The 68,803-nt window shown below is 52.9% G+C and overlaps 3 protein-coding genes across 4 annotated transcripts; 1 reads left to right on the top strand and 2 right to left on the bottom strand.

Annotated features, from left to right (window-relative positions):
- Positions 1-7,881: 7,881 nt before the first annotated feature.
- On the bottom strand, positions 7,882-27,077 carry Fgd2 (FYVE, RhoGEF and PH domain containing 2). 2 transcript variants are annotated; one of them, XM_035451694.1, is made up of 17 exons: positions 27,063-27,077; positions 23,772-23,821; positions 20,554-20,785; positions 19,732-19,812; positions 19,101-19,249; positions 17,874-18,030; positions 17,565-17,703; positions 17,027-17,085; positions 16,678-16,824; positions 16,099-16,191; positions 13,915-13,994; positions 13,794-13,824; positions 13,348-13,440; positions 12,514-12,645; positions 10,065-10,211; positions 8,461-8,607; positions 7,882-8,146 (listed from the first exon to the last, which is right to left on the bottom strand). In XM_035451694.1, exons 1-17 carry the CDS (start codon positions 27,075-27,077, stop codon positions 7,931-7,933), a joined length of 1,968 nt encoding a protein of 655 aa, XP_035307585.1. In that variant the 3' UTR covers positions 7,882-7,930. The 2 variants fall into 2 exon arrangements, with proteins under 2 accessions (XP_035307585.1, XP_027250234.1); XM_027394433.2 differs by lacking the exon at positions 27,063-27,077 and having other exon boundaries at positions 23,772-23,962.
- Positions 27,078-34,867: 7,790 nt separating this feature from the next.
- Mtch1 (mitochondrial carrier 1) lies at positions 34,868-50,503 on the top strand. Its single transcript, XM_027394435.1, has 12 exons — positions 34,868-35,134; positions 39,360-39,444; positions 41,612-41,718; positions 42,026-42,103; positions 42,363-42,420; positions 42,676-42,727; positions 43,896-43,955; positions 45,933-46,077; positions 47,763-47,810; positions 47,914-47,981; positions 48,259-48,334; positions 49,800-50,503. The coding sequence occupies exons 1-12, from the start codon at positions 34,868-34,870 to the stop codon at positions 49,869-49,871; spliced, it is 1,116 nt and encodes a 371-aa protein (XP_027250236.1). The 3' UTR covers positions 49,872-50,503.
- A 3,186-nt stretch (positions 50,504-53,689) lies between these two features.
- Pi16 (peptidase inhibitor 16) lies at positions 53,690-65,428 on the bottom strand. The gene is made up of 7 exons (XM_027394436.2): positions 62,235-65,428; positions 59,215-59,436; positions 56,282-56,391; positions 55,939-56,027; positions 54,750-55,460; positions 54,422-54,559; positions 53,690-54,087 (listed from the first exon to the last, which is right to left on the bottom strand). The coding sequence occupies exons 1-6, from the start codon at positions 62,400-62,402 to the stop codon at positions 54,447-54,449; spliced, it is 1,413 nt and encodes a 470-aa protein (XP_027250237.1). The 5' UTR covers positions 62,403-65,428; the 3' UTR covers positions 53,690-54,087; positions 54,422-54,446.
- Between the last annotated feature and the right edge of the window lie 3,375 nt (positions 65,429-68,803).

Genomic DNA, 68,803 nt, shown 5'->3' with positions numbered 1-68,803 from the left:
CACAGCATGCCTTGGCTGCCACCATCGAATGCTGACCTCACACTCAGCAGTCACTCCAGTGCTCTGGTGTCTCCCGGCTGGCTCATCGCCCCACTCCTTGCTCTGCTCGGCCCAGCTTCAGAGCTGGCTGGCAGGCTGTGGCTCTGGCTTTGCTGACGATTGGAGGATGTGCTTTGGACCTTCCAAGCTCCTTCCCGCTAGCTACTCCCAGGCTGCATTCTGATTCCCAGAACTCATAGCCCCCCAGCCCCTGGTTTCCCTTTGGCAAACCTGACCTGCCCTCCCCAAGGAGGAAACCCCAGTGGAACCATAGTGCCAGCACCAATTTCTCAGGAAAACTGCACAATGCCCTTTTTGTATGGTTTGAGTCTTTCTTTTTCTTTCTTTTTTTTTTTTCTCTCTCTCATTTTCTTTTTTTCAATGCTGGGAATCAAGCTTAGTGCCTCACAGATGTGAGGCAAGCTCTCTGTCATTGACCTATGTTCCCGGCCCTTGTTTTCTCTTTTTAAGTTGATTATTTGTTTTGAGATGGGGTCTCATTGTGTAGCTCTGGCCTGAAGCTCAACATGTAGAGCAGGTTGGCCTTGACCTCGTAAACATTCACCTTCTGCCTCCTGGTGGTTGTGCTTAAAAGTGTGTGTGTGTGCACATTGCGCGCGTGCACGCGCGCGCGCGCGCACACACACACACACACACAGTTATGAAAAAAGCGTCTCTGTCCTTAAATAAGCATCACAGATTGGTGCATATTGGTGTGTGTTCATGTGCACGTGTGTGGGTATGTGTGTATATGTGCAACGTGTCTGTGAGAACCACAACCTCAGGTATCATTTCTTAGGTGTCATCCATATTGACTTGGCCTGAAGCTTGCAGATTGGACCAGGATGGCTGACCAGAGAGCCCCAGAAATCTGATATTCTCTGCCTCCCCAGCGCTGGGATTACAAGTGTGCACCTGGCTTTTCACTATCATTCTAGGGTTGAACTTTTGTAACTCAGGTCCTGGTGTTTGCACAGGAAGCACTTTGCCTCTGAGCCCTCTCTCCAGACCCTGCATCCCCCTCCTTTAAAATCTAGTTTTTTTGTTTTTCCAAGACAGGGTTTTTCTGTGGCTTTGGAGGCTGTACTGGAACTACCTCTTGAAGTCCAGGCCGGTGTCGAACTCACAGAGATCTTCCTGCCTCAGCCTCCCCAGTTCTGGGACTAAAGGTGTGAGCCAGCACCACGGGGATAAAATCTAGTTTTAAGTCAGTCAACTGGTGGTGGTGGCTGTGCTAGCCTTTAATCCCAGCTCTTGGGATTGAGAGGCAGGGGTAGGAGAATCTCTGTGAGTTTGAGGCCAGCCTGGACTACAGAGACATTTCCAGGACAACCAGGGAGGTTACACAGAGAAACAAGCCCCGTCCCCTGAAACTTGAAAAAAAAAAAATCAGTCAGTCAATTACTTATTTTGAAACAATGTCTCACTGTGTAGCCCCTGGCTGGACTGGGATTTGCTACATAAATCAGACTAGTCTCCAACTCTCAGAGAGTCACTTGCCTCTTCCTCCTAAATGCTAAGACTAGTGGCCTGTGGTGGCTTGTCCAGCCTCCAGTTTTTGAGTCTGGCTTGCATGTATCCAGGAGGTCAGGAATGGCTTTGAACCTCTATCCTCCTACAACACTACATCCACTTTTTGAAGGGCTGGGGATCAAAGCCAGGGTCAGTGGTGTAGTACGGATCTTTATGTACTTAGAAACCAGGCTCCTCTGGCTGGGCTGGTACATAGAGGGCACGTGAGCAGTGTGCAGCGGGAGGAGCTTCTTGCCTTTGTTGTCAGATAAAAGAAAGCAGCCTGTGCCAGAGGTGAGGAATACAATTTCGAGTCATGGGGGGAAATGGGTAAGGAGAAAGTAATAGACCAAGCCTGGCATGGGGTGGCTGTGTCCCAGCACGTGGGAGGTAGAGATGGGAGGGTTAGTAGTTCAAGGTCATCCTTGGCTACAGCCTGGGCTGCTTGTGACCCTTCAAAACATAAAAACAAACAAACAACAAAAACCTGTGGTGGTATAGCTCAGCTGGGAGCACCCGTGCCTACCATGCTGAAACTTCTACCCCACCCACCCAGCGAGGCATGGACTGAATACAGTGGCCTATAATTCCAACCCTTTAGAAGCTGAGCAGAAGAATAAGATGTTCAAAGTCATCCTCTGCTGCATGAAATTCCAGGCCAGATGGGGCTGCTGAGGACCCTGACCAAAAAAACAAACGTGGTGCTGGAGAGATGGTTCAGCAGTCAAGAGGGCTTGCTACTTTTCTGGCGGACCAGAGTTTGGATTCTAGCACTCACATTGGGCAGCTCGAATTCCTACGGAACAGCACCAGAATATCTGAGGTGCTCTTCTGGCCTCCTCGGGCACTTACAGTTACGTACATGTACACACACACAAAACTGAAGTCTTTTGTTTTGTTTTTTTTGTTTTTGTTTTTTGAGACAGGGTTTCTCTGTGGCTTTGGAGGCTGTCCTGGAACTAGCTCTTGTAGCCCAGGCTGGTCTCGAACTCACAGAGATCCGTCTGCCTCTGCCTCCCAAGTGCTGGGATTAAAGGCATGTGCTATCACTGAAGTCTTTTTTTTTTTTTTAAAGATTTTATTTATTATGTATACAGTCTATACAGTCTTCTGCCTGCCTGCCAGCAGAGGGCACCAGATCTCATTCAAGGTGGTTGTGAGCCACCATGTGGTTGTGGGAATTGAACTCAGGACCTTTGGAAGAACAGTCAGTGCTCTTAACTGCTGAGCCATCTCTCCAACACCAAAACTGAAGTCTTAAAAGCAACAATATACCTGGAGCACTTGGGAGACAGAGACAGGTGGATCTCTGAGTTCCAGACCAGCCTGATCTACAGAGCTTAGTTCCAGGACAGCTACAGCTACACAAAGAAACCCTGTCTCAAAAAACCAAAACAAGGCCGGACATTGGTGGTGCACGCCTTTAATCCCAGCACTGGGGAGGCAGAGGCAGATGGATCTCTGTGAGTTCAAGACCAGCCTGGATTCCAGAGCGAGCGCCAGGATAGGCTCCAAAAAAAAAAAAAAAAACCAAAACAAACAAAACCCCCCAAACCAAACAAAAACTACAGTGATAAACACAGCACACAGAGAGACTGGAAGATGGAAAGGCTCAGCTCCTGGTCAAGCTGTGACAACAGACATGGGGTGACTGGCAGAGGCCAGGGTCAGGTCAGGAGCAGAGGCGGAGTGTGTCCTCATCCCACCTTGGCCTTCAACCTCCAAGAGTGTCACCGTCTGCCAAGGCCCACATCCAGCTGGCAGCTGGCCAGGGCCACATGGAGAGCAGGAAAGGACAGGGGAAGGTGTCTGGGCCACCCAAGGGGTTAGTGGTGTCCAGGTAAGCTCAGGACATGGCTGCTGACTCCCTGGCTCTCCCAAGAGAGCCCCTCCCTTCTTGTCCTGCATCCTGTGTGTGCTGGGGTTGGGGATGGGGGTTGGGGTCAGAGGGACTGATTTGCCAATATTCATGTTTGCTAATTCCCATGGTGTAACTACACCCACGGGCCGGTGTCAAAAGCAGTCTCAGGGGAGGCCAAGCAGGCGAGAGGTGAGGGCAAATGGGTGGGATCGTAGGCAGTTAGGGGGCTTTGTTCTGTTTCCTCAGTCTCTCTGAGACCTCAAACACATATTTCACCTCTGACCTCCAGTCAGCCCAACAGAAGACAGAGAACACCTGCTCCAGGGTGGGCCAGAAGACCCACCCTGAAGCAAGCAAGCAAGCAAGGGTTTCCCTCCCTCCCTCCCTCCCTGGGTTCCAGCACCACACACACACGGGACAGGAGGATCAGAAGTTTTAGATCATCGACTTCAGCCTGGATACAAGAGACCTCTCAAAAAGAGAGGGAGACCGGAGAGGTGATCAGCGGGTATTGCTCTCCCGGAGGACTTGGTTCCCAGCACCCACATCAGACAGCTCACAGCCACCTCTAAGTGGAGTTCGAGGGCATCCGACGCCCTCTTCTGGCCTCCTCCACACGTGCATACACATGGTACGCACTCAGATATACATATAAATAAAAAAATAAAACCTTAATTAAAAATTGAAAAGCTCACGGGAAGCTCACATGCCTACCTGCCAAGGCTGTGGACAGAGTCAATCAATGTGGCCACCCTCCTCCCCAGCCTCAGGGGTGTAGGGACAGTGTGAGGTAACCAGTAGAGCCGCGTCTTGCCCTAGAGGACACAGGCAATCGGTGGCAGGGCTGTGTGGTGGACTGGACACTACCTCCTGGGAGATGCTGTCCCCTAGTGTTACCTGGGTGTGCCTTGGAAACTCGGTCACTGAGAGACCTTAGACAAGTCATTCTACCTTTCTCCCACCTCATCTATCTGTGGGTACTCAGACGGGGGTCAGCGGGTAATTGGCACTGAGGGCGTGGCTCCAGATGGAAACACAGTGCACTCGTATCGTGTTGAGAAGGAAAGAGTGAATGGAGCCAGAAGCCCTGAGTGCCAGTGGCAGGGTCCCTTCCTTGGACTGAAGGATAATGTCCCAGAGGGGGGGTTAGTAGAGGCAAGCTTTCTCCAGGCTCTGGCATATGGCCATGGTCCTTTGCATCAAGTTCCCTTCCCAGGGGACCCTTGCATCAAGATTCCTCCTGAGCATTCACTGTGAGGATGCTGGGAACTGAACCCAGGTCCTCTGCAACAGCAGTAAGTGCTCTCAATTGCTGAGCCATCTCTCCAACTCCAAGATTGGTGTGTGTGTGTGTGTGTGTGTGTGTGTGTGTGTGTGTGAATGCAGGTGCCCTTGGAGGCCAGAAGAAGGTTCTGGATCCCCTAAAGCTGTAGATACAGGCAGCTTGAAGTTGTGAGCTGCTTGCTGTGGGCTCTGGGATCCCAACCCAGGTCTTCGGCAAGATCAGCAAATGCCCTTCGCTGCTGAGCCATCTCTCCAGCCCCTAGATTCATTTTAAAATCAGTATAAGAATGGGTTCTGCTGTAGCATTTTATTTTCCCTTCCGGTGTCCCTCTTCCCCGTCCTGGTTCCCCTCCTACCCTGTCTATTTTCATCTCACATGTGTTCAGTACCCTTTCTTCCCATCTCATGGTGCCCTTTCTAGTTCCCCTACAGGAATACATATTCATAGCATTTAAAGTCTAGGTTCCGTGAATGAGAGGAAACATGCTGTGTTTGTCTTCCTGAGTCTGGCTTGTTTTGCTTAATGCACTGACTCCCACCCACTTTCATGCAAATGTCATGACTCCATTGTTCTTGGTGGCTGCATGAAATTCCCCTGTGCCTGTGCAACACATTTTCTACATCATTCATCTGTGGCTGGACACGGAGGCTGGCTCTGTCCTCTGACGAATGTAGATAGTGCAGCTGCCAACACGGAGGTGCACAGACTTGAGTCCCGGTGTGCGGCCAGGGGTGGCATGTCTGGGCCATATGGCAGTTCTATTTTCATGAGGAACTTCTCTCCTGATTTCCACAGTGCTCGCGCCAGTTCTCCTTTCCTCACATCTTGGATTCGCTTGTTTGCTTTCTTTTTTTCATTTTTGGAGACAGCATCTCACTATGCAGCTCTGGCTGGCCTCGAACTCACAGAGACCCATCTATCTGCCTCTGCCTCTTGAGTGCGGAGATTAAAGGCGTGCGCCGGTGCCACACGCAGCATAGACCAGACCCTCTTCTCAAGATGTATTATTTATTTATTTGTTTGTTTGTTTGTTTTTTCGAGACAGGGTTTCTCTGTGGCTTTGGAGGCTGTCCTGGAACTAGCTCTTGTAGACCAGGCTGGTGTTGAACTCACAGAGATCTGCCTGCCTCTGCCTCCCAAGTGCTGGGATTAAAGGCGTGTGCCACCACCGCCCGGCTCTTTATTTATTTAGACTTTGAGTTTTAACATCGGAGATGTAGAGCTTGGCTAACTACCTTACTCAAGCACTGGTGACACCTGGCGTACTCTATTTTGCACTAATGTGCTCCGCCCCCATGCACACACATTAAAGATGAGCTACTTGGGGGCTCGACTGTTGATATGTCTGTAGCAAATTTGACTCTTGGAAGATGTTCAGCGTTTGTTGAATGAATGACCAAAGGAATGAACTTCTGGCCAGCTTGGTCCTCCCAGGGATGATGATACCAGCAAGGGGTTTGGGGCTTTTAAAAGCTTTCCACTACTGCCCCGCACCAGATGGACTGCTAGGCTAAGACAGTGTAAACATATTTTTCCATTTTATTTATTTGCTGGGGATGGGGGACATACAGGCATGCTTGGCACATGTGTAGAGATCAGAGAGCATCTTGGGTGTTGTAGGGATCAAACCCAGGTGCTCAGGCTTGGTGGCAAGTGACCTATCCTGTGGAGCCATCTTGCTGGCTGTAAGCATCCCCATATTAGAAGGGGTGGGGACAAACAGAGGAGTCTTTTTTATCCCTATGTCTCCCCTGCTGTCCTCCCCCCTCCTCCTTTCTCTGCCTCCATTTCACTGAGCTAATGCCTGGCTCTCATCCCCCCTGGCTGTGTGATCCAGAGACAATCAGTAAACCTCCCTGTGTAGATGCCCTCATCTGGAAAACAGGAGTCTTAGCTCATAGTGATTGAGATAGCCCAGATAAAGTACCCAGATAAACTACCATACGTCAGTGGCGTATGCCTGTAACCCTAAAACTAAGGAGGCAGAGGCAGGGGCTTCTCTGTGTGTGTCCAGAGTGTCTCTGTGTGACTATGATTTACATAGTCAGTTTCAGGCCAGCCAGGGCTATAGAGCTACACAGTAAGACCCTGACTCAACACACACACACACACACACACACACACACACACAAACTCCCACTCATACATGCACACTCACACAGAGGCTCCATGGGAGCTTACTGCTGGTCCCACTGGCTTTGGCAGGTACCCCAGTATCTTTGTTTCCTCCCTAGCCACGCAGCCCAGTGCACACTGCCCTCCAGTGGAGGCACCCCAAGTTCCCATGCTTCCCTCTTCCCAGACTAAGCAAATAAAAAGCCTTGCTAGTAGACATGGTCGATGTTTAATTTTAAAGTTAGTCGGTGTCTATTTTTCACCACAACTTTCCCAAAGCTTCCTAGGTGGTTAATTCACAGTCTGGGCTGAGACCCTCACTAGGGCACCAACAGTCCTGGGTACCTGGGACTTGTCATATTTTATTTTGATTTTTCTGTTGGTTCGTTTTTCTGAGAATGTGCCACCACTGCCCAGTTTACCACCACCCAGCTTATTTTGGTATTGTGTATGTGTGTGCCCGTGTGTGCGCCAGGACTTTCAGGGTCTCATGTAGTTCAGGCTAGACTCTAACTCATTATGTAACCAAGGGTGACCTCGAACTTTTGATACTCCTTCCTCTACCTACCCAATTGCTGGGATCACAGGCATGAGTCGCCATGGCCAGTTTGTGTCATGCTCAGGACTCAACTCAGAGCTTCACATGGCCTACACAGGCACTCTACCCCCTGAGCTACAACACTGGTCACACTGGTCTCTGTTTCAGCAATGAAGACCTCATGGCTCAGCAACCCCTCAGCCCCTAGCCAGCTGGGACACTTAGTTGCAGTTTCCTGAAGGAAAGGACCCCTATCTACTGGATGCAAAGTCAGGATGAACGTCTGGGCATAGATGACAGAGTGGTCAGAGTAACTCAGGTTGGGGTGGAGTGACAGAGCAGCTGCAGGGTCAGCCCGGGAAGGCTGTCAGGGGCAAGTTTTTTTTTTTTTTTTTTTTTTCGAGACAGGGTTTCTCTGTGTAACTTTGGAGCCTATCCTGGCACTCACTCTGTAGACCAGGCTGGCCTCGAACTCACAGAGATCCGCCTGCCTCTGCCTCCCGAGTGCTGGGATTAAAGGCGTGTGCCACCGATGCCTGGCATGGGCAAGGTTCTTGAGGAACAGCCAGCTGTGGTTCAATCAGTCAGACATGTCTTCTTCGTCGGGTTCCTCGGGTGTCCAGCCATTGGCTGCACGCTTGATAGCCCTCACCCAACGGCCCTGCAGCTCCTCAGACTCTGCTTTGAAGGTATACATCTGGCCTGACTGGTGCAGCTGGAAAACCCGGGGGTCCCCCTGGGGTCCTGCAATCACCTGGTAGCCCAGCAGGGGGATGGAGGTGTGAGCCTTTATGTCCTGGTGGAGAAGAAAGCCGTGCACTACTGTGCCCACTTCAGCCCTGCTCCCGGCAGCCACACGCCCCTGCTCACACCAGAACCCCTCCCCCATCGAGGGGGACTGAGGAAGGGGGAGGAAGAAGAGGAGGGAAGCCTGGACCTTCCTGAGGGCAGAATAGCTGAGAACTGCTACTGGGCCCTGCTCTGAAACTTGATAGCCTATAACTTGAGAATATCACGTCCCCAGAGGGCCTCAGCTTCCCCATCTTCCTCAAGCCGCGCTTTCCCCTACCCACTGAGAACGAGGAGGCCTTTCAGGGCGGCATGGCATACCTGGGGGGCTGCATAGACGTACAGCACGAGGGGGTCATCCCGAGGGATCACGCACCAGCCCCGGGGACCGCTTCTGCTCCACTTGTCTCCCAGGAGCTGCAGGAAGCTGCACATCAGACTCTGGTCAGGCCCTGCCAAGGATTCTTTCTGAAAGCAGAGATGTCAGCCAGATGACAGGGTGCCCACAAGGTGCCAGGGGACTCACAATCACTGTCAGTTTTTCTTCTTGAGACAGAAGCCCACATAACCCAGCCTAACCTAAAACTTAGTACGTATCAGGAGATGGCCTTGAACCCCTGGTCCTCTTCTTTGCACCCCCAGATTCTGAGGTAGTAGGCATGCCACCACTCCTGACGGTCATGACCCTTAATTAACCTTTCGTTGTTGTTTCTCAAGACAGTTTCTCTGTGTAGCAGCTCTGGCTGTTCTGGAACTTGCTTTGTACACCAGGCTGGCCATGAACTCACTGAGATTGCCGGCCTCTGCCTCCTGAGTGTTGGGATTAAAGGTGCATGCCACCATGCCCAGCCTCCCTTAATTAATCTTTACAAGGAACGAACGGGTCATTTGACTCTGGAGCTCGGAGACACCCAACTGTGTGGCCCTGTTTCATGCTGGCCAACAGCAGCCAGAACTGCAGGAGTGATGAGGTCTGTGTATTTACAGAGGCAGGTTCAAAGTCAGGCTGACACCCCAAGCTACTCAAGGGCCTGAGTCAGGGCCTGCCAGGTATGAGACTCCAGAAGCAGGCTTTTTGTGCAGTTGGGACTGATCTGAGGGGACACATGGAAAGCAGAAAGGGGATGAAGTCTATGAGAAGGAGCCAACTTGTTTGTGGGAAGGAGTCTTGGTCAGTTTTTCTCTTTCCCAAGGGACTGTGGGATGTCAGTCTGGCCTTGGGGGTGGGGGTGGGGGATAGGGTAGCTAGTGTCTGGGTTTTGTTTTTGTTTTTTGTAGACCAGGCTGGTCTCAAACTCACAGAGATCCGCCTGCTTCTGCCTCCGGAGTGCTGGGATTAAAGGCATGCGCAACCAACGCCCGGCTAGCTAGTGTCTGGGTTTTAACATTGCATTTGAGATTCAAAGATGAACAGGACGGGTACATGGGTACTGAGCAAGTGCTCATGGGATGGGGAGTGGTCCTGGGACGCCTTGAAGGTGGTACACAGATTACAGAGGAGACCAGAAAGAGCTGTATGATGTCAAGCAGGTCACCTCTCTGGATCAGTTTTCCGAGCCCCCTTCCAGTTAGAACAATGCCTGCAGTCTGTCTCACTGGAGCCTGGCATCTCCATCTATTAAGATCTGAGGGACATACTCCTCTCTTTGCTTTGCAGAACCTAGGGTTGGGCCCCAGGAACGTGAACTGGAACAGATGGGCCACACTATCATTGGCTGGAGGAGTGGAAGGGATTGGGCTGGAACCTACAGTCAGTCCAGAGCCACATGTGGCTGTTGTCAGGCCTGGTGTGGCTGGACTGGAGGCGATGGGCTGCCTGTGGGCAGAAAGATGAGGAAGAAGAGACACGGCAGCTGCTTGTTGCTCAGAACCCAGGGCAGAGCCTTCAGGGAAGGGAAAGTGCGATGGATGCCTCCAGCCCTCACCTCCAAGATGCCTTTCCTCTTGTCCTCCTTGCTGTCAGGGAGCACGTTTCCAGTGAGAAACGTGTAGCAGGCCAGGCAGACACGGTTGGGCCTGTTGCTGTCATACTTCAGCTCTGCTCGGTAGTCAGAGCACTTGCCACAGACCACCTAAGGATGGGGCACCAGGGGTAAGAAAACATGGCCACAGGAGTTCAGACAGACGGCCAAGGATTCAAGACCCAGCCCACTGCATTCCCAACCACACTCCCACTATGAGCCTCTTTTGAGGGGCTGGGTCCTGGAGGACGTGGCAAGACAAGAACCTCACTGGTTCTGGCAAGGCCAGGACTCGGTGCACCCCTGACGCAATGACAAGGGCAGGGTGACTCAGAGGAGAAAGTGGCTTGGTCAGGCCACACAGCTAACTGGCAGCCCGGGCACTCTCAGTGTCTTTATGGTCCCACAGTTTAGTGCTAGGGATGTAGCTGAGTCAGTAGAGTGATTGCCTAGCACACACAAAGCCCCGGGTTACCTTCCCGGTACCACATAAAGCAGGTGTCATGGCGCACACCTGCAACACCAGCATTTGTGCGATGGAGGCAGAAGGTTAAGATGTTCAAGGCCACATTACATTTACAAGAAAAGAAAAAGTTTCCTTGCACATTCTGTCTGTTGTACGGTGGCAGCCACAGCTGGGTAGGGGAATACAGAGGGGTTAAAACGTTCAAGGTCAGCTTGGACTCTGTGAGACTGCATCTCAAAACCAAAAATCGAAAAGAAATGAAACAAAACAAAACAAAACATTAAGTCTGTCTCACCTTGCTGGAGTCTGTCCTGTCCTATAGAATGGAGGGCAGGAAGACCTGCCTGGAGAGCTCCAGGGAATCCAGCCACCCCGGCCAACCCGGCCAACCCGGCTAACCGGTAAAGGCACATGAGGGTGTTCAGTGACACTAGGTAAGGACCAGTGGGGAGGGGTGAAGAGAAACTCCCGGTGCAGTGAGTGTGACTCCAAGGAAGACTGGGGTGCCCCGGGCATGTTGGGTGTGGCCACTCTCAGGGAGTCACTGTGTACCCCACCCTCACAGGGTGCCTGAGGCAGAAAGGGGAGACAGAAACTAGCAGTTGAGCATGAAACGAAAGGTGACTCATTGGCTCCCAAAAGAGGACACACGCAGGCCCCAGACACCCTGGAGTCAGGGTGAAGACACCCAGGACGCTTGCCCTGGGAGAATAGTAGGCTTTTATTGGGAAATTTAAACATTTATTTCTATTTGTGTGCACATAGGAGTCTGTGTGAGTGTGTGTCGCGTGCATGTGGGTGCCTGTGGAGGCCAGAAGAGGGTGTCCTCTGCTGCAAGTGCTCTTAAGTCCCCAGACATCGCCCTCCTGCTTTAGTGAGAAATTTGTCTCATATAGCCATTCAACAGTTATCTCTTTCTTCAGCAACCTAATTTGCTTTTCTGAGGCCAGGTCTCAGGTAGCCATGTTCAAGGACGACCTTCCACATGCTGAGATTACACACATGTACCATGACATTTAGTTTTGTGTTAAATTGTTACTGTTATTATTTTTACACTTAACATGGGTGAACATGAATGAGTGTATGTGTGTGGGGTGAGCAAGATGAACATGTGTGTGTGTATGATGAGTGTGTGTGTATGATGAGTGTGTATATGATGAGTGTGTGTGAGTACCATGAGTGTGTGAGTATGATGAGTATGTGTGTGTGTGTGTGTGTGTATGTGCACACGTGCATGTGCACCCTGTATCACAGTCAGGGTATGGAAGCTGGGATGACTTCACACGAATCAGTCCTTTCTGTCTACTCTATAAGTTCCAGGGATCAAAGTCAGGCTTGGCGGCAAATGCCATCACTCTCTGAGACATCTCGATGGCAGATTGTTAGGTTTTTTTAAAGACTTAAGGCTGGGTCTTTCTCTATAGCTGGCTATGAACCCCTGATCCTCCTGTTTCCACCTCACAAATAAGATTATACTTTTTAGGACAAGTAGGGAAACTGAGGCCTGCTCAAGAAGGTGGAGTTGGCAACACATGAGAGGAGGAGAGAGAGAGAATGAGGTTGGGGTGCCGGCCAGATGGTGGGACTGGCAAGGTAGTGGATGGTGGGTGGGTGCCCGCCTGGGGATAGAGACCCTCTCAGCTCTGGGGCTGGAGCCCTGAGAAAAGATGGCTAAAGGGCAGGTGAACATCAGGGCCGCTGAAGGAGGCTTCAGGACTTCAATTCGCCTGTGTGGGTCCACCTCCCATTCCTGAAGCAGGAAAGCGGCACACTGCTTCATCAGAGCTGGGCACTGCAAGGGCGGGGCGGCAGACACACCTAGTGTGTCAGCCGAGGCCGGAGAGCTGGCTAGGCCTGGGACCCAGTTGGAGCCTGACTTTGGAGGCAGGATTGGCATGGTCAAAGGCGGGTCCTGGGTCCTGTCCCAGGCCCTGCAGGGGTACTCACGTAGCCACAAGCTCGGCAGTGGTGGCGCCGACGCGTCAGGGCATTGAAGGGCTCCTGGCAGCGCATGCACATGGTCACCATCTTGTCTCGAACCCACTGAGGGGCTCGGATGCCCAGTTCCTCCGCCTGTGGCTGAGGAAGGAGAGCAGCTGGCTGGGCAGGCGCTTCAAGGTATCTTGTCCCTCTTAGAGGCCCTGCAGCTTCCACCTGAGGTAGTTCACCTACTAATGCTCTTACTGTAGAGGTGAGGGAACAGGCCCAGAGAGGTCAAACAACTCAGGATCCTCACCCAGAGAGCCAGACTTCAGAGCTGAGGAACAAAAGCCTTATTTGCCTCCCACTCTTCCCGCTTCTCTGATAGGCTCAGGTTCAGTGGTTAGGCCTTGGCTATGCAGGGCTCACACAGCTCCACTCAAGGCTCCAACAGCAGAAATTTTTGCTCTGTTTGTTTTTGAAACAGGGTCTCACTATGTAGCTCAGGCTGGCCTGAAACTCACTGTGTAGACCAGCTTTGCCTTAAGCTCACAGAACTAGAATTTAAGACCTGTTTCCATGCCTAGCTAAAGGCAGGGGTTTTTATTTTTATTTCTGAAGGTTCTTTTTGAGTTAGGGTCTCATGTGGCCCAGGTTGGCCTTGAACTCACTAAGTATCAGAGGACAACTTTGAACTTCTGATCCTCCTGGTTCAAAGACAGATTTTGCTAACTAGGAAACTCTGGCCCTGGCTCATCTGAGGGTGATGCCTGGTGGAAGGGTTTCCTTCTCACGTCAGTCCTGGTAGGGGACACCCTTTGTTCCTGAGACCTGGCCATGGGGTACAGAAGGTCCTATTACCTTGGACTCCTGTGCGTCCCCCTGAGGTCCCTGGACAGCAGCCTTGAAGGTTTCACTCCGCTTCTCAACTTGGTCAATAGCTGCCTGGCAAGCCTGAGTGGAGGAGGGGTAGGAGGTGAGAGCCGCCTGAGGCGTCTTACCCATAGCCAACACATTTTGCTAAACGTGGCCTGCAGTAGTAGACTCTAACTACATGAAGGGGAAGCAGTTAGCTCCAGATTATATACGACAAAACCAAGTCTCAAAGAGGCTATAGGAGCTGCTCTAGACTGCCCAGCAAGGCAGTAGGTCACAGCAGGATCTGAACTCGGGGCTGACTTCAAACTCCACAGGAAGAGGGGGCAGGTGGGCACACCCACTCGTGGGAGCACACATGCACCCCCCCCCTTTCCTTCTTCCCAAGTAGACTAGGCTTGGACTGCCCTGGAAGCCTGGAGTGTCCATACCTGCACCCAGGAGATCATTTCCTCTCTGGACCTGCTCCGAAAGAAAGAGAAGGCAATGCAGAGGACAGTACCCACCGGCCCCGTCTACTCGGCTCTGTAACCCCAGCCTGTCAGTGCCTACCGGGCCTGCAGCTCCAGTGTACGCTGTTTTCCAGACACCAGGAAGGAGTGTGGGAATTCAGCGTCAGTCAGCTCCCGGACCTGCCAGTGGAGGAAGGAGCATCACAGCCCTGCATTGCAGGCAGGAGCAGCCCTAACCTGCACCTGGCTCTGGGCAAACATGACTGAAGGCTTCAGAATTCTGTCGGTAGCACCGAAGCTGACCTGGTGTGAAGTAGAGGGAGGGACAGTTCCAAAGAGTCGCCAGAAATAAAAAATGGACCTCATAATGAGTCTATGAGCGCTAACTGGATTGTTTTCATGGCTTAAATATTCCCATAGTAAAAAGCACGGTTGTACTCAGAGGAACCTTGGGAAGTGGATCTCATCCTATTTACATGCACTGGATCTGGAAGCTCAGAAAGGGCGTGAGACCTGCCTGAGGTCACACAGCACTTAAGGGGCAAAATGAGGCACCTAACATTGGGTTTCTGCTGTCGGAGTGAGGTTGGATGATTATCCACATTCACTCTAGCCCCAAAGTCCAGCCAACCCAGATCTGCCCCAGGCCACATGCACAGAGATGGGCCCAAGGAACCTAAGACAGACCTCAAACCCTGGAGCCTTCTCCTGGGGATTCCCTTTCTCAGCCCTGCAGTGGTCATACTTCTCCATACAGTCTCTCCTTTGGGAAGGGCTAGGTGTGGTCTGGACCCTGTCTCCTGCCTGGGGGAAGGCCCGGGAATGGTGGCGGCTGCCCGCAATCACTGTGTATGAGGAATGAGTGGCAGAGCCTGGGTGAAATGTGGCAGAGCCACTGCTCTGCAGCTCAGGCTTTGGGCCTGATGCAAAGGACGGATACACTGGAGAGAGAAGGAGAGCCCCACTGAGGGAGCAGCACAGGGGGCCTGGGCAGTCTTTGTAACCCATCAGAAGAGGGATCAAGAAAAGAAGGTGGAGTCCCAAAGCTTGGGGTTCAGGACAGGAAGGAAGAGAACTTTGAGAAGAAAGGCGAACTCCGGAGAATTCCTGGCCTGAGTCCAGATGCCCTGGGATCTGCTTTAGAGCTGCCGGTTTTGGGGGTCCTGCTGGACCATCCTACCACCCTCTCTAGGTCTGGATCTATTCAGGGCCCTTCCATCCCACACAGTTCTTTGTGCCTGTCACCAAAGTACTCCCTGATTCAGAAGGCTTTCCTGGCATCTGCTGGCCAACTGGCTCATCTCCAGATCTTGTTAGAATGGGACACTTGACTGCCACCTGCCAGTCAGCTCTCACTATAGATATGCAAGCAAGCTATGACATGTCACCCGTTGGCTACAGGTGGCACCTCTGTGATGGCGTGTCCTTGTGCAGTGTACAACCTGCTCGGTTGAATACGAGGTTCCTGAATGCCATGTCTCTGGAACCTCTCTCCCTTTTTGCAGGACCAGCTCAGACCATGGATGCAACCACACTGTGAGAACTGTGTGGTCCTGGCACAAGGTCACAGGCCAGTAGAATGACCAGGGTGGTTCAAGCCAGATTCCTTCAAACCTGACTCGGAAAAGGTTTCCATTTGTAGACTGCTCTTCACTCGCCATGCCCAGCAATGTCCAGCAGAGGGTGCTGTGAGGCCGCTGGCAAGTGAGACAGGCTTGCCAGATGGTGGCAGCAAAGAGCAAGCAGACTGTCGGCCACCTTTTTCTCTATGTAGCCAAGGGTAGGTAGCTTGGAACTCCTGACCCTCCGATCATCACCTGCCAAGTGCTGAGATTACAGGTGTGTGTCAGCACATCTGGGCTACTGGGCGCTGGCGATCCAATCCAGGGTTTTGGGAATGTTATGCAAGCTCCCTACCAACTGAGCTACATTATGAACTCCGTTTGTTTTTTGAGGTGGTCTCTCTGTGTACCCCAGGCTGGCCTGAGACTCACAGTGCCATCCAGCATGTCCTTGAATTTGCAGCAATCCTCCTGTCTCAGCTTCCCACCATGATGGGCTGTGAATCTCCTCTGGTCTGTTTAGCTTTTGTCTCCTTTTCTTCCTCCTCCTCCTCAGCACTCCTTAGCCAGGAAAGCACTGTGACATTGCCAGGACTGTGCACTGCCCCAGAATAAGCCAAGCTGCCCTCACAAGGGCGGGACAGCAGAGCTCCACCCATGCTTCCTATCAAGGACCTGCTCTGCCCACCACTGTCACCCACCCTGGGCCCTCTTCAGCTCACCTTCATGCCAGCCACGTCTATGCGGGTCCGCACCTGGAACTGGGCGCCCACTTGGAGGACTCGGGGCACACAGTACAGCAGCATGTTGTTGAACTGGGAAGACACGGGCAGTATGGGCAGCAGCTCAGGGGCTCTCGAGTGATCTAGCTGTAATTCCTCCCCTTCTGGCCACATTCTAGGCTGGCTCACAGGTCATCACAGGTGATCCGGGAAGGGGTAAGGATGTGACTATCTAGCCCCCAATTGCACCAATAGGCCCCTCTACCCTGAGCACTGGGGAACCAGAGCAGCATGAGGAGCCTGAGAGCTGACAGGTATGTGTGTGTGTGTGTGTGTGTGTGTGTGTGTGTGTGTGTGTGTGTGGTAAATCTCCAGGTAGCAACACTGCAGGCTGTCCAGAGACCCTGGTTTTCCAGGTCAGTCAGCCCAGCAGGTCTTCCCGGTGGCTAACCTAATTCCCTCCTTCTGTACTGTCTTTAGAGCACATAGGAGTGGCACAGGTTTTGAAGCCAGCCAGGGCTCAGACTCTGATTTCCAGTTCCCAGGGCACACCTGACATCTAAGCCCAGCAGCCCCTACCAAAAACAGGTAGCGCTCCATTGGGTCACTGCGGCGGAAAGAGATCTTGAGGACAGGGCCCTCTCGGAGCAGGGTGTTGGAGGGGTCCACAATGTCATCCTCCAGGCCCAGGCGCTGGTATACCTCCCACAGGCCCTGCAGCCGCTCCTGGAGATGGGGCACACCTTCAGCCTACGCTGGGCAGGGTCCCAGCTTCTTGGGAATGTGCCTGGTGGGGATGGGACTAGGGAGCCGGAGGCAAGGAGGCAGCGTGGGACAGGTACCCTGGGCAAGGTCAGTGGATACAAGGACCAGGAGACAGAGTGTGTCTGGGGATGCCCCACGCCCACCCTGAGGACAGGCTGCTCACCATCTCTGCAATGGCTGCATTGGAGTGCTGTGCCGCTGAGAAGATCATGTCTAGAGCTCCTAGCAAGGGACAAAGCCCCAGTTATTTCTAGAGACCTGCAGCTTGGGGCTGGGGCTCCACAATATGGCCCAGGGGAACTGCCACAACCACCATCAGGCACAGCCCTACCCATGCAGCCCAACGTAGTTTGTCTAGAAAGACGGAGCTAACTGGGCTAATGTCACTGAGGCCACTGTGAAGCTGTGTGATTAGGTGTATGGCTTCAGCGATAATCTCTACTCCCAGGGCAGAGCCACACCTTACAGATGCAGATTCAAATTCTAGCTTGGCTTCTTTTGTGGGCTGTGTGTCCCTGGCAAGTCACTTAACCTCTCTGGGCCTTACTCTGTCAACTGTGGCTGTGGTATGGATAACATGCTTGAAGTGCCAGTGATTGATGCAATGATAGAAGGTCGTTAGAAACGTTTTAGTGCGTCCACATGGTAGTGGCCAGCCTCCCCTCCCCACTCCACCTTCCCGGGACCCATGGTGTCCTCACTCTGTGCGTCCGCACGGTCTGGGGCCTGGGCTGGCAGCTTCTGCACGTACTCCTTGAGCAGCAGTTCGTACCGTGGGATTCTTTGCACTGGCTCCAGCATGTGATGTTGCAGAGTCAGGCTGCCCGAGGCCTCGCTGCGCTTGGGGAGCAGAGAACAGGGGCAGGAGGATGAGGGAAGGGAGAGTGGGGCGCCCGGCCTGAGTGGAGAGCTTGACCTGAGGATGTCCAAACCACTTAGGGGAAAGTGAGGCAGGCCCACTCACTAGGTGGCCGTGCAGGCTCCGCCCACCCCTGCACCGCGCCCCACACCTGGATGCGGGTGACGATCTCCTGGAAGGGCTGAGACTTGTCCATCCAGGTGGCCAGCAGCTCTGCTGCCCGTTCAAAGTTCTTCACATACTCACTGTACATCTTCAGGAACGGGGCCAGTTTCTGGATCACATCCCCAATGCGGGGTGTGGCTGTCCTGAGTCGGGGAGGGGATGCTCTCAGCCTAGCCAGGCTCCCCAGGCTCCCCAGCCCCGAACAGCATTTCCAGCACCCTTGGGGCAGGTGCAGGAGACAGTGACACCTCGAGGGTCCGGCCGACTCCTCTTTAGACTCTGAGCGCCTGGACCCCAGCTAGCCTCCCTGTGAGGCCCAACAAGGCCTGGGGGGAACTGTAGAGGGCATTGTGTAGCTGACATTCCAGGCCACAGGAGAGGGCTGCCCCGATGGCTGCCTGTCTTCCCTCTAGATATTCTAGCTGTGGGCCTCGAGCAATCTTCTCTGAACCCTGGTTTTCTACTCTGAAAAGACGGGAGTGATGCTGGCTAACCTTACAGGCTGGGGTCCATGCCCACCCCCCGCTTTTGTTTCTTTTTGTTTGCAATAGGGCCTCATTGTGTGGACCAGGCTGGCCTCCAGGCCACACTCTGTCTTTTTAAAGTTTATTTTACTTAATATCATTATGTGTGGTGTGTAGGGGCACAGCACACTTGTGGGTGCTAGAGGACAACTTTGGGAATCGGCTCTCTTCTTTCCCTGTGAGTCCCAACAATTAAATGCAGGTCTGTGGGCTTGCTCAACACTGAGCAGTCTCACCAGCCCTCCCTCCTTCATCTTCTCTCTTTTGATTTTCCTATTGTGTGTGTACCTGTGTGTTTGCCTGCATGTAGTATGTACGTGCATGTGTGCATGCCTGGTGCCCACAGAGGCCAAAGAGAGGGCTACTGGATTTCTTGTAACTGGAGCTACTCATGGCTGTGAGCCTACGTGTGGGGGCTGGGATCACGGCTTGGGCTTCTTGTATAACAATGATGTGAACATCACATAGCTGGCTGGAAAACCATCCTGTTAAAGATGACAAAATCAAGGCCAGCGACCCAGTCGGTAGCATGACATCCATGGCCTCTTAAGTCACAGGGCCTGGGATTGCCCCTTCTGTAGGACACAGCCATGGCCAGAATTATACTGAAGCACCTGGGCCTCACAGGCTCCTCACCCTGGGCCCGTGATCCCCCCAATCAAGCTGGGTGCTGAGATCTGTGACCTCACCAGTCATCTACACGCCGCTGCAGCTCTGGGAGGAAGAACTGTGCATGGAAGCAATAGATGGAGGAGATGTTGGAGAAGATGAGCCTCACCACCTCCTCAGGGAAGGCCTTGCTGCGCCCTGCCTCCTTCAGCAGCTCCTGGAAGAACACCTGCAAGCGGGGACCAGCGCCGGGTCATACCCTGAACCACCCACCAGTTCCAAAGGCCCAAGGGGACAGCACAGCTCCAGCAGAGTTAGGTCTGCATCCTTGCCACGCCCCTGGGAGAGATGGCCAGGGAAGGATGGATTCCAGCTACTTTACAGAAGGGACGACAAGCCAGGAAGTCCCTAGGACTTGGTCAAGGGAACAAGGGAAACAGCTCCATCTGTGTCATTGGAGGCCTTGGGCTTCCCTTGGCTGAAGCTCCATAAGAAAGTAGGAGTGTCCGGTGAGGGCAACCGATGAGGAAACCGGGCAGGGCTGCCCTATATGAGGCTGGCAGGGACAAAGGCAATGCCTGTGGTGCTAAGGGGCTCCGTTCTGATGCTGCCCCAACCCCACCCAACAAGGTCAGTGGGTTGAGCCAAAGCCAAACCCTGGGCTGGTGTCAGCATTCTTGATATGGAGAGTGTTGGAGAGTCTCCACTGGCCTGGTCAAGCAGGTGCAGGCGAGCCACGTAGGCCTGCTCTGTCTCCAGAAGCTCCCACACGACCCTTTTCTCCTCAGGTTCCTATGGGGGGTGGGGGGAGGAGAAGGATGGACATCTTGGTGTGTCACTCCTCAGAAGACACTGTGGCTCTGCCCAGTGAGCACACCCTCTGATGTCCCGCTTTTCCACAGCACAGCAGGTCTGACCCTGGACCAGCCTTCTTGGAATATAGCCTAGAGAGGTGCCCGGTCCCTGGGCTGAGCCTTAAGGTTAGGCAGCCTCCACCTGGGCTTTCATGGAAGCCAGGAGCTAAGGAGCCACTGTGGCTGCTTGCTGGGGAGCTCTCTAGGAGGCTACACAGAGAGGAAGATGCATGGAGCAGAAGGGGCCTGGCTTCCCAGCTGAGCTCTTCAGGGGTAGGGAGCCATCAAGGTTATATTAGGTCATAAGGGAGACTTAGGCCTATGGGAGCAAACCTGTGACCCAGCACTGGGGATGGAGAGGATGTGAGTTCAAGGCCAGTCTGGGGTCCATTCTAAGAGCCCGTCTGTTTTTTTTCAGACAGGGTTTCTCTGTGTAACAGTCCCAGCTGTCCTGGAACTCACTTTGTAGACCAGGCTGGCCTCGAACTCACTGAGCTCTGTCTGCCTCTGCCTCCTGAGTGCTGGGATTAAAGGCGTGCGCCAACGCCATCCAACAAGACCCTGTCTTGAAGAGGAAGAGGAAAAGAGAGAGGAGGGAGAAATTGGAAGAGAGGTGAGAGACTGAGGGGTCCTCCTACCCATCCCCATCAGAGCAGCAGCCCTGAGCTCAATGCCTCACCTGTGTCTCTGGCCCTGGGCTGGCCCCAGGCTGGTAGGATTTTCTCCAAGCCCCACTTGATAGCTTGTTTTTGAGGGAGCTCAAATATGTCCTGCTGACTGGGCGGAACTCAGGCTTCATGGCCTCCTCAACAGGAGGTGCTTCCCAAGGCCCTGGGGACAGGGGCAGCTTGCGTTCAGGACTCTGAGGCTGTTCATCAGCACTATGGGGTCCAGGCGTTGTTCCCAGGGTCCTGTTAAGAACAAACCAGGTAGGCCGGGCGTTGGTGGTGCACACCTTTAGTCCCAGCACTCGGGAGGCAGAGGCAGGCAGATCTTTGTGAGTTTAAGGCCAGCCTGGTCTGCAAGTGCCAGGACAGGCTCCAAAGCCATAGAGAAACCCTGTCTCAAAAAACCAAAGGGGGAAAAAAAAAAGCACAAACCAGGTTTGAGGGTCCTCTCAGGGGTGACTGGTGTGAGTCACTGGTATTCATGGGCCCCCAAGTGCCTGACACAGAGTAGGAACTTGTTAAGACTTCCACATCTCTCCTCAGCCCTCTGGGCACCCTCTTTTTTGAGCCAGGATCTTGGGTGTCACAGGCTGGCTTTGGAAGGTGCCTTTGGACTTTTGGTCCTCCTGCTTCCACCTTCCTAGTGCTGGGATTGTAGGCATGGAGCACTGTGCCTGGTTTACATGGTGCTGGGGACAGAACCTGGGGTTTGGTACATGCTAGGCAAGCATTCTACCAACTGAGCCAAACCCCGCACCCCCAACACCCATCTGGAAGGGAACTCCATCAGTCCTCTGAATGAGTCACTGTGGACTATTTTATTCTTTGGGGAACTATATACTTCCCTGTTTCAAATGCAACCCTGTGAAGAGAACCCCCCCCCTTTGGCACACTGCTCTCTAGGGTCTCCTTCAGGATCTCCCTCACCTTTGGACCTCACCCCTGTTTTTATCTCTAACCTCTCCTGATCATCAAGGGAAAGTAGGAGCCATTGAATAATACAGAATGAGGGCGCAGATGCTAACCTGGGACTTTTCAGGGGAACCTGTGCCCCTTACACTATCACCAGGGGACAAAGACAGTCTGGGAAGCAGGGCCCCATCCCCCAGACCCCACAGGTTCAGCCCTCACGGGGCAGTTTTGCTGTCCTACAGGTCAGAGAAGCCTGTGCTGGCAGCACTGTCCCTGCTAGGCATGTGCAGGGAGACAGACCAGGGGGACAGTACCAGGTAGGCATCCCGGTGAGAAAGACAGAGGACAGACAGGTAAAAAGGCGCCAACATCCAAAGAGAACGAGCTTCATTGCACCCATGCTTCAGCTGTGGAAACAGGCAGGAAGGATGGGAACTTGGAAGTGGCACAGATGGGGTTCAAATCAGGCAGGCTAGGGTCCAAACCTCCAGAATAAGATGTGTCCAGGTCACAGGGACTGACAGAGGTGGAAGGAATATTGGGGCCCATTCCAGACACAGAAAACTGAGTCCCTTGGCTTCAGGGCCTGCAGCCAGGAAGGCGGGGGTATGGTGAGGTGAGGAGGGCGGGAGTGTGCTGAGTCTCAGGTTTTCTCTTCTACATTTGGTTTTAGCTTCTGCATTTCTGAGCACTCGGGCCTGTAGCTGTTTCCTCCCCAGGCCTTAGTTTCAGATCAGCTAGGTGCCAAGGGCCCCACAGAGGAGCCTGCATGGTACCCCTTGTTCCACTCCGTAGGCTGACTCCCACATTCCTGGACACACTTCTTGTGACCTCCTCCTGTCTAGGGCTGCTCCACCTGCAGGGTGCAGCCTGGCATGGTTCGGTACCCCAAGGCCTGGCACCCACATGAGCCTACCCACCCTCCGGCACTATGGGTGTGGTGGTCCCACATCTGGGGTGGTGGGCCAAAAAGGCAGCGGCAAAGAGCTGTCCCAGGTGCTGAATAGGATAAGTTTGGCCAAGCCCCTGGAGAGGCAGGGTCAGGCTGCCAGAGCTCCGGGAGTGAAACTGCTGGGCAAATGTGGGGCCTTGACTCCATGACAGGGGCCTCCCTTGGCCAGCTGGCCCTCAACACAACACGGAGGCCTTTTCAGGACATCTAAAGCCTGTGGTCTTGTATCGTGGAAAGATGGAACTTTTTATCGTAAGCAGAAGTCCGTCCCTGCAGCCTCCACAGGCAGCCTCCCCAGGCCCTAGGCACTGCACTGTGATCTCACCTAGGGCTAGGAGCACTGGTGGCTGAGTGTTACTTACTGGCAGAGTCCTTCTCTGGGAACTGCCCTCCAGGGAAGTCTCACCCAGCGTCTAGTAACTGGAGGCGTGGGTACCTCAGCTAGAACCACTGAAGTGCACCCAGGTTCTGGAACTCCCCAGCACATACAGGGCTCAGCCTCTCCCTCCATGTGCCCCTTCTCCCCAGGCTCTCAGGTTCCACTTTCTAAAGCTTCCCCGCAAGCCTCCTGACAATGCCAAACTCTATCTGGGTGTGTGCTTCCAGAGGGCAATACCACAGGCCCGCAAAGTGACTTCATGTCTCACGCCCACACCCTTCCAGGGCACCTGGCTTTGTCCTTCCCCTTCAGATGCAAGCCTCAGCACAAGCCCCAAAGCTCAGAAATGTAAAGAACCGGGGGCCAGGCATTGGTGGCACACACCTTTAATCCCAGCACTCGGGAGGCAGAGGCAGGCGGATCTCTGTGAGTTCGAGGCCAGCCTGGTCTCCAGAGCGAGTGCCAGGATAGGCTCCAAAGCTACACAGAGAAACCCTGTCTCGAAAAACCAAGGAAAAAAAAAAAGAAAGAAAGAAAGAAAAAAAAGATAAAGAACCTGGTGCCACCCTGCCCCCACCCCAGGCCTCCTCTTTCTTCCTTACAGATGGGAACAGAACAAGACACACCCTAAGGCCATCAGGGTGGGAATTTAAGACAGTGGACAGAGAGCATGGCTCTGCTTTGCCCCATACAGTCCCATTTCATCTGAGTCCTGTCCTCTTGCTCCCATTCCAATGGCAGCCGCTTAACTGTGACCTGGTTTGAGTGTGAAAGTGTGAAGTGTGTGTGTGTGTGTGTGTGTGTGTGTGTGTGTTGGGGGTCTCCCAATGCACGTTGTTTGTTCATCCTCTCCAGCTCAGGACCCCAAGGGCCATCTCCTGTACTGCCAGTCACCTGTCTTGGAGGAACCTGGGCGGAGGTCCCCAGGGCAGGACCCAAAGAGCCAGGCAAACAGAAGGGCTTGACCCCTCCCCCACCACCTGTACCTGCTGTTCTCGAACACAGCCACCAGGTTGCACACTGAGGCCTGCTGCTTCTCCTCACTGGTATCCTCCATCCCGCAAGCCTCAGCTACCCCAGAAGCTGGGAGGGAGGCAACTGGCCAGTGCAATCCCTGGCCTGGGGGTAAGGCAGGGCTAGTACAGCCTGGAATCTGTGTCCATCTCTTCTGGCTGCCCTGCAGGGCAGCTCCTGTTTTCAGAGTGAGAAAAGAGGAAGTAGTCCCACATGCAGCTTTCCCTACTGTGGGAGGAGTTGGCAGAGTATGGCCCTGCCCTCCTGACCTCTGACCTTTACCCTCTGGAGATGTCCACCCTGCCCCTGCCCTGTTAGAGAAGCCACCAGCAGTGGCAACAGGGACCGCAGGAAGTTTCTGGAGCTGGAGCCTTGATGGAGTGGCTTGGCCTGACACACCATCTTCTGCATGGGGCTCAGGGATTTTTTTTTTTACTTGGTACCATTCTCAGCCTCTTTTCTTGCATCCGGCCCTGTTCACTGCTGGAAGGCAACAGCTACATGTTAAAAACGGATCACAGGGCCGGGGACTTGGCTCAGTTGGTAGAGCTTGCCTGGCATGCAGGGAGCCCTGGGATGCCACCTAAGCACAACAAAATTGGGTGTGGTGGCGTGTCACTTGCGAGGTGGGTGCAGGAGGAGAGTAATCCAAGGTCATCCTTGACTGTATAATGAGTTAAAGCCGGCCGCAGCTACATGAGACCCTGTCTCAAAAAAAAGGAGTGGTGATGAGGGCTTTGAGATAGCTTAGTGGGTATGAGTACTTGCAGACACTGGGCGGTGGTGGCACATGCCTTTAATCCCAGTACTTGAGAGGCAGAGGCAGGCAGATCTCTGTGAGTTCGAGGCCAGCCTGGTCTACAGAGCAAGTGCCAGGATAGGCTCCAAAGCAACACAGAGAAACCCTGTCTTGAAAAACCAAAACAAACAAACAATATATATATATATATATATATATATATTATATATATATATATATATAAAAGTATTAGCAGACAACCCTGGCAGCTTGAGTCCAATCCCAGAGCTCCACATGGTGGAAGGAGAGAACAGGCTCTTTCGTTTTATTTATTTTTACTTTTATGTGTATGAGGTTTTCGCCTGCATGACTGTATGTGCACGAGGGCTTGGTGCCCATAGAGATTGGGAAAAGGTGTTGGATCCCCTGGAACTAGAGTTAAAGATGGCTTTGAACCTTCTTGTGGGTGCAGGTTACCAAACCTGTGTCCTCTGTGTGACCAAGTACTCTTAAACACTGAGCCATCTATCCAGCCAGAGAACAGATTCTTTCCAGTTGTCTCTGAGATCCAACAGGTTGTGTCTCTTGGACTCCTCCTCCCCTAAAAAAATAAAACACACACATACACACACACACACACACACACACACACACACACACACACACACACACACGCTGGGCAGTAGTAGTCCACACCTTTAACCCAAGCACTCAGGAGGCAGAAGCAAGTGGAGCAGAAGCAAGTGGATCTCTGTGAGTTGGAGGCCAGCTTGGTCTACAGAAAGAGTTACAGGACAGCCAAGACTACACAGAGAAACTGTCTCAAAAACAAAATCACAGACTGTGAAGAGTTGCAGGGAGGGGCCCTATGGTCCCCAACACCTCTCTGGGTGCTTTCATCTAAATGGTGTTGATGTCACCCTGGTGCCCCAGGGGGAGCAGCTGAAGATGATGGTGCCAACAATCTACCAGCTAACAGGTCTCTTCATATTTCTTCCTGTAGCTGCGGCTTTGTGCAGTTCTACAGGAAACTGAGGCTCAGGGAGGTCGTGATACCTGCCTCTAGTCACCCAGGAGGAATAGGAGAGAATGGCCATTTCCGAAGCACAGGTGGGGGGGTCCTACAATGCCAGCAAAGGTCTGTGGAACTTGGAGGACAACCTTCATGCTGCCCTGTCCTTGGTCCCTGGGGAAGCCTGCTTTGCCGGCCACTGAGCCCCTTGGACACTTAGTGCTTCTGGAACACATGGCCAGTGCCTCTGCTCATCTCATTGAAGTTGGAAGGCCATCCATTCATCACTCTCCCATGGGTTTTGAGCCAGGACCCTCCACTGAAGCCAGGCTTTGTCCTAGGATCAAGCGTGATTCATCCAGAGCCCAAAGCACCTGGCACAGTTTGTGCTGTTACAGCTATGGCCTGGGGCCTCTAGCCCAGCAGCCATGCACTCAAGCTTCTCTCAGCCGAGTTTTCCACCAGAGGTCTGCCCAGTCCTGAAGCCTAAATCTCACCAATCCCAGACCTAGGTCACTCATCAGGGCTATTTTTTTGTTTGTTTGTTTTTGTTTGTGGAGATAGGGTTTCTCTGTGTAGCCTGACTGTCTTGGAACTTACTCTGTAGACCAGGCTGGCCTTGAACTCTAATCCCTCTGCCTCCTGAGCACTGGGATTAAAGGTGTACACCACCACTTTACAGCATCCAAAGTGCTCTTAACCACTGAGCCATCTCTTCAACCCTCACTAGGCTGGCTTTATGCAGTGCTGATAAACTCTACCAACTGAGCGTCAGTCACCCTCATCCCTGCTTGTATTTTTTTGTCTCAAAAAACTTAGAACATACAGAGAAGCAGACAGAATGAACAATTCACTCCCATGAGCCCTCAGCCCACACCCAACTTCAGCCCCCACCAGTCTCAGCCTGAGTGCGGTTCTCACGGTTTTTCCCCCATGATTATTTCTGTATGTTTCTAAAAGCTGAGGGAACTCATAAATATCAACACACACCCATGTAAATGTACACATATCTACACATTTACTATAGTAATATTCTTATTGACATGTATATTTATACATGTGTACATACCCATAAAACAATATTGCCGCCCCTCAATAGTAGCCAGATGTGGTGGCGCATGCCTTTAACCCCAGCACTCGGGAGGCAGAGGCAGGCAGATCTCTGTGAGTTCGAGACCAGCCTGGTCTATAAGAGCTAGCTCCAGGACAGCCTCCAAAGCCACAGAGAAACCCTGTCTTGAAAAACAAAAAAAGTGGGGAGAGAGTGTTAGGATGTTGCTGCTGCCAGTCCTGACAAACTGAGTTCAAACCTGGAACCCACATATTGGAAGGAGAGAAACACACACACACACACACACACACACACACACACACACACACACACACACTTTTTAAAAGGCCCTTTCCCTCACTGAGGTACAGGCAGCTGATGGTCACTAAGGGAGACAGCGTCATTTTCCTCAGTGATATAGCTGCCCACCCTCCAGTGAATAAGCCCCTACTCATGCTCACACAAGCCACCTTCATTAAACCCAATGGGTCACATATATCCCTGCAATCCTAGTACTTGAGGGGGCAGGGGGAAGGATCAGGGATTCAGGGCCATTCTTGGTTAAACGATGAGTTTGTGGCCAGCCTGTGCTACATGAGGCCCTATGTCCAAAAACAAAAACAAAATAGAAAATGGTCAGGCACAAATCCACTCCAAGTCGACAACCCGCCTTTCTCCTGGGCTCATTCTCTTCCTTTTGTGTGGTTGGTGAAGACACCGACTCCTGCCTCACAGGTCCCTCCGTAGGCAATGCCATGTCTTGGGATGTGACAGCATTTTTGTTACAGGTTCAGCAGAGTCTGGGTCACTTCATCCTTTGAGAGCACTTTCTCTGGCTACTCCTGGTCTTGGGGAGACCCCTCTTTAGTGTTGGGGTTCACCCTCTGCCTCTTGGTCACTGATGCTTTCAGCCCTGCCAGGCTTCCCCTGAGAAGCTTGTGGGATGCACTGAACTGACTTCACTCCTCAGTCCAGAAAGACTGTCTTGTTACTCAGCTGTCAGGGCCTTGAGCCTCCAGAGAAGGCACCTGCCTGAACAGACCAAGGCCTAGGCCCCTCCTCAGTCCTAACCCTGCCCTCAACACAGCCAGGCTCAGCCAGCACCTGTGAAATGACAGACCAGCCAATGAGGCAGCTGATACCAGCAGCTACGTGGCTTCATTCCCCCTGAGGCCTCACTTCTTCCTCTTTGGGAGGCCCTGGGGGTGCTGCCTGGTTGGTCACATGCAGGCAGAGGCCACTCATCGCCATTGCTAGTGGGCAGGTGGGTGCCTAGGTAACCAGGCCCTGGCCATACAGGGAGGAAGGGGGGAGGGGAGACCTGCTTACCCAGGAGGTCTGAAGCTCACCCTGCCTGCTCCTCCCCCAGCACGGCAGGATTTTTTTTTATTTGTCTCTCTGCCAGGAACTCCACAGTTTTCTCAGGCTTTCCTGTGGAAGGGCTTGTAACTGGCTGTTCCCTCAGCAGGCACAAAGGTTTCCCTAACTTCCTGATGTCCCCTTTCCTAGGAACTTGCCTGTTGTGGCTGCTGAGAGGCCTGAGTGTTCCTGTGTGGTACTGTTAATCTGAGCAATGTCATCATTGGTTAGCCCTGTGAGGACAATGAGGGACAGAACCCTTGAGCTAGGGCTGTGGCTTGGTGGAGGGTCCCCTCCAGTCCCTGGAATGACACGAAGCCAGAGTGACCGCAAGTACGTGGGCAGCCTGACATGACACCTGCAGCTCACGCAAACAGCCTTTTATTCTTCCCTGTGCCACTATCCAGTTTCAAAGCTGAGAGTTGGCTGGAACCTGGCAAGGCTGGTGCCAGGCCCTCAGGAAGGGCTCAAGGTCATGTGAGGTGGCGTCAGGGCTGTTTGGGGGACAGGAGGGGCAGCCTGGGCCTGGGGATCAAGCAATGGGCGGGTCAGCCTGACAGACAGTATGGAGTTGGCAGAGACAGGGAAGCAGGAGAGGAAAGGAGCCTGGGGAAGGCAGTGCCAGAAACCATCCCAGGGGAGTGGCCATGCAATGCCTGAAAAGGTCCTGAGCCACTTGGGCCCTCCCAGCCTGGCTTGGGCTTCTCTATATTTCAAGGCCCTGACTGCTTTAGCCTTAACAGCTCAAAAAGAAACCCAAATGGCTTGGAGAGAGTGGCCAGGCTTCCAAGTGAGGAAAGGATTGCTTGTTCCCGCCCTTCTAGACACCCTGCCCACTGTTGCTCTCTCTCCCAGCTGCCCCCTCCCCCACCCCGCACCCGCACCCACACCCGCCCAGGCTGGCCTCCCATTGACCTGGGATGGTAAGCAGGGAGTCCTCCCACAGCCCAGTCATAACATCATCCTTCCAATGTTATGGTGGCCCTCAGGGAGAGCTGTTACATGAGCAAGCCCACAAGAGACACCAAAAGTTCATTTCTAGAGGTGAGTGGAGCTCAGGGATGTGGGGCTTGCCTAGTCTGCAGGACACCCAGGGCCCATCGTCACGAGGGACTTGGCAAACTGACAAAGGACACTCACCTGTGGTTTTAGTTCTCACAAAACCCTGAGAGGGTGGACAGAACTCATTTCCCCTGTCCCCAGAGGCCAGCACAGAGCCTGCCGCCCAGCACAGATCTCTCCCAGAAGGGGACAGAATGGGTCCAGGGATCTCTTTTTCTACTTCCTACCTCCAAACTAGGCATGGGATGTCCAGTCATAGAAATACAAAGGTGACCTTTTCACTGAGAAACCGAGGAGAGCACCCTGTCCCAGATTGCCGGCTACCCGCAGGCCAGTTACCAGATCCGAATATACTATCCAGATGTCCCCAGCCGGAGATGAGGCTGACTCCTGGAGAGGAATCACAAAGGGCTCAGTAACTGAGTGGAAGTCTGAGCTTGGCTATTTATTCTTCCTTGATTCATTCTGTAAGACAGGGTCTGAAACTCACTATGTACCCAAAGATGACTTTGAGCCTCTAATTTCCTGCGTCCTCCAACTGACAAGTGCTGGGATTACAGGTGTGTCACACCACAGCTCTGCATACCGAGCTACATCTCCAGCCCTGGTTGTTTAGACAGAACCTCACTCTGCAGCCAAGGTTGGCCTCAAACTCACTATGTAACCCAAGTTGATCTTGAGCTCATATGGATCTCCCTTCCCTTGCCTCAGTCTCCTGAGAGCTGGGATTGCAGACAGGAGCCACCCACATAACGTTTTTCTTTTTGTTTTGAAACAGTCTCACTATGTCTCTTGGCTGGCTAGAACATTCTATGCAGACCAGGTTGACCTTGAACCCTGCTTCTACTGAAGTGCTGAGGTTAAAGCATTTACCACTATGCCTGACCGAAAGCTCCTTTTAAAAAGTGGTTATTGGCTTATATATATTGTAGGTAGTACAATATATATAGGCTTCATCTTTATACAAATTAATAGTTTCTTTTTTTTTACTCTGTTCACTCCTGTACCCACCCCCTTCCCTTTTTACTCTCCCTTCCACTAGTTCCCTTCATTTTCCTAGGCAGATTTGCTACTATTTGTATGCTATATAGACATGATTATGTATCTGTACAAAACCTAGAATCTACACATGAAAGAAAAGATGACATATTTGTCTTTCTGAGTCTGACTTAATTCACTTAATACAATAATCTTTGGTTGCATCATTTTTTCCTCCAAATGACATAATTTTATCACTTTTCATAACTGAATACAATTCATTTTTATTTTTTGGGTTTTGTTGTTTTTGTTTTTTGTTTTTGTTTTTCGAGACAGGGTTTCTCTGTGTAGCTTTGGAGGCTGTCCTGGCACTCGCTCTGGAGACCAGGCTGGCCTCGAACTCACAGAGATCCACCTGCCTCTGTCTCCCAAGTGCTGGGATTAAAGGTGTGCGCCACCAACGCCCGGCCGTATTTTTTGTTTTTTAAAATTCCATTTTTAAAAAAGATTTTTTTATTTTATGTCCGTGAGTGTTTTGTCTGCATGTGTGTTGCCAATGCCCTGAGAGGTCAGAAGAAGTCATCAGGTCCACTAGAATTGGAGTTACAGATGATTGCGAGCCACATGTGGGTGCTGGAATTAAGCTTGGGTCCTCTGTATGAGCAGCAAGTACTGTTAACCACAGAGTCATTTCTTCCCCATCATTTTTTTTTATAAAGAAGGGTTTGCATAACTTTGTCTAGCCTGGAATATTCTATGAAACCGAGGCTACCCTTAGATTCCTTTTCCTATTGCCTTCAACTTCTTAGTGCTGGGTCTGCCACCATGCCTGGGAATTTATTTATTTACTTTTGAGATGGTGTCTTTTGAATTAGTATTTGTCTTAGAGTTTTATTGCATAAAGAGACACAATGACCACGGCAACTTTTATAAAGGAAAACATTTAATTGGGGGTAGGTTATAGTTTCAGAGGTTTATCCATTATCTTCATGGTGAGACGCATGGCAGTGAGCAGGCAGACATGGTACTGGAGAAGGAATTGTGAGTTCTACATCCTGATCTGCAGGCAGCAGGAAGAATCTGTGAGCCAATGGGCCTGGTTTGAGACCTCAAAGCCCACCCCAAAGTGACACACTTCCTCCAACAAGGCCACACCCACTTCAATGAGGCCACACCTCCTAATTGTGCCACTCCCTTTGAGTTCCATTTTCTTTCAAATCACCACAGTGTTCTATTGCTGTGAAGAGACTCCCATGACCAAGGCAACTCTTATAAAGGAAAGCATTTAATTGGGGCCTTGTTTGTAGTTTCCACGTGTTAGTCCATCACCATCATAGTGGGAGTGTGTTGGCACCAGGGAGCCACGCTGCTGGAGAAGTAACTGAAAGCTTTATATCCTATATCCTGATCCCCAGACAGCAGGCAGAGAGAGAGAGAGAGACAGAGACAGAGACAGAGAGAGTGAGTGTCTGGGCCTGGCCCTAGGTCCATCCCCAATGACATACCTCCTCAGACAAGGCCACACTTCCTCCAACAAGGCCACACCTCCTAATCTTTTCTGAACAGTTCAACTAGGGACTAAGCATGGAAATATTTGAGCCTGTGGGGGCCAATCTCACTCAAACCACCATAGATGGGGGATTTTACTAAGTATCCAAAGCTGGCCTTGAGCTCAGGCTCTCCCTGCCTCAGGTTCCCAAGCGCTTAGATTATAGGTGTGTACGCAGCACCTGACTGGGCTGAGTTTTTGTGGTTACATTGTACTTATTTATCTTGCGCGTGTGTGTGTGTGTGTGTGTGTGTGTGTGTGTGTGTGTGTGTGTGTGTGACTTATGCACATGCCACCTCTACATCTCCTGGCCTGAACTTTTTACAAATGGACTCCTGGCCTCTTTAGGGACCTGAACAAGCTTGGCACACACACAAATATAAATAAAAGTATTGTCTTAAGATTTTTTTTATGAGAGAGGGTTTTAAATTTTTTTAAATTGATTTGTCATATTGAACCTGAGATTTCAACATGCTATTCAAGTGTGTGCCCTACACTTGAATCACTTAATCCTTGAATTTGTTTTATTCTTTGGTGATCCTAATAATTAGGGTCAAGAATGTGAGTGTCGGACAATGTCATAGTCAAGTAGTGGTGGTTCTTGGTGTCCCAAGACTGAACACCCAGAGTGAGCACAGGTACCCTAGGATGCCTTGACTTGTGCCTTCCACTGGGGGATTTGTGGGAGTGCATGAATGGAATTAAGCCTCACCCCAGCTTGGGGTATGTTTCAGGGGTAGACTGATTGCTTAAGATGTCTGGTGGCTCATGCCTTTAATCCCAGCACTCGGGAGGCAGAGACAGGCAGATCTCTGTGAGTTCGAAAGCCAGCCTGGTCTACAGAGCAATCTCCAGGACAGGCTACAAAGCAATACAGAGAAACCCTGTCTCAAAAAACAAACAAACAAAAACAAAACAAAACAAAAAGATTTGTGGGGCCCTGGGTTTCATTGTCTCCAACACTGCTAAAAACCACAATTTAAAAAAGAAAGAACGGAAAAGGAAAAAGTAAAGAGGATTAAGACCGTATCTGTTACTAGTTCTCAGTGGCACACAGTCTAAATGATGATGTCAGCTGAAACCACACAGGGAATAACACAGGCCTCAGAAGTTGTAAGGACTGACTTCCTGTGTGGAGAAGCCAGGTTCTTCTCCCAGGGGCAGTTTTCTACTGCAATGGCCTGAGGTTGTTAGGAGTCCATGCCAGACTTTCTTCTTTGTTCTCCCAAAAAGGAGCTCAAGACTCAGGGATTTTTGCTTGTTTGCTTGTTTCTTTTTTGAGACAGAGTTTCTCTGTTTAACAACCCTGGGTGTCCTGGAACTCACTTTATAGACCAGGCTCTGGCCTTGAACAGAGATTCACCTTCATCTGCCTCCTAATCTCTGCTGGGATTAAAGGTGGCAACATTTCTACAAATTCCGGATTCCCCAGTAACCTTTCTCAACTGCACACTTGAACTACAGCTCTCTCCAAGACCTTTCAGCCACTGCCTGGGCAGCACTACTCAATGGCAAAGATGTATCGCTTATTCCTAAGTGTAGAGCATCACCACCTGGAAATTTATCAAAGCAGAATGGGAACCTACAGGCACATAGGCACACTAAAACCATATTAGTGACTGGAGAGATGGCTCTGCCATTAAGCTCTCTGGTCACTCTTACAGGGGACCTGGGTTCAGTTCTCAGCTTGCATCTGACCATCTGACCTCTTTGGACACCAGACACATGTGTGGCACACATAAATGTAAATGTACACAAAACACTCAATCACATAACATAAAGCAGACCTCGGAACTTAGCTCACCGTCCAGGGAAGGAGGCAGCACCCTCACTGGGACCTCATCAAGAGGGTGCCTAACAGCGGGTGGCAGACCTATCGTTTAACCACTCAGTGTGTATGTCAAGGATAGACAGAGAATTGGCAGCCCCAGGGGCTTCAGCTGGCCTAGGTCCCCTGTTGAATTGCCATCCATCCATCCATCCATCCATCCATCCATCCATCCGCTTGCCTGCCTGTACCCCAGTCCTTTGCAACTCCACCGTCTCTGCTACATCTGCAGCCCTTCAGACTGGTTAATATCTAACCTCAGAGGTGACTGTCTCTGCCTCTGCCTCCGGAGAAGGCCTCTTTAAAGGCCTTGAACTCTGCGGCCCTTGTAACCCTTTGAATTCATCCTGTAACACGCACTTAGGAACGAAGACATACTTCATACTTAGGAATGAAGACATACCTCATACGTATCCCTATATTTGGGGTCATGGAAGATAAGACATTAAAACCAGGTAGTGCAATACAATACAGTCCCTTACAGGAAGCCACAGTCTGCAAGAGCCAGACAAACATTGGGCCTAATGGTGGTCAAATTCAGACGCAAAAACAAGGCATTGGGGAAAATACGGAGCAAAGGATTTGTGTGGGGAAGTGTCTGGAAGGGTGAGGTAAACCCTGCCTCTTCCCCCATCCCTGGAAACCGGTCTCCCTGGTTTGGGGGAGCAGAATTGGAGGTGGAAGGAGTCCACTATGAGGGGTTTGTTGTCAGAAGTGGCTGGCGGGAGTGGTGGTGGTGATGAGCTTTTTTTCCGTGAGCAATCAGGAAGGGATGCAGGCGTCTGACTAAAGACCGTTCTCAGGAACGAACCAGCAACAGAATAAGGACAGGCAAAGGGTCCGGATCCCTGCTGACTCTAAGGTTCATTTACCAGAAAACTATATTATTGGGCAGTGCATGACTATCAGAGCGCTGCTGGGCTTGCTCGAAGGTGGGAGCAGGTTACAAACAAGGAGACACTCGGCTGGAGTAAAAACCTTCCTAGAAAGTGGCTGTGACGCTTGCACTTAAGCGTTCACAGTATTGTGCTCCGGGCCTAGCTCTTCTGTAACAGAACGCACTCGGCATAAGGCCACCGCGAGTGCACAAGCCAGGGGGGCTACCAACCCTCGCCCGCCAAGAGCTGCTCAAACACTGCGGGGTTTCTGCTCAGGCCCAGGGAGCACGGCGGAGGGGTGCAGAGACAGGCCGCGGAGGCTCCATCGACTGCAGTGACTCCTCGGTCCGCAAAGGGGCGGGCCCCGAGCTGCAGAGGACGGGCTCCGGGAGGGGCGGGGCGGGCGGGCGGGGCGGAGAACCGCAGGATCCAACACGCCACTCAGCCACGCCCCCTCTCCCCGCGGCTCGAGTGGCGCTGCCCGGCCCCGCCCCCTGACGCTCTAGGGGGCGTGGTTAACACCACGTGACGGGGAGTGACCTCGGCGCCTGGCGCCATGGGGGGGCTTCGGACCCGGAAGTGGCGCCTTGGGCTCCCGGCGGCGCCGCGGGGATGGCGGGAGCCGGAGCTGGAGCAGGAGCTCGCGGCGGCGCACCGGCGGGAGTGGAGGCCCGCGCTCGCGACCCGCCGCCCGCGCACCGCGCGCACCCCCGCCACCCTCGGCCCGCGGCTCAGCCGTCGGCGCGCAGGATGGACGGCGGCGCGGGGGGTCCGGGCTCCGGGGACAACGCCCCGACCACCGAGGCGCTGTTCGTGGCCCTGGGCGCGGGCGTGACGGCTCTGAGCCACCCGCTGCTCTACGTGAAGCTGCTGATCCAGGTGGGGCCGAGGGGCGCCGCGGAAGGATGGCGGTGCGGCGTGGGGGTGCGGGGAGGGGGCTGGGGACGTGAGTGACAGGCGCGGGGAAGGAAGGGATTGGGGTGCGGGGAGGGGGACAGACGCGGGATAGGAAGGGATGGGGGTGCGCGGAGGGGGACAGACGCGGGGTAGGAAGGGATGGGGTGCGGGAGGGGGACAGACGCGGGGTAGGAAGGGATTGGGGGTGCAGGGAGGGGGCTGAGGGACCTGACTGACAGACGCGGGGTAGGAAGGGATTGGGGTGCGGGGAGGGGCGATTAGATGTGGGAGATGAATAGTCGGAGGCAGTGGGTTGAGATTCCGAAGGGTAATGGATTTGGGGTGCGGGAAGAAGCCATAGAATTGGGGGAGGGCCGAGAAGTTTTGGTGAATGGGTGGAGGAGGGCTGGTACGACAGCTAAATACTTCAAAGGTGTTTGGGGCAGTGGACCACGGGGCTCTGTATTTATAGGGATGTATAAAAAGCGCTTGGAGAGACAAAGGAGTGGGCACCAGGGCCAAAAATTTAGGAGGGAAAGAATGCAGCAGAAAGAGCTATCGGTTTACTTGAGAAGGGGGCTGTGGATTTGATGGCGACGACAGATTTGGTGGGAGGAGGGGCCTCCGCATTGGGGGAGTGGAGCCATGCTTGGTAGCGACGGGTCTGGAGAGGGGAGCCAGGAGGCGGCTTTTAGGGGGAAGGGGATGACGCATGTAGGGGAGGAAGGAAATGGAATCGCAGTGATTGTGTCTGCGTGGGCCGGGAATGGGCAGAAAGGGCAGTAGGGATAGGCACAATAGGTAAGGGCCGGAAAAAACAGAGCAAAGGTAGGGATGTCTGGACTCAAGGATGCTTGGGCACCTAACGTTTTTGCTTGTTGCCAGCAATGCAGTCCATAGAGGATGGGGGGGGGCGTTGGAAGAAGGTGTGCATTTGGCAGAATTGGCTGGGTGTGATGGAGGTGGGGACTGTTCAGAGGGGTGGAGGATGGGTAGTGAAAATTTCGATGGAGACCCAACTAAGATCTGAGGTTTGATTTAAGGCAAGTGGGTGTGAGATTTTCCTGCCCTTGTAATAGAACTGAGAGAATCAGAAATACATTTGGAATGAGAAGGCCCTAAGTATGGGAATCACTGAAACTCTGGCGTCTGAGGAATGGGGATAGTAGAATTTGGAGTTTGACTAGAAAATATGACAAGGGATGAGAAGATGGAGTCAGGGCCATTGGGCATCAAACTGTGACAGATTTGGAAGTGGCTGATGGGGCATATGCAACATTAGGATTTACAGCTTAGGAGAGGCACTGTGCTTTGGAGGTATTTGGAGGTATTTGAGCTACAGGGGTGATGGGAGCTGATGGGGTGACAGTTGAATGGTGGACCTTAGGATGGCAGGGGGGATGTTCATGGGGTGGGGGTGGGGGCTGCTGGGTGCCAGGAGTGGGTGGGCCTTGTGAGAGGGAAGTGGGGAAGTGGCTTATCATTGGGACCCTGGTGGCCTTATTATACAGGTTTGAAAAGAGGAATGACAGGAAAGGGTTTTTGGAAAAAGGACCTGGAGAGTGAGTGGGAGACCAAGGTGACAAACTCATGGCAGGTGGGTATGAACCAGAGATAATTTCAGGGAGGAAGCTTAATGGATATAGCTTGGCAATCAGAGTAACACTGGGGAAAAAAAATAATGACAGGTTGTCTTTTGCAGGGAACAAGTGTGCAGTGCTAGATAGATGGAGGTTGCCTACATTGAGGGGGGAAAAAAACCACGTAAGGCCTTAGAGCTCACAGTTGAAGATGGCGAAACCGGCTCTGCTGGTATTAGGTACAGTGTTGGCTGTGGCCAGGACACTTAGAAACACATTTGGGTGAGCATGACTTGGGAACAAATCTAAAACTTCACCATGATTAGCCATGTGTGCCTTTGATGGTAGCACAGTGGACATTAAGAAAATAGACTCTCAGCCAGTCGGTGGTGGTGTACACCTTTAATCCCAGCAGAGGCAGGCGGATCACTGTGATTTCAAGGCCAGCCTGGTCTCCAGAGTGAGTTCCAAGACAGCCAGGGCTGTTACACAGAGAAACCCAGTCTGGGGAGAAATAAGGAGGTTAGGGGCCATGAGGATGTGCGGTTGGGGGACGGGTCTCAGGGCTGGGTTAGAGTTGTAGTGGTTAGACTGGGCAGACTGCACAATAGCAAGAGCCTGGGGCTTGAAGTTGGGAGCACACAGGAAGGACCACCCAGTACTTAAGATGATGGCTGCAGCTTCAGACCTAGAAGAAAAACTCTGGAAGGGAAAACTGTTTGCCTGGGTCACCTGACTGCTTTTTCTGGACAAGCCCTTTCGAGCTGCACTTTTTGTTTTAATGATTTCACAATAAAGGGGTTTTGAAGTTTACAATCAGGGTCTGTGAGATGGTTAGCAGCAGGTAGACCACTTGTTGCTCAAGCCTGAGGATGAGTTTGATCCCTCCAACTTACAATCAAGGTGATGAGGGAAGATACGACTCCAGATGTGTCCTCTGATCTCCACATAATAATAAAAAATAAGAATTAAAACATTTACAACCAGTCATCTTCAGTATGTCTCAGAGTCACACCCACAGGAGTAATGTGAACTTTGATGAAATACCTTCCTAATGAAGAAGAAAAAGCAGCAGCCAGCAAAGGGCCCAGTGCAGGTCACAAGGTCAGGCCTCTTAACCTCTGGGCTTTGCCCCGTGCATCCAGCAGGTACCACTCCGGGCTGTGCTGAGGGCACAAGGCTAGTGTGCTCCCTTGTGCCAAGTGAGGTTGTCCTCCCCCAAATTAAATTGATTGGCACTCCGGCCCCTCCTCGGGGGCCTCATATAGATAGGGATGATTCAGTCCTCTGTCCATCTGTGGAACTGACAGATACTGGGTTGTAACACACTGCTGTACAGTAAAGGGTTATCGGCTGTGGGAATGAGGGTCCTCTTGTCCTGGGCTACAGGGTGATGGAGATTAGAACACATTCAATCAGGGGAGTTTGAGACCATCCTTGCTAAGCCTGGGATGCAGGGATAGGTGGGGAGGTAGTCACCGTAGGCCTAGAGATACAGGGTGGGTGGTGGGTTGGGTGGGGTGGTGGTGGCAGCAGAACTATCTGACGCCTGGATCTGTACCCAAGGCTGCTATTTTGTCTCTGTGTTGGGAGTTAGGTTGGAATGAAGTTTTGTCCTGAAGATGAGAATTAGATTTATTCTCAGAGGAGAATGAAGAGTGAAACACTTACAAATGGGTGTGGTGTTTCGGGTTAGTGAATCAGCTCAGCAGGTAAAGACACTTGCTCTCAAGTGTGATGGATGACCTGAGTTAAATCCCCAGAACCCTGAGTTCGAGGCCAGCCTGGACAACACAGTGAGTTCCAGGACAGCCAGGCTACACAGTGAAACTCTTGTCTCGGGAGAGGTAGGGTATCCCCAGAAACGACACAACGGAAAGAGGACCAGTTCCCGCACGTTGTCCTCTGACCTCCACATGCTTGCCATGACACATACATGTACATTCCCAGGTATTGGTGGCGCACACCTTTACTCCAGCAGCCGGGAGGCTGAGGCAGGTGGATCTGTGAGTTTGAGGCCAGCCTGGTCTACAGAGAGAGTTCTAGGACAGCCAGCGCTACACAGAAAAACCCTGTCTCAAAAAACCAACAAACTTAAACATGTGTTTCTGGGCCAATGAGATGCCTCAGTGGGTAACCCCCCCCCCCCAAGGACCTGACTTGAACCTTGAAGGACCTATACAATGGAAGGAGAGAACAGAGGTTGTCCTCTGACCTCCATATGCACACCAGGGATATGTGTGCCCAGACACAAACACACAAAGGTATAAAGCAAATGGAGTTGTATTCCTGGAACACACCTAAGGGTGGGTGGGGGAAGAGAATCAGTCCACAGAGTTGTCCTCCGACCACAAGTCTCCTCCCTCCTCCCGCCATGCACACAGTAATAACGGGTAAGACTGTAAAATATAAAATAAAAGTGGTGTTTGTGCAGGAGGTTGTCTAGCATCGGGGTGTGGAGTGTGTGTGATTTAGATAGGGGCCAGGGTGGGACCTAAGCCTAGGCATTGGAGGGTACCAGCTGATGCTCCCAGGGAGGTGGGAGCAGCCACAGCATGCAGCATGCGTAGGAGGAATCGGCGAGCCGACCCACAGTGATCCTTCTTTTGTCTCTGTTGATTCTGAAGGTGGGTCATGAGCCGATGCCCCCCACCCTTGGGACCAATGTGCTGGGGAGGAAGGTCCTCTACCTGCCGAGCTTCTTCACCTATGGTGAGTGAGTGCCACAGGCCCAGCCAGCCCTGGAAACCTGCTGTGCAGCCTAGGACCAGGAGCCAGTGCCAGCTCCAAGGAGGGACCCGAGAGTGACCTGAGGCAGCAGGGGTCAGGTGGGAGCCGGTGGCTGCTGCAGCCCCGACTGCAGGACACAAGCTGGTTCTAGAGAACCATAGGGATATACACAAGCAGCCTCTCGCCTGCTGCAGCCCCACTGTTCTGTGAGGAGGAAGGGGCACTAACTGCCCATGTTCTTCATTGGATCCCCATGGATCTGACGAGGTACCTACCTCTCACTGTTGTGTCCATGGGTGATAACAGCTGGCTAGGGTATGGTAGGGTCTGCCTTAGCAGTATCTCCCTGTCCCTGCCTGCCAGCATGAGGGATCTTCTTCAAGTGCCTTTCTGAGTCCCATTCTGAGCCTCTCTTACCCATTTGGCTAGTCTAGAATGTTCTTTGCAAGTCTCCCCTGCTACATAACCTGGTTCTTGACCTCTGAGCCACCTTCTCCAGCACACACTCATTGTTGGCAGAATCACAGGCCAGGTCTTTTCCAGTTTCCTTCCAATTCCGAGTGCAGTGTCTAGGGCCAGGCAGAATGGCCATTTTGTGGGGAAATGTGTTTGTTTTTATGTTAGGATTGTTGGTTTAGGGGAAGGGGGGAACCATGTAAGTAGGGCGCCCCCACCCACCAGTGTACACAAAGATAACAAGCCCAGTCATGTGGCAACCCAGCTTTCTGGATTTGCCTATGGCAGCCAGAGCCGTTGGGAAGGACTCATGTCTGAGGTCATGCCTATTCCCATGGGACCATCCTGACCTTCATCCGAGGGCCTCTTGGTAGGGTGAGCCAGGTTCTGAGGCGCCCCCACCCAGGTTTTGTCCGTGTTTCAGATCAGATGTCAAGAGCAGATATCTGCTGCACACTGGCTGCTCCTGAGTCAGGAAGTGCTGGCCGTCTGTCTGTCTAGAACTGTCTGGCCAGTGTCTCCTCCCCCACAGCTGTGGACATTCTGTGGTGTAAGGCTGGAATCCCTGGGGTTTTGTGGCTCTGCAGAAAGGCCCTGAGGTGGTGGGATGAGGCAGTCCTAGAGAGGGCCTCTGTGGACAGTGCTGTCTCCATTTACCTGACAGCTCAGCAGAGAAGTAGGCAAATCCTGGAGCTGGCTCAGTGGGAGCCACACTGGCCCTGCCTGAGCCTGCCCCTCAGTCTAGAGTAGAACAGCTGTGCCCAGCATGGCCCAGCCTCCAGCACCCTCATCCCCTTCCCTAGTCCTCTCTCCCCTTCCTAGGAAGCTGTTATGCAGGTAACAGGTGGTTTGCCCTGTCCCTGGAAGCCCTTGCTGTGTGTGACATGGAGTCACCCGGCAGCCACGCAGAGGAGAAAAGGGCACATACGCTTGCTCGTCACTGCCTGTGTGTGGTGCTAGAGAGCTGACGTCACAGGTCTGCAAGGGGATCATATTGAGGGAGTGTTCTGTTGACTTCCAGGGCTTAGGGAAACATATCACCTTCTTGAACATGGGTTAAATATAAAGTGGGGAACGCAAGACATCACACGCTGATATGAAGTACAGCCAGCGGCATTGGAAGTCCCATTGCCACCTAACCACCCAGGGTCTCCCCAGTGTCCCTTACTAATGATAGCAGGTGCCAGGGGCGTCCTGGGTACAGCACAGCATGGTAGCTAACGGGCTGTGGTGTCCTGGCCACAGCGTGGTCTGGAGACCTTCCTAGGCCTGGCTAACCATCCCTTTCTGCCCCCTCCCTTAGGCAGGGAAGGTCATCTCTGCTTGTGGGAGCCCCACCCCCATCCCAAGAAAAACACTGTATAAGCAGCTGAAATTGGTTTTGGATTACAGCATTCCAGCTGCTGAGTTGAGAAACGACAGTTGAGTTTGCCAAGTAGTTTTCAAAGCTAAGAAAAAGAAAGAAGCACGAGAAAGAGAAGTCAGATGGGCTTATCTGTCAGAAAAAACGGTGGAACGAGTTTTACCAAAAGAGACATCAGGTGACACTTGGGGTCGGAGCTGGCTTGTGTCAGGCCCTGGACACACATCCTGGCTGCGGTCAGCAGTGGTGGGGAAACCACTGGTCTGGGTATGTGGTCTCGCAGTGGGTGTCCTGGGCTGGGCCTGACGCCATGCCCTTTGCCTTCTACAGCCAAGTACATCGTTCAGGTTGATGGAAAGATAGGGCTGTTCCGGGGCCTGAGCCCCCGCCTGATGTCCAACGCCTTGTCCACTGTGACCCGGGGCAGCATGAAGAAGGTGAGAGCAGCGCCCAGGGTTCCCCAGGCTCCAGTCACCGTCAGCTGCAGCCCGCCGGCCCTGGTCCCATATCCCCATGCAGACTTCAGTACATGGCCTCTGGGCTTGTGCTTGGAAAGCCCTGTGCCCCACAGTCCTCCCTCTCTTCCACAGCAGTGGCAGCTATGATGGTGGCTTTCCCACTCAGTCCCCAAGCCTGTTGGTTACTGGCAGTCCAGACAGTGACCACAGCGCGCCATGTCTCTTAGGCGCTCACCTGTGATTCATGGCTCTGTTTTCCTTTGGTCCACTCTGTGTTTGTGGCCAGGTTTTCCCTCCGGATGAGATGGAGCAGGTTTCCAATAAGGATGACATGAAGACTTCACTGAAGAAAGTTGTGAAAGAGGTTGGTGTCAAGGGGCAGAGAGGAGAGTTCTCATCCCTGGTTGGCTGGGTCACATTGTGCTTGCCCCAGGTGACTGGACACTGCAGGACACTTCCTCCCTAAAAATACCTGTGATGGCAGCACACCTCAGAGAGGTGTAGGGTGGGGGTGGGCATCGTCTGTGGTAGACCGAGGCCTGGGAAGTGAATCCCCTTTTCCCTATGTAGGCTTGCATCCCCTGTGGGTACCAGTGTGATGGCCCCGCCCTCCTCTCTTGCAGACATCGTATGAGATGATGATGCAGTGTGTGTCCCGCATGCTGGCCCATCCTTTACACGGTAAGGACGCTGCAGCTGAGCCCACATAGCACAGGCGGGTGGGTGTGGGCTGGCCCCTCCTGAACGCAGGGTAAGCACTGGTAGATGGCTGGGAAGATTCAGGGGATGACAGGGCAGAGGCGATGCTGTGGCTGTGGGGTCCGAGGCCCACCCCTCCTGAGTGTGGCACGGGGCCATTCTGCACTGGATACCCCAGGGGTAGGGTGCCGTGCCATTGGCCCTCTAGGTTACCCCGTGCTTTCTCTCTCTCCTCAGTCATCTCAATGCGCTGCATGGTGCAGTTTGTGGGGCGGGAGGCCAAGTACAGGTAGGTGATTAATTCTTGGGTGTCTCTGTGCTCTTCTGACAGGGTGGGGTTAGGGTAGGGGGTGGGGGAGGAGCTCGACAGCTGCCTGGCTTCTGAGGAATGTTCCAGTGGCTCCCGCTGTGCCTGTCTCCTGTGATTCTCTAAATGCCCCTCAGTTTCTTTCAGAGTGGGGTGCAGAGCCTCGAGGCCCTGTGCTGCAGAGTCTGCTTGGGTTAGGTTTGAGCTGGGGTCCCCTTCCTGGACTCCTCAGTTTCTCTGGCTCCTAAAATCTGCCTTTTGGGGGGCGGAGATGAGGTGAATTTACACCACTCATGGATAGTGGGGCACAAGTATGCTCTTCTCATCCTCAACTGAGAAGCGGGATACTCCTCACAAGCCCAGATTCCGCTCAGGCCAGGAGGCCTGAGCACACACAGCCTTTTCCACTCAGGCCAGGAGGCCCAAGCACACACACAGCCTTTTCCGCGGCCATTTCCTGGCTTCGGATGTTCTCAACTGCCAGGATGCTTGGCTCTAGGTTCACTCATGGGAGTTGCTTGATTCCCTAGACTGAGATACGAGGTTGGTAAATGACCCGAGGGGACAGCTTGGCTGAAACCCCAGTGGGTCAGGCCACTGTCGTGAGAAGAACATGGGGTGTGGTGGGGCTGGGAGCCCTCGGCCAGCTCTAGCTAGCCAGGGTTATACACCTGCCGCTTCCACCTGGGCGTAGCAGTGCCTCTGCAGGCCAGCAGATGTTTCCAGTCGCAGGTCACAGAGGTGGCTATGGAGTTAGGAAGTCACAGCCTGCCCGCTAATCATCTCTAGCAGGCTGCACGGCAGGGCTCCAGACCCCAGGCTTGCCTGTGGGAGGGCTGCTCTTTTTCCTGGGTTGCCCCCGGGCCTTCCAGCAGCAGTGTCCCTCTGCTGCCCTGTGCAGGTGACTCTGTCTGCTCTCCACCCTTCCTGTTCTCACCAGTCTTCACGTCTCCTGCCCTATGGGTTGTTGCGCCCCAGTATCCATGAGTGGTGTAAATTCACCTCATCCCCACCCCCCAAAAGAATGCTTTCTTCTCCCCTTGGGTTCTTCTTGGTGACAGACTTCCATCCTGGCTCGTGCCTGCTGATCTGAGTAAGGCTGGAAGGTGGGCTTCTGCTAGGTGACCTTGTCTCCATCTTGCCTCCTCAGTGGCGTCCTGAGCTCCATTGGGAAGATTTTCAAGGAGGAGGGGCTGCTGGGATTCTTCGTGTACGTGAGTTTATTCCCTGTAAGAGCACATGTGGCTCACTGACAGGTGTGTTCTCAGTCTCTCGGGCCACAGCTGCCGCCTGGACTAACCACAGAGTGCCGCAGGCTGCCCAGCTGCTGCCCAGCTGTGTTGCACTTCATAGCATGCTGGGAACCAGAGCTGTCCAGCCCTTTCAGGTCACAGCTTACATGAAAATGGACCTGGTCAAGGGGTGTAACTCAGTGGTAGAGTGTGGCATGCCTGAAGGCCCGGGCCCTGCACCCAGCACCACACACACACAAAAGACTATCTCATACTGGGAGATGAGCTAAACAGCCCCTGCCAGGCACCGTCTGGGCTCTAGGGTTGCCAGGGACACAGAACTCATCTTCAGAAGCTCTGCATAGTCCTTGGCGTCATTGCCAATAGTGACTGTCAAGCTACGAGTTGGACTGAGGATTGGGTGCTGGCACCCTGCCACCAGTCAGGGCCCTGTTTGAACAGTTAGTGGGCATGGAATGCTCAGGATGATTTGCACACAAGTCCATGCTTCTGGGTTCTCTTGATGAGTCAGAAAACCTGACCCTGTTGGGCCTGTGTGTCTCTGGGTGTGTGATCTCCTGAAGGCCACAGACCCAGCACTCCTGGTCTTGAGCCCAGCTTACTCACTCACTAAGAAAGCTCAGACCATAAATACTATTTAGAAAGAATGAGTGTCAGACAGCCAAGAAGCCAAGCTGACAAGTAAGGCCTTTGTTTTGCCACTTGAAGGTCTAGGCAGTGGCCTACAGTGGTCATGTGCACGGCATACCAGTACTGGGCTCCATGCTAACCATTCTTGTGCGGTGATTTTTCCAGATTGTCAGATCGTTTTATGGTGTGTGTTTAATCAAGAAGTGACTTGGAACAGAGAGAGACAGACAGTATGTTTCTCAATAGGTGATTTTGCCCCAGGGGCTCATTGGTGATGTCCAGGGGCATCTGTGGCTTTCAGAATTGGCATGTGAGACAGACCCCCCCCCCTTCCACTGCTGCTAAACATCTTGAAGTTCAGAGGACAATTAGGTGTTGCTCATCTCCAAATGGCCATAGGGCAAGGTTGAGAAACCCATCTCTGTATACGGGTCCATATGTAAGAATGTAGATTCGGGTGCCTGGTCCATCAGACCCTGACACCGAAGTACTGGGCAGCTAGCTCTGTGGCTGGTGTCCCACACAGCACATGCTTACTTGGGGGTGATTTTGGGGAAGGGATGCATATAGGTTACAGGTTCGGAAAGCGCCCACTGGGGAAGGAAGTGCATTTGTTGACCAGCCTCTGAACACTGGTGTGTTTCTTAGCACTTTCTTGGACTTCGAGATTATGTATTTGTTGCTTTTATGTGTGTGCCTGTGTGAGTTTATGTGCACCGGGCACACACAGGAGCCGTGGAGGCCAAAAAGGAAGCCTCAGATCCCTGGAACTAGAGCCAAGCCAACCCCTTTGCAAGAGCAGCAGGCGCCTAAACTGCTTGGTGCCTCAGCGTCTTCACAGGACAGGGAACCTTCCGGTCTGGTTGTAAAGGCCACCACTGCAGGGTAGCTGTCTTTGCAAGCGTTTGTGTGGCACACGGCAAACACTTGCATGGCGCATTGTTGGTGGACCATTCCAGGACGGAGGACAGAAATATTGAGCAGTTCACTGAGGACTTCTCTGGTGAAGCTGCCAGCCGCCAGGCACTCCTTTGTGATCTGTATTTGCCAGGTGTGGCTGCTGTCACACCACGACACCAGGGCTTCTGCAGATTGAAAATAGCTTGTGACACCGCTAACTAGTTTGTGACACCTGAGACCTCCGTGTGGGAGGAGGACCACTGCCTGCCCCGGCGGCAGCACCACTCCACAGGCTCCTCCCTGAAGCTGGGCCTGGGTGCTCCAGGTGCAAGCGGGGTGCAGCCTTCCCGCCTCCTGGCCTCCTGGTCTCCTCCCTGCTCATCTCTGCTCACCTTGTTTTGTAGCGGCTTAATCCCTCACCTCCTGGGCGATGTGGTTTTCTTATGGGGCTGTAACCTGCTGGCCCACTTCATCAATGCCTACCTGGTGGATGACAGCGTGAGTGACACCCCAGGGGGGCTGGGAAACGACCAGAATCCAGGTTCCCAGGTTGGTTGGAACAAGGGCTTGCCTTTCTTTCTGTGTGTGCCCGGGTCTGGGACAGGCTGGGACTTTGGGATTTTGTTGACAGGGGTGAGAAGGGGCCCCTAATTGTCTCTAGTGCTGGGGAGATGAGATTACACTGACCCCTGCCTGAAAGAAAGTTAAGGAATTCTGTCCCTCCAGTATGTGAAGTGGGCCCTAGTTTATCCAAAACTTCTTAACAAATGCGAGAAGGCAGCTAATAGCCACAGTCCTTTAACCTTCCTAGTCTGTGCTTTTAAAACCCTCTGTGAGCTGGGCAGTGGTGGCACACGCCTTTAATCCCAGCATTCAGGAGGCAGAGGCAGACAGATCTCTGAGTTTGAAGATAGCCTGGTCTACTCAGAAACCCTATCTCAAAAACAAAACAAAAATCCCACCATGGCCTGACATGTGATCCCAGCACTCGGAAGGCAAAGGTAGGGAGATTGTGCAGTCAAGGCCACCTCAAACTGTACAGACTGTAGATGGCCACTCTGGTCTCAAAAGCAAAACAACCTACAATGGCTCTCCATGACCATCATGACCTTTGGTCCTGGCAGCTCAGATGTCATGGGAAACCGCACAGGTGTAACATCCCGGGCCAGGTGATGCCATCTGTGTCAGCCTGCTCTGGCTGCTGGGGTCTGCAGACCTAGCCTACAGGGGCCAGGCATCAAAAGGCCCAGGCACCCGATGGTTTGATAGGTTCTGCTCAACCAAGATAAGGATTAGGGACCCACAATGGGTTAGGGTTCCTGGAAGCCAGTCTGACAGCAGGAATGGCCTGGAAGGGTAGGGTAGGGGTCATTCATGGTTCATGGAGTGTCTGTTGGCTCAGGCTGGCAACCCTGGGGGGGGGTGACCTGTGATTCGAGGAGAACGGTGGCCCTGTAACCTGGGTGGGTGGATCTTCACTGCCCTTCTATTGTCTACAAATTAAAGGGTTTTGTGGAGATGCACCCTCATCCATAGTGACACTGACACGTGCCGGCAGCTCGGCCTACCTCAGGGACCTTGACCAGTGGGTAGGCAGGTGCTGTGATCATATAAAGAGCAAGACTGGGACAGTTAGCAGTGCCCCACACCAAGGCACTGGTCTGGCTTTCTGGGTCAGGGAGCACAGCTCTGTCCGGGCCACTTACACACCTTTCTGAGTAGTCAGCTCTGGTATGGAAGGCACGTTCTATAAGGACTTGAGGCTGCCACACTGGTCAGGCCATCAGTTTATCTTCTGCAGGGTGCTGGGTATCCTGTAGTGGGATGATCACTTCAGAAGATGCCAAGGGGCAGGTCATCGCCTACCCTAGTGATACCAGTTCTCTGGGGAATGTCAAGCTTTAGGAGTGGGAGGTGGACGCTTGGTGAGATGGGGGTAGCAGTAGCCCAGAGTGACCACACACTTCATCCTCAGAACCGGGCTCTGTCCTGGGACACTGGGTGGAAGTGACTGCTCCAAGAAGATGTGGGCCACACCTGGGAGCTCTGGGTCCTGTGGGGTTGCCACACATGATGGCAAATGAGCTTGTTTCTGCCTCCCAGCTTCTTTCCCAGCTGAGGGGAGGGCATAGGAGGGACTGGCCTGGAAAAGGGGACTGTAGAGGGTAAGATGAGGCAAGGTGAGGGTACCCCTGACATTCCTATGGTAAACCCTGCTTCCTCTTTGTCTACAGTTCAGCCAGGCCCTGGCCATCAGGAGCTATACCAAGTTTGTGATGGGGGTAAGTCCTGCCGACTGCCTTTAAGGGCTGGGTGGGCTGGAGGCAGGTCTCACTGGGCCTGTGGGGGGGGCCATGCTGGCACTGAGGCCTGTCTGTCTTTCAGATAGCAGTAAGCATGCTGACCTACCCCTTCCTGCTTGTTGGAGACCTCATGGCTGTCAACAACTGTGGGTACGTGTGTACCCTTCCACCTGGCCCCCTACCAAGATTGCTGGGACATCCAGAGGGGAGCCCCCCCACACACACATACTTTCCTGTGGGGTTAGCATGGTGTTGGGATGGGCACAGGGCACCCAAGATTGCTGGGACATCCAGAGGGGAGGCCCTCTCACACACTCATACTTTTCTGTGGGGTTAGCGTGGTGTTGGGGTGGGCACGGGACACGTAGGGCCGGAGTTCCCCACCCTCTCTGAAGATGTGTCTGAGGTCCCCGTGCTCCTTCCACAGGCTGCAGGCTGGACTCCCTCCTTACTCCCCCGTGTTCAAGTCCTGGATCCACTGCTGGAAGTACCTGAGTGTGCAGGTGGGCATGCTGGGCGGGAGCTCCCAGCTGCACTGGAGGAGGGGGAGGAGCTGGCGTGAGAGGGGGTGGATGGGAGACACCTGCTCAAAGGCATTCACACAGTCACCTTTCAGTGCACCTTTCAGGGCACTAAGTAGTCCCAGCTCGGCTGAGGGGAGACTCACATGAGACTGAAGCTCAGGACCTGGGCGGCAACAGTGAAAGCCTGTGCTTTAAAAATTAATCAAAGGCTGTATTCCTTTGGAGGCGGGAGGTGGCAGAGGCCAAGAACTCACTCTTTGGTAACAAGAGTGTCTGGGACCTGGGGGATCTTCAGGGTTCAGCTGGGTCTGATGGGAGTCTGGAAGGAACAGGCATGGCTTCTGGGGCTTGGTACTGAAGCCTCCTGCTGACTATAACTTTTGGAAGCCAGTAGTCAGGAACCAGGCTCATGGCTAGGGCAGGTTTCTTGGCCTCGCTTTGCTACCAATCAAATGAGGTGCTGGCCTGAAGAAGAGCCAAGAGTGCCAAGTGGCCTTTAGGTTGAGAATGGGTGTGATGGGGCCAGTGAGGTGGCTGAGTGGCTAAAGGTGCTCACTGTGTAAGCCTGACAGCCTGAGTTTAATCCCAGAGTTCACACAAAGGTGGAAGGAGAGAACCCACTCAGCAAAGCTGTCTTCTGCCCTCCACACGTGAGCCCCAGCGTATGCACCCCTCACCCCATCATATAGACACACATACACAATAATAGTAAAAAATTATTTTTTAAAAAATTTTTACTAGGAGGGAGAAATGGAGTAGGAGGCAGCAAAAGTTTCCTCCAGCATCACCAGTTGGGTTGTGCATCTCAGTCTCCACTTGGGGGGGGTTGGAAGAGCAACAAGTCTCCTCGTTGGAGGTTTCCTGCAGGGTTGGGGCTTGGGGTTCCCCACCCTTAGACACTAATTGTTTTGAACCCAGTGTCTTGTGTGTGCTAGCTAGGTAAGCACCCTACCACGGAGCCAGATCCATTCCCAGCCTCCTTTTTGTTTGGTTTGGTTTATTCAAGACAGGGTTTCTCTGTGTAGCCCTGGGTGTCCAGGAACTTACTCTGTAGACCAGGCTGGCCTCGAACTCACAGAGATCCTCCTGCCTCTGCCGCCTGAGTACTGGGATTAAAGACATGTGCCACCACCGCCCCGCTCACATCCCCCCTTTTTACTTTTTATTTTTAGTCAGGATTTCACTAAGTTGCCCAGGCTGGCTATGAACTTGTCTTGTGGCCCAGACAGACCCTGAATTGGTCCTCCTGCCTCAGCATCCCTATGGTTGAGCTTGCAGGCCTGAGCCACCAGGCTGCTGGCACAGACAAATCCTGTCCTTACTTTCACGATTGTGCCTTGTCCCTTCACACCCTTTGTGTGTGGCCCTGGGCCTCTGAGCCCCTGGCTTCTTTTACTCTAAGAAGTATGGCCTCCTCCCACTGACTGCCTCTCTTTTCCCACAGGGCCAGCTCTTCCGTGGCTCCAGCCTGCTTTTCCGCCGGGTGTCATCGGGGTCGTGCTTTGCCCTGGAGTAACCTAAGTCGCCTGACCAAACATTTATGGGGTCCTGGCCTGTCCCTGGTGAGGGCCCGTCATCTCAGATGCCTGAGGGACTCTAGCCCAGCCTGGCTTCATGTCCATATTTGCCATGTGTCTGTCCAGATGTGGGGCTGGTGGTGGTGGTTCACCTGGGACCTGGGGGAGCCTGGGGGAGCAGTGTTGGAGGGGGAATCCCCTTCCTGCCCAGAGGTACAGCTGAGAGAGGCCGTGGAGGCAAAGGTCACAGGAGGCAACGGCTTATGGGATCAGGTCCCTCCACCTCCAGCCCAGCTCACCCTGCCACTCAGCAAGTAGCTCCCTCCCCTGCTTTGTAACCAGGGCATCATCATGCCTGCGCCTGTGCTGGGAGGGCTAGCCCCATGTCCTGCCCTTGTTCGCAACACTACTTTTATGATACAAGGGCAGTGCCTTCTCCTTATTGGAAAATCATGTGACTCCTCAGAATATCCCCCTCATCCGCTCATATGTAATGGTGACACCAGGTGTGAGGTTTATGTCACCTGTGCGGTGTGTGAATGCACAGTTTATGCAGGCCAATGTCTAGTCCTCCCCTTACGGTAAGATATGACCCCATCTCCTCGAATAAATGTGTTGGTGGTGATTTGGACTTCTGTGGGAGCCTCTTATTTCTGTGAGCTTCGCCAGGCCCTTATTGGTGTCTTAGGTCTCTGGACTGTCAGCCTGGGCCCAGAGCTGTGGCCTGGTCGAGTCCTCTGTCCTTGGGGTTGAGGCTGAGGTGCCTCTTCACAGAGCAGCAGCTGGCACTTGGACCTTCTGTCAGGAAGGTAGCAGCTGTTTCAGAGAGTCCCACCCAAGCTACCAAGTGGCACCTTGGCACCTTTTGAAGGTGACTGTTTTCAAGTCTTCAGCCTTTTTGGTACAGCAGCCACATGGTCGGGCAGAAGGAAATGGCCATGAGTGTCTGCCCTCCCTCCAGGGACCTGGCATGTGAGACTTGCAGTTTGCTGCCTTTTCATTTCCCCTCAGGTAAGGTCTGGGTCATTCCTCAGGCCTTGGTGATCTGATCTCCAGTAGTCTAGTGGCAGGGATTCAGTGTAGTTCCACTTTAATGCCCAGTAGTGAGGCTTGGTTGGCCCTGTACACGTGAACAGTGTGAGGCCCCTGTGCTCTCATAACTGTTTAGTTTACACTCCCTTTGCTAGAGAGCCTCACCCCAGGCGCTGTGATCTGGGATGTTGTCCACATTGCATTGTGAGCATCGTCTTTAGATCGGTGTCCTGAGGATGTTAACCCAGAGCATCCCCACCACACTGATCACAGTGATGCTGGGTGACTTTTCCTTGTCTACCTTCAAATCCTGTCTTTGCACTGGTCCCCCCAGATTTAGGGACACTTGCCCCTGAGCCACAACCTCCCAGAGGTTTGTAAGAGGCTGCCTGGCCATTGGGCACGGGAGGCCCTGCCATCCCCAGAGACTATCCTGGAGCTAGAGAACAAGTCCTTATCTGTTCAGAGGTTTGGTGAGCTTGAGTGGGGCATAGTGCAGCAGCTGAGCTGCCCCTGGGGAGGGCACTGGAGTGGAGTGTCCTCCAGGGAGTCAGTGGCTTCCCTCCTGGGGAACCTTGTTCTTAGGGACAGCTGGAAGGGCCTGCAGCAAGCCTTCTGAGACTTCCTCTTAAGAGGCTGTGGTAGACTGAGCTGTTCCCTTCAGCAGTCCTTGTCACTGCAAGCCTCTAAGATGCCTGGAAGCCATGGCTTACAGTGTAAAAGAAGACCTTCTCAGGTCCTCGAGGCCTCTGGGCACCAGCCTCTCCACCTTCTGTTGAATAGTTCAGTGCTTGCTGACACGTCCCTCTGCCAACCCGTCTTACAGCCCCTGTTCTTGAAACCTCCCTCACCCCATACCCCTCATCTCTGACAGGCATTTTCATGGGACAGCTGCCGGCTGCCGGCAGATGCCCTTCCTGGGCAAGTCAGGGAGAGCCACAGGGAACCCAGGATAGGCTTGAGCTTCTGAGAGGTCTGCTTGGCCCAGAGGCTCCTATCCCTGACCACTAAGGCCTAACACTAGCTCAAGAAAACAGACCTTCCCAGGAATAGGAATGCAACTGCTTTAAGGGCTGGATATCAGTCACATGACCATCTTTCAGCAGACGGAGGCAGCCTTTGAAGAAAGTCAACACCCTTACAATAAAATACTTAGACAAGGACCAAACGGCATTCAAGAAAAATCCTCACAATTGGGGCTGGGGAGAAGGCTGTCAGTAAGATGCCTGTTGCACAGGTATAAGAACCCAAGTGTGATCTCTAGCACCCACACAAAAGCTGGGTGCAGTGATGTAGGTTTGTATCCCTAGCACTGGGGGCAGCAGTGGGTGGGGAGTGGAGACAGCTCCCTGAAGCTCATTGGATAACCATCCTAACCAAATTGAGCTGCAGCATCCGTGAGAGATGCCATCTCACAAAGACAAGGTGAGGGCTCCTTAGGGTAACATGATTTGTCAAGAATTTATATGGAAGTCAAAAGCAGGCAAATGAGGGCTGTGAAATGGCTCAGCAAGTAAAGGTGCCTGTCACCAAGCCCGACCCTTGTGATAGAAAGAGAGGAGGTCCTCCAACTGACTTCCAAGAGCACAATGGCATGAATCCCCTCCCCTCAACAAAAAAGGAAGGAACAGGAAATGTACATACAAAAAATAGATGAGCTGTTGCTTTGGGCTAAGCGGGGAGTGGTACCAGGGTAAGGTGCTTCTAGGGTAATGAAAATGCCCACTGTTGGTATTAGTTATAGTCACAGTCCTATAATATACTAGAAACTATCAAGTTGGGGTTGAGCAGTTGGCTCAGTGGGAAAGGCACTTGCCACCAAGCCTGACAACGTGAGTTTGATCCGAGAACTCAAGACAGAACTATTCCCAAAGGTTGTCCTCTGACCCTCAGCGTACACCTTATTGCACCCATCCCCACCCTACAGAGACACTAAATAAATACATCTCTAAAACATCGAGTTGTATGCTTCAATTTTTTTTTTTTCTGCTAGGTGTGGTGGTACATGCTTTTAATCCCAGCACTCAAGAGGCAGAAGCAGGTGGATCTGAGTTTGAGGCCAGACTGGGCTACATACAGAGTTCCAGGACAACCAGGATAACATAAAGACCCTGTCTTTAAAAAAAAGCAAAAACAAAACAAAACAAACCACCCAGACAAAGATGCTGGGCTGGGATGCATGTGCACCATAGCACCTGAGTGGAGGTTAATTGGAGGATGGCTTGCTGGAGTCAGTTTCCTCTCTTACCACGTGGGTCCAGGGGAGTGAACTCAGGGCTCAGCACCTTCACTGTGTATAGTTTAAATGGGCGACCTCCTGGTCTTTATTGGGAGCAACAGCCTGGATCAGGTCAGTACTAGCTTGGCCAGGACCCCTCCCTAGCCCCAGGGCCCCTTTTCTCACTTGTTGCCCTTTGCCCCTTGTTTCCCTGGCCCACACTTCTGGACCACTCTGATATCCAGAGAGGTTCCAAGGCCCTGGGGCCCTGTATCAGGGCTGCTCCAAGCACCTGAGTTACCCAAACCTGGCCATTTTGAAACCTGTGGCCTGGACAGGCCTGAGCATTGGCACCCTTGTGGAAATGTCCTGAGCCCCAGAGCCACCAAGTAAGCCCGAGTGGTAACTTCTGAGGTTGGGAGAACCAGCCAGGCACCCTGGGCCTTCCTCCCTCTGCTCTTTCTTTTTCCTGCCAGACCACTTGTGGCTTGGGCAGAGTGGAAGTTCCAGGAAGGAAAGGGATGGCTCAGAGTGTGAGGAGAGGGCAGAGAAAAGGCAAGCATTGCGTAGGTGGGCGGGAGCCGATGTCCCACAGCTCTCAGTCTTTATTCAGGAGTCAGGGTCACCTCCTCCCTGTCTCCCCACCCACAGAACCCCACTTGGGTGGGGCTTGTCCTTCACCTGCCCCTCCTGGTCCAGGCCACATGGGCACTCAGATCAGGAGCCCTTGAGCCTGTGGGCAGACAGCACCCTACCCACCACCCTGAGGGGCAGGCAGATATCCTCAGAATCATGCCCTCTGTGGGACACTGTTGTAAGGGGCAGGAGGGGCCCTGGTGTGCAGTTTCTGGTGAGCTGGACTCCACAGCTTTTCCCTTCCAGAGGGCCTTCAGCCAGGCAGAATTTTAAGTTTGAGGGCTGGGGACAGGATGGAGGACATAGCAGTTCCACAGCAACCTCTTCTCCTGGGAAGACAGTAGGTACTTTCGCAGATACTCCTGGACTTTGAAGGTTCAAGAAAGAACCCAAGGGACTAGTAGGGGCCAAGAAGTTCCTGAGAAGGCTATGCGATTCTCTGTCCTTAGGAAACTAGGCACAGGTGGCCACTAGAACACTGATGAGGGCAGCACCCCACCCCACCCCCACCCCTGAGGAAGAAGCACTGCTGGGGGGTCCCCGGCTGGTGCTGCTCAGCATAGAGGGGAGGGGAGGGAACGGGTGCAGAGAGCAGGACCTGCTCCAGAAGCTCTGACTTCTAACTTGGAGGCAGAACCCGGAATAGCATGAGGCCAGTCTCACCAGGCCTTGCCTTTGAGTGTCCCCTTCAGAATATGCCAGCCAACAGCAGGGCAGGCAGCAGCAGTCCCAGGAAAGGGCCCCATACGTGAGCAGAACTCTGCTTCAAATCCCAGCCAGCCTTTTCAGGGTTCTCTGCACCTGCAGGAAAGAAGGGGCTGTGGCTCATCTCACAGACAGCCTAACTCTCCACTACTCCATGCAAGGTGCAGGCAGCAGGCAGGGAGGAAGCATCTTCCAGATCACACATGCTTTATCATGCCCTAACCAAGGGCACCAGCACAGGTACCAGCATCTGGAGCCAGGAAGGAATAGGGGCTGCGGGCCTTACCTGTCCCGGTTGATTGTAAGGCCAGGGTGCGCCCAACTGAGGCATTAGCCCAGGCAGAGGCCCTGGGGAAGTTGGGCAGGGCCGTGGAGGCAGGGTGGCCCGAGTGGTCCAGTGAGGCCTGCTGCCCGCTGAGCTCCTGGGTTGGAAGAACTGGCACCACCACCTCACTGGAAACAGGCAACTCGGCCTCTGCCTCAGGCAACTCTGCCTCCGCCTCAGGCAACTGGGCCTCAGTCTCCACCTGGGTCTGGGGTAGCACCTCTCCTGTCTGTGTCGGGGACATCTTGGGGTAGGGAGATTTCTCTGGGCTCAGGGAGGTTGCACTTGACTTGCTGGCGTCTTTGTCCGTATATTTGGTGACAGGGGCATGTGGTGATGTGAGAAAGTTAACTGGCTCTTCATCCAGTGAGGGCTGGATGTGAGCATCGGAAATGGAGGAGACCTCCCTTAGGTAAGATGGAGCCTCTGTTGCCATGGAGGAGGGGCCTTCCGTTGCTAAGGAAGATGGGGCCTTTGTTTCTACCGCAGGTGAGGACTCGGTTGCCAGGGAGTCCGAGACCTTTGTTACCGAGGAGAAACGTAGAGTCTCAGAGGTTGCTAGGGACGGAGTACCGGTTTCTCTGGAGCTTGGGGCTTCAGCTGCCCGGGTGGAAGGGACCTCGGTCACCCGTGGAGGAGAATCCTGCGCCTGTTCCGGGTTTCTTGTGGGTTCTGTTTGGCAAGGCTAAGCGTTAGTGCTGCAAACGGGGCCCTACCCGGCCGCGCAGTGTCCCACCGGGGCGCGCAAGCCACACTCCTCTGCAGCGGGTGTGCCCTCTGGTCACTGACACGGCCTCTCCACCCACCACCGTCTCGAAGCATCTCTGAAGGACTGCACTGTAGGCCCCGCCCATCCGACCACAGACCCCGCCCACCAGCCCAAACCTTCCCGCTCAGCCACGCCCCCTTGGCACAGCACTCCGGGGGCCTCTGGTTCTCCGCCCAATGTGGGACGGAAGGATGAAATCTGTCACTTGGGGTAACGAGGCGCCAAGTGGCGGTGCGGGGAGGGCAGAAAGTCGCAGAGGGTCCCCGCCGTCACATCCCGTAGTCCCCCTTCTGCTTCTCAAGGTGGGAGTCCTGAGACTCTTGGCCACTCAGGCAGCATCGCATTCTCCCAACCCCTTCTCAGCTCTGGCTTGTCACTCACCGCAGAGAAAGTTCTCGCAGCTGTAGCCAAGGGGGCACTGGGAGCAAGGTGTCCCTTCCTGGTAGGGCTTGCGCCCCTTCACGTTTCCCCTGAAGGAGAAGGCTTTGCTGCAGGGGAAGGTCCGCACCTTCTTCCCCGTCCCCAGAGGGAGCCCACGGGGTGGCTGACTCCCATGGAGTTGCTTCCTGGGAACCACGGGCTCCCTGGTCTTCTCAGGTGAACCAAATTAGACCTGCCATAGGGCTGACACGGCTGCCAGAAGGGACAGGGCCCACATTACCAAGCCCACAGCTTCCTTGAGCTGTTCTGTGCTCTCCCAAGCCTCTGGCCTCTCAGCACTTACGGAGGCTCATAGTTGCACACCAACAAATGGATGTTGGCTTCCTCCACTCCCTGGAGCGTCTCACAGAAGTGGGAACCACAGCCAATTCTCTCAGTCTTGCTCCAGACTACCTAAAGGAGGGCAAACCCAGCAGTTCAGCTCTGGGCTGAGTAGCATAGTTTCTTCCCCTTGCAGTTAGCTCTGTACCCAGCTTTTTGTGGGTGGCCTGAAAACATTCTAGAGCCTTGTGTGTAGTCTCAGGCCAAAACTGCTTAGGGGGCGGAAGCAGGAGGTAACATCATCTACCCTCTCCTGCCAAACAAACAAAGTCACCAGGCCTCTGATAAACTCTGTCCCCTTCCCTTGTGGCCTCTTTCTAGAGGTGCTTAGGGGGTTTGTTGTTGTTTTATTTTGTTTTTTGAGGCAGAGTTTCTCTGTGTAGCCCTGGCTGTCCAGCAACTTGCTTTGTAGACCATATTGGCAGAGAACTCAAAAGAGCCACCTGCCTCTGCCTCGTGAATGCTGGAATCAAAGGTGTGACCACCACACCTGGCTCTGTCCTTTTGAAACAAGGGGTATATGCAAAGGATCAATAGGGAGAACTGCAGCCACAAGGGAGGTCCAAGGAAGGGTTACTTTGAGAGGAAACCTTCCCCATCGCATCTATCACCTTAGCTAGGGCCCCTTCCCCCATTTATTCCACCTGGAATGGCCAGGCTGCTAGAATTTCTTCTTTCCTACAAAAAAAAAAAAAAAAAAAAAAAAAAAAAAAAAAAAAAAAGTGTTAATTCCATCACTGGGGGGCAGAGGCAGGCAGATCTCTGTGGGAGTTCCAAGCCAGCTAAGTGAGAGCCTGCCTCAACAACAACATTACAAAAATGTGTGCCCTGCCACCAGTGTGAGGTCACCATGATTTCCTCGCTAATGCTGGGGCTGGGGGAGGTCCTGCTGGCATTCGCTGTGGCTCCTGGGGTCCTGTTTGAGCAGGTACATTTCCATGCAGAGATGGCTCCTGGCTTAGGGTAGAGTCAGAGAGAGCTTGGCCAGTCTGGCAAGACTGTGTTGGGTGAGGGTGAGCACAGATGACCCAGTAGGGAGGGTGCCTGGAGGGACCTCACAACTTCCCAACTTGGGTGGGTGCTTTTGAGTATTTCCTTCAGATTGGGGCTAAAAATAGCTCAAAAGGATACTGAGGGGCTGGTGAGATGGCTCAAAGGTTAAGAGTGCTGACTGCTATTCCAGAGGTCCTGAGTTCAATTCCCAGCAACCACATGGTGGCTCACAACAACCATCTGTAATGAGATCTGGTGCCCTCTTCTGGTGTGCAGATATACATGGAAGCAGAATGTTGTATACATAATAAATAAATAAAATCTTTTTTTTAAAAAAAAGGACACTGAGAATGGGAGGGGGGATGTGGGAGGGAACGTGAGTGGGATTGGTTTTCCCCCTTTGGTTTCTGGTGTAATCATTTGTACAATTAGCATTGGGAAGAAAAAAGAATTCCTTTAATATTAATGCTAAGTGTTTTTTTTTTTTTAACTTTTTGTTTTTAAGATGGGATCCAGCTCTGTCAGGCTTGGTGGCAACTTCCTTTACCCACTGGACCATCTCACCAGCCCTCTTACAGAGTTCTTTCTTTCTTTCTTTTCTTTTGTTTTGTTTTTCGAGACAGGGTTTCTCTGTGTAGCTTTGGAGGCTGTCCTGGCACTCGCTCTGGAGACCAGGCTGGCCTCGAATTCACACAGATCCACCTGCCTCTGCCTCCCGAGTGCTGGGATTAAAGGCTTGCGCCACCAACGCCCAGCTAAAGTTTTTTCTAAAGCAAAAATTAAACGTTTGTCTATTTGTTTTTATCTAGTTTGGCAGACTAGAAACAGCAAATTAGATATGAAAAATTCGACGAGTGCTGGGCGTTGGTGGCACATGCCTTTAATCCCAGCACTGGGGAGGTAGAGCAGGGAGGAACTCTGTGAGTTTGAGGTCACGCTGGTCTACAGAGCATGTTCCAGGACAGCCGCCAGGGATACACAGAGAAACCCCCGCCCGGGGGGGGGGAGAGAATGCTAAGAGCAACAGCCGCACGGAAGGTGCAAACGGAGCAGGGCAGGGGGTCATCTGCAGTTGGAACACTCAAGGTCTCCTGTCACCCAGGACAAGCTTTGAAACACTCAGGGTCTCCTGTCACCCAGGACAAGCTTTGGAACACCCAGGGTCTCCTGTCACCCAGGACAAGCTTTGGAACACTCAGGGTCTCCTGTCAGTCACCCAGGACAATCCTTGCATTCAGGAATTCGGCACTGTGACACCAGACTGAAATGGGTGACCTAAGTTTTCAAATGATGTTCCTTTTTGAAGAGATAAAAACGGTGGGGACAGTTTTGGTGGCCTCCGACTGCGCGCTATCTGCTATGTAGATCGTTACGGAGGGTCTAAGGAGACTGCCATTCTAAAGCCAGGCTGCTCCGGACTGATGCCAAAAAGCTACAACCACCCCACCTGGCCCCGCACGTGACTCCACCCACCACCCGGAGATCCTGCCCACCCCGCCGGCCTTGCTCGCCCGCCTCGCCCCGCCCCAGGCCAGGTGGTTCCACCCAACACTAAGCGGGCCCAGCCCGCCCTGCCCAACGCACACCTCGAGGTCCAGACCAATCTCACGCACGCACGTGGCACGTCACCTCGCTTGAAGCCCTCCCCCTACTTCACGAGGTCCTGACCCTATCCACACACGTAACCCGGCCCCACACCTGGGGTTCCAGTCCGCCCGGCCCATTGGTGGTGCTGGTGGCCACACCCTACGCCAAGAGACCACGCAATCCCCGGGCTCATCCAATAAGCAGAGGCCTGCCCAACACCTGGAGGCCCCACCCCACCCCACCCCACCCCACCCCACCCCACCCCTGCGCTCTCTCCGCCCTGGCCCCGCTCTCCGGCCCGCCGGGCCTGTTCACCTGGGTGTAGTGGCCGCATATCTGTCCGGGGTCGCAGGTGGCGCTGCTGAGGTTGTAGTGTTGGCGCTCCTCGTGCCAGTTCTCCACGGCCAGCGGCACGTCCATGCCCTCGTCGGTGATGGCGAACAGGTTCTCTCCGCGCCGCCCGCGCTCCTTGTTGTGACCCCACACGCACTTCTCCGCATAGGCCTTGGCGAAGGCCGCTAGGTCGTCGTCCCACCTCTGCAGGGCAGCGAGCGGGGCAGGAGAGCAGGTGAGGGTGGTGAGAGTAGGCCGAGGGTGTCTTGGAACCCCCAGTAGGCCCGGAGACCGGCTTGCCTCACCCACCACCCCTTAGCAAGCTGACTCCCTGCTGTTCTCAGGCATCTGTCCCCGCGGGTTTCAGTGGGGTCGGGAGAGTGCCATCCCAGGCCCTCCCTGGGGTTCCTCTTTTACCCCTCACAGGGCGTGGAGGAGGATTGATGCCGGTTGTGATCTTTGAGTGTTTTGGGGGGCGGGGTAGAAGGGGAGTGGCGGGGAGATGCTCGAAAGCTGTCCAGAGAGATGCTGCAGTATTGTAGGTATAGGCCATGCATCCAAGACAGGGCGCCACCCCACTGCCAAGGGCCTCCCTCCCTGGCAGGCGCCCTTCTGCAGTGGTTAACTCCCTTCTTGGGGTCCCTCCTCCCCGAGGAAACGGTCTCTGTATGGCACACCGAAGGCTCATCACTTCCAGTCATTAGAGCCTTGCCTAACCCAAGGCGGTGGGACCCCAGGTCAATGCGCTCCGTGGAGATCGCAGGTGAGACACCGGGAAAGAGCAGTTTTGCTTAGAGCGCCTCTGAGGTTCTGTCCCTGGCTGGGAGAAGATGGAGGAGTGTGGGAGGAGGAACTAATGGGACATCTGACCCCAAGGACTAAGGAGGAAGGTCTGGATCCCATTAAACTGTCCTTGGCCTTTCCTGGAAATGGATGCTTGCTGTGGCTCTCTTCCACCCTATGGGGGGGGGGTTCCCCTCCAGCTTTCAGAGCCATGAAAGCATCAAGAGCGTGGGTGACACCGAGGTAGGACTGTGTGACCAGCTCCACTTCCCACCCACTCAGTGTGCAGGAACAGCTGCCTGGAGCCCTCCTGGGGGCCTGAACTGTGATGGGACCACGGCTGTGCCTCACTGATTCTCTCTCTGGTCACTTTTTAAAATTAATTATGTACGCACGATTAGGTGTGCGTATGTGTGTGAGTTCAGGGTCGCACCTAACGCCTGCATGAAGGTCAGAGGACAGACAGCTTTGGGAGCCTGTTCTTCTCACAGCCTCTAGGGAGGGAACTCAGGACCTCAGGTTTGCTCCTGCAAGTGCGTTTACCTGATAGACATCAGGCCATCCCTGCTCTGGTCATGTTTATTTCACGTTACAAGTTTGGGTAGTCCCCTGGACCCTGGCAATAGTGGGCAGTGGGGGTGGAAACTGGGATCAGGGAGTCTATGGTGACCTGCAGGGCTCCAGGATAGACAGGCTCCTTCTAGGACTGACAATAGCATAATCTCCCTCTATTACAGTGCTGGGTATTGTGGGTACTTCATAGATAGCTGTCACTTCTTGATGACAGAGACAAGCTCAGAGCAGCCCCAGCTCTAGCTTGCAGGCTGAGTCCATGCCTGAAGTCCCTCCCGGAAGCCACTGTAGGCTTCTCAGCCTGTGGCATTGCAAGAACCATGATCCTCTCTCTGTCCCTGGAAGCAGGTCCATCCACACTGTCATTCAGTAGTCCTGGGCACTGGGCCAGGCTAGAGCAACAGCAAGGACCAAGGAGCCCAAGTTCACTTGGAGAACATGACTAAGTGCCGTGGCCAGTATCACAGGCAACTGTGTACTGTGGGGCATGGGAGAGCTGTGTAGCCAGGCTGAGGGTGGAGAAAGAGACGGGGCTAAATGACAAGGTACTAGCCAGGTAGGGGGCACCCCGAGCACGGTGCACACTGGACAGCTGGTGTGTGGGGTGTGCAGAAGGGAAATGGCGACCCTGAACCTCAGCACTGATAACTAGTATGCCGGCTTCAGATTTGTGTGCAGTTCCTGGTTGCCAACGACAATGGGGTTGAGAATGGCTGCAGTGCTGTGAGCGTTTCTCAGTCATATTGTCTGACCTGCAGGGCCGGGATGGCCATCCCTAACTGTCCATCAGGAAAAGGCTCCCCAAAGAGTCACCAAGCCACAGGGGGACAAGCTGAAGCTATCACCCAAATGCTGGGACCCCAGCTTTGCTTCTGTATTTCCCAGGTTTACTTGGCTCTTAGCTCAGGGGTTCCAGGCCACCAGAAGGGGCCTGGGGGTGGGGTGGGGGGCTGGATCAGTCAGGCCTCTTCGAGGACAGAAAGGGAGCGACTGTCACTTTATCCGCTGAAACCAGAGCAGACATCCTGTCCCAACCCTGTCATCTGATAACATTTCCTTCTGTCAGATTGGCCACCACCAGCACTCTGCCCCTGGCTCCTGTTGTCTGTGCACTTCTCTTGACGTCATGGAGACAATATTTGTGTTATATGTATACTTTACATTTCACTGACTGCAGCATTAGATGTTTGAGATTCAGCCTATGTATATGGGTGTGCTTATGACCTCATTTTATAGATGAGAAGCTAACAGTCCACATGATTACAGAAGGTGCCCTAAACCACAGCCTCAGTGCTGGAGACAGCACCTGTGGGCCCTGGACCCCCTCCCTCCCCTGCTCTCCTTCCCCAGGGCTTTCCAGGTTCATCCTGCTTCTTCCTCTCCTTGGGGACCCTCTAGGTCCTCACTTCTTGGAAAGAGTTGAGGAGGAGACCACGGGTGTGGGGAACCAGGGTTTTAGCCCCAGTGCCAGTCCCTGGAGTTCAGTTTCCTTATCTAGATGACTGCTGCTTATGAGGACGGGCATTCTACAGCACAGGGACTCTGCCGAGAGCATCCCTACAAGGAGTAAGGTGAGGAAAAAGGCCTAGGCAGGCCGTGCCCAGCACCCCTTCCATCCCAGGAGGTGGGCACTCAGCCACACTCACCATCTGTAGCATGTCTGAGGCTGGTGGGGACACCTGGGCACGGTAGAAGTTGTGAAGCTCCACCATGGTTTGCTTCTCATCCTCCGTGAGGGCTGAGGTGGGGCCAGTGACAGTCAGCAGCAGCAGAAGTGTGGGCAGCGTGGCCCAGAGGCTGCAGGAGCTGAGCATGGTGGCCAGCCCTCTCCGTCTCTCCAGATCAGGGGTCTGGCGGCTGGACTTAAAAGTCCTTCCCACACAAGCACCACCCTGGCTGGGGTGGGGCGGCAGGGGCTGTGTCTGGAGGCCCAGCCTGGCTCACACAATGTCTCCAGGAGGGCTGGGTGCCTTGGGTCTGGACCAGAGTTGAGTCCACTCCCCTGGAGTCCTTGGCAACAGCCTCCTTTCTCTTGGTAACGGGGTGGGGGTGGGGGGGCTCGGGCCAGGGGCTGTGAGCTCCCAGGTCCCTTCTGAGGTGTGGACAGATCCTCAGGGGACAATCTCAGAAACAGCTGCAGAGCTGTGGATGTGGCACCCAGCTCATAACACAGTAGACTCTGAGGGCAGGACAGGAAGGAGCCTCATAGACCTGACCCCCACCCTCAGGATTTGGTAAGACAAGGAGGCTGCCAGTGCCATTGAAAGAGCAAGGGAGGGTGAGATGCTGTGTCCAGCTGCCTGGCTCCGTAGGTCCTGCCTACTGTGATGTTTATGGTAGAACTGAGTCGTGATAGGAACATTAAGTGCCCACCCCAGGTCCTCTGCAAGAGCAGCAGGCACTGCTGAGCCTTCTCTCCAGTCCCAGGACAGCCTTTGAAATAAGACTAGGAATATCCGCATGAACAAGAAAGGAGCCGTGTGTGTGTGTGTGTGTGTGTGTGTGTGTGTGTGTGTGTGTGTGTTCAGAGGTCTCTCATTCTCCTCAGATGGGCTCTTCATTAAGTAGCCCAGGTTAGCCGCTCTCTAACTGCTATCCTTTATCCTTCTGCAAATGCAAGTGTCCTCCTCTCCATTTTCAAGAAGACATTCTCGTGAGGACATGACATGTGGAGTTTAGGTTCCTGGCCAGCACAGATTTGTAAATACTTGAGGGTGACAGTTTAAGAATGAAGAGAATTTAAGCAGACACGTGGTCAGAAAGGGCATCAGAAATGGGGGCCAGGAGATGTCTACTCCAAAAGTGATCTAAAGTAAACTGCATGAAGAAAATGATGGCCCACAGGGCCTTGCACTCTGCGGTGTGGCACTGCTCCTGCCCCAGCCATCTACATTGAGCTGGATCCTTGCTTGCCCTTGCCGCACCACTCCAGACACCGCCTGTTGCAGACTTACGGGTGACAATGCCTACTTGTGTTTGGATCCCATGGCCCTTCCGGGTCCTTCCTCCCAGAAGCAGTTCTAGCACCCTCTCCACATGGCCACCGGGAGATGGTGCCACAAAGGGTGGGTACTTGGGCTCTGAGCTGAGAAATGATTCCCCAGATGGACTCATAACACAGTGGTGTTATTGGGAGGTGATGGAAGCTCACAGGGTACTTCCTTGGAGGCTGTGTTCCCGAAGCTCCTTCCTTTAGCCTCCTTTTTGCTTCCTGGCCACTGTAGTGTGAGCGGCTCCACTCTGTCCCCTCCTCCACCCCGTGATACACAGAACCCCAGGCTCTGTATGAGCCACAGTTTACTTTCCTCAGGTAGAGTTTTGGTCACAGCAGTGCAGGCTCCTGTCAGGAGTCAGCCTAGACAGCCTAGGATATTCTATTGGCCTGCAGGACTCTCTGCTCTTGGATGGAGCCTGCCTATGTGGCTCTCCCTTTGTTGAGCCAGCTAGTGTCACTGGGGCCCCCTCTTCTGACAGATATGGTTTTTAATGGTTCTGTCTGGTATGCTCCATCCTGGATCTGCTCTTCAAGCTGACTTTGTGTCTACTGTTCTGATTTGTTCTCTGAGAGCAAACCCATTTCCCAATGTTTCATTCTCTGAGAGCAATCCCGTTTCCCAAGGATTAGTTCTCTAAGAGCAATCCCAGTATTTTCTCTAGTGGAGGTAAATATAAGGATTTAAAAAAAAAAATGAGAGTTGGGTGGGGAAGGGAACAGGAAACAGTAGTCAGCTAGGAAAATGTCAGTCCTGTGTGGGGGACTGTGAAGAATGAAGGTCAAGGAAGGGCGAAGACTCTAATTGTTCAGCTGGACACGCCCACACGCCCTGGTTATCAGAGGGCAAAGATGGAGAGTTGGCAACTCCTGAGTGGGCTGTGGAAGTGGGCTCTTCTAACCATGGTAAAGAGGGGCTGGAGAGGTGGCTCAGAACTTAACAACACTGGCTGCTCTTGCAGAGGTCCTGAGATCTGTTCCCACCAACCACATGGTGGCTCGCAACCATCTGTAATGAGATCTGTAATGTAATGCCCTCTTCTGGCCTTCAGGGACACATGCAGGCAAAACACTGTATACATGATAAATAAAATTTTAAAAAGAGCACTAGCTGATCTTGCAAGGATTCAAGTTCAATTCCAAGCACCCAAATGGCATTTCATAACCATCTGTAACTCTAGTTCCAGGGGATCTAATGCCCTCGTCTGAATTCTGTAGGCATGGGAAACTCTTGTGGTACACACAGGCAGGCAAGACACGCATACCCATGAACTAAATCTAAAAATAAAAAAACCTGAGTGGTGAGTACTGGGTATGGAATTGAGAATGTACCCATATTCCACAGGAAGCACAAACCCTTTCAAAGGAAGGGTAGGGGGCTGGGGTGTGGCTCGGGACAGCCTGTGCTTAGCATATTCTAACCTGAGGCCAAAAACATCAAAAATAAATAATAAGGAAAGAAGGGAGATGGTAAATAGAAAGTGGGTGGAGAGGAAGAGGGAGAGAAAGAAAAAAAAGAGGGGGAGGAAGGGATGGAGAGGGGGCGGGAGAGACTGAAAGACAAAAAACAAGGGGAAGGGCAGGGGTGATGAAGGAACAAGGTCGAGCAGAAACAGGACACTCCCTGCAGCCCTCTGAGTTACAGAATACAACACCATGGATTCAAGAAAGTAAGGGCTCAAGGACGAAACAACAGAGCAAATGAAAAAGGTCACACTGAGGGAACTTCACTGCACTGGAGCAGGGAACACATAGAGAAACATACAGATACAGCTGGGAAAACAGTGTTTGTTTTGTTTCTTCAAGACAGGGTTTCTCTGTGTAGCCCTGGCTATCTTGGAGTTGGCTTTGTAGACCAGGCTGGCCTCAAGCTCAGAGATCCACCAACCTCTGTCTCCCAGAGTGCTAGGAGTAAAGGTGTGTGCCATCACCACCTGGCAGGGAAAACAATTTAAATAGAAGGCTTGAGATAGTCACAGTAAATGAAAAGTTTTTTTTTTTTTTTTTGGCCAGAGTTAAAATACAGAGAATGGGTGTAGTAGACTCAAAAGCAAAAGTCCTCACACAGTTAACATAAAGATTCATAGCCGGGTGGTGGTGACACATGCCTCTATCCCAGAACTCAGGAGGCAAAAGACAGGTGGATTTCTGAGTTCAAGGCCAGCCTGGTTTACAGAGTGATTACTAGGACAGCCAGGGCTACACAGAAAAGTTTGTCTTGAAACATAAAAACAAAACCAAACCCCAAATAAAGTAAGTCTTCATTAAGCAAACAAAACAAGCCATACAAGATGGCTTAGCAGTTAACAATTGCTGCTCTTGCAGAGGACCCAAGTTTGGCTCCCAGCATCTATGTCTAGCAGCTCACACACAACTGTTAACTCCTGCTCCAGGGGATCCAATGCCGCCTTCTGGCCTCTGCAGACACCATGGCATAGTACACTCACAACACACAGATATACAGACACACACATACACACCATGGCACAGTACGTACACACACACACACACACACACACACAGAGTTAAATATATATATAAAGAAGGGTTCCAGAGAGATAGTTCCTGACTAGGAACACCCACAGGATCCACGCAGAGGCTCACAAGTGTCTGAACTATAGTCCCTGGGGATATCTGCAGTCACCACTCACATGGCATGTAGGTATGCACACAGGTGAAACACCCATACACACAGGAATTACCAATTAAAAATAAAGGACTGTGTGATTTTGACAAAAACAAGTCAGTGTGCTGAGAGAGAAACGGCACTTGGTGAAATATGTCTGAGCACAGCATCCAGAGGCTCATCAGAGAGACGATCAGGAGCCTACAGAACAACAAGGGTCATGTCCGAGGAATGTGCAGTTGTAAAATCTAGCTGACACTGAGCAAAAAAGGGCATACTAACATTCACAATGCTATCATGGGGTGGGAATCATAACTGCTAGTTAAAACAGCCTGGGACTGTCTCTCAGTAATGGAACACTTGCCTGGCATGGATGAGGCTATGGGTTGACCTAGCATCACAACCAGTCTCATATATGTTTGTGTGTGTGTGTGTGTGTGTGTGTGTGTGTGTGTGTGTGTGTGTGTGTGAGTGATTTTTCCAGATAATTTTATGTGTGTGGGTGTTCTGTCTGCATGCATGTCTGTGCACCATGTACATGCCTGGTGCCCATGAGGCCAGAAGATGACTCCAGATGCCCCGGAACTAGAGTTACAGCTATGAGACTCCATGTGGGTGCTGGGAGTTGAACTTGGGTCAGTCAGTGTTCTTAACCACTGTGCCATCTCTCCTGCTTTTCATTTTTATTTTTCCCCATCTATTTTTTTTTTTTTTTTTTGAGATGCTCCCATATTCTAGGCTGGCTGCAGCTAAGAATGATCTGGAACTTCTCGTCCTCCTGCCTCCACCCCGAGTGCTGGGATTGCACATGTACACTGTGCTGGGGTTGAATCCAGGTCTTTGTGTACGCTGGGTGTCTTAGTTAGGGTCTCCACTGCTGTGACAAACAGCATGACTAAAAGCTACTTGAGGAGGAAAGGGTATATATCAATCAGCTTGCAGTTACAGTTCGTCATCCCTGGGCGTCAGGGCAGGAATTCATGTAGGAACCTGGAGGCAGGAGCTGCTGCAGAGGCCATGGAGGAGGCTGCTTATTGGCTTGTTCCACATGGCTTGCTCAGCCTGCTTTCTTATAGCACCCAGGACCACCTGCCCTGGGCCAGCAGCCCCCCACTCCCCCAGCCTCCCAGTGAGCTGGGACCTTTCCCATAAATCATCATTCAAGAAAATGCCCCATAGACTTACCTGTAGGCCAACCTGGGGAAATTTTCTCAATTGATTTTCCCTATCCCAAAATGACCTTGGTTGCAGTTAAGCTGGCGTATAAAGCTAGCCGGCACACTAGTCAAGGCCTGCATCTCCAGTCCTCGAAGATAACTGTGTGTGCACCAGCATGCATCTCCATCCACTTCTATAGCTCCTGAGAAATCCCAGCCAGAACTTGGGGGACTTGTTTTGTAGCTGACTCTTAAGTTCACACCGGGCAATAAACCTCAGAAGACTCCACTCAACGCAGAAGGAAAGATGGCATTACTGACATCAGGATTTGACGTAACGCCATCGCTGTCATATGGCATCATCGTTATAAAAGAATTCAGAGAGAGAGGTGGAGCACAAAAGCCAGCCCAGGAAGAGACCTATGTATGTAAATGCAGTCAGCAGGGGTGGCTGGCAGGGAGCAAGGCCACCACTGTGTGGCAAAGATGGTCTTCTGGACAAACAGGGCCAGGACAACCTGGAACTCACGCACAAAAACAAGCAGCCCGGACCCAGACCCTTCAACCACCACAAAAGTGAAATATTTGGTCCCCAGCGCTGAGGAAAAAAAAAAAAAAACAACAGGAAAATAAAGAGGTAAAACCCACAGAATGGATTATGCAGAGTGAAAAACTAAAAACTAGAAGAAAACCTAGGTGACCTTGAGTATAGAGGCGATGATTAATAATATTTTTATGTGTATGGGTATTTTGCCTGCATGTATGTTACCACATGTGTGCGGTACCCACAGAGACCAAAGGAGGTCAGATCCTCTGGAACTGGGGCTATGGATGGTTGTGAGTCACCGTGTGGGTCCCAGGAACTGAACTCTGAAAGAACATGGAGCTGTATCTCCAGCCCCAGAGGAGACTTTGGTATCCAATATTAAAGGCACAATCCAGGAGCTGGCTTGACTGAAATACTGAACTTATCAGTTAGATGTGGTGGCTCAGACTTGTAATTCCAGTGCTCAGAAAGGTGAGACAGGCGGATTGAGAGTTGAGGCTAGCCTGGACTTCATTGAAGTTAGCCTGAGGTTCAGTGGGACTGTTTCAGGAAAACCACACACAGAAAGATGGTAAACTTCTGCTTTAAAAAGACAATGTCACCGGGCAGTAATGGTATAGATCTTTAATCTCAGAGCTTGGGAGGCAGAGGCAGGGGGATGTCTGTGAGTTCCAGGCCAGCCTGGTCTACAAATCGAGTTTCAGGACAGCCAGAGCTGCTATACAGAGAAACCCTATTTTTATTATTTATTTTTGGGTTTTCAGAGACAGGGTTTCTCTGTATTGTTTTGGAGGCTGTCCTGGAACTTGCTCTGTAGACCAGGCTGGCCTCGAACTCAGAGATCCACCTGCCTCTGCCTCCTGAATGATGGGATTAAAGGCATGTGCCACCAA

The sequence above is a fragment of the Cricetulus griseus genome (assembly GCF_003668045.3).
Source record: "Cricetulus griseus strain 17A/GY chromosome 1 unlocalized genomic scaffold, alternate assembly CriGri-PICRH-1.0 chr1_0, whole genome shotgun sequence".
Classification (NCBI taxonomy): domain Eukaryota; kingdom Metazoa; phylum Chordata; class Mammalia; order Rodentia; family Cricetidae; genus Cricetulus; species Cricetulus griseus.
Note: the sequence above shows the minus strand (reverse complement) of the source record. Positions and strands in the feature narration are given on the sequence as shown.

Bases quoted from the DNA above. Each gene is read 5' to 3' on its own strand.
- Fgd2 (XM_027394433.2), bottom strand. From the start codon at position 23,842: ATGGAGGATACCAGTGAGGAGAAGCAGCAGGCCTCAGTGTGCAACCTG. The intron at 19,250-19,731 runs GCCAGTGGAGAC...CCCCGCTTGCAG, and splicing joins GCCTGCACCTGCTTGACCAG to GTGTTCTTCCAGGAGCTGCT. The intron at 13,995-16,098 runs GTGAGCTGAAGA...CTCCACTGGCAG, and splicing joins TAGACGTGGCTGGCATGAAG to GTCCGGGAGCTGACTGACGC.
- Mtch1 (XM_027394435.1), top strand. From the start codon at position 34,868: ATGGCGGGAGCCGGAGCTGGAGCAGGAGCTCGCGGCGGCGCACCGGCG. The intron at 39,445-41,611 runs GTGAGTGAGTGC...TGCCTTCTACAG, and splicing joins GCCGAGCTTCTTCACCTATG to CCAAGTACATCGTTCAGGTT. The intron at 41,719-42,025 runs GTGAGAGCAGCG...GTTTGTGGCCAG, and splicing joins CCCGGGGCAGCATGAAGAAG to GTTTTCCCTCCGGATGAGAT.
- Pi16 (XM_027394436.2), bottom strand. From the start codon at position 62,402: ATGCTCAGCTCCTGCAGCCTCTGGGCCACGCTGCCCACACTTCTGCTG. The intron at 56,392-59,214 runs GTGAACAGGCCC...GCCCTCCTTTAG, and splicing joins TATGCGGCCACTACACCCAG to GTAGTCTGGAGCAAGACTGA. The intron at 56,028-56,281 runs GTAAGTGCTGAG...CTTCTCCTTCAG, and splicing joins GTGTGCAACTATGAGCCTCC to GGGAAACGTGAAGGGGCGCA.